Source organism: Lithobates pipiens, unplaced genomic scaffold (genome assembly GCF_037356315.1).
Source record: "Lithobates pipiens isolate NorthernLeopardFrog02 unplaced genomic scaffold, aLitPip1_a1.2 Scaffold_8, whole genome shotgun sequence".
In the NCBI taxonomy this organism is placed as follows: Eukaryota; Metazoa; Chordata; class Amphibia; order Anura; family Ranidae; genus Lithobates; species Lithobates pipiens.
In genome coordinates, this window is record NW_027507903.1 from 39203787 (window position 1) to 39275875 (window position 72089).

Consider the following 72089-nt stretch of genomic DNA (forward strand, 5'->3'; position numbering starts at 1 on the left):
GGTGTCCCAAGTACTGCACATCGGTCATGGCCATCTGACACTTACTGGGTTTGATGGTCAGATTGGCAGCTGTCAGTTGGTCCAGGACCTGTGACAGGTGCACCAGGTGTTCTTCCCGCACAATTTCCAGCAGCGTCTCCATTTTATCCCTGAACGTTAGGACGTAATCTACACCAGAGACCTCTGGGTCGGCAATCTTGCCCTCCCAGTTCTCACAGATTAGATTCAGGGGCCCTCTTACCCTCCGTCCGCACAGAAGTTCAAATGGCGAAAAGCCTGTGGACTCCGGAGGCACCTCTCTGTAAGCAAACAGCAGACGAGGCGGATATCGTTTCCAGTCCTTGCCCTGAGAGTGCACAAAGGTGCGCAACATTTGTTTTAAAGGGCCATTGAAGCTCTCGCACAAGCCGTTGGTTTGTGGGTGATAAGGACTGGCCCTGATATGCGTCATCTGTATTTTCTGACAGAGAGCTTGCATCAAGTCAGACACAAACTGAGGGCCTTGATCGCTAATGAGCTTGGCTGGGAATTCCACTCTTGTGAAGATTCCCAGCAGAGCATCAGCGACCTTGTCTGTCCGGAGGCAGGAGAGAACCACCGCCTCTGGATAACGCGTGGCATAGTTGACAACTGTAAGGATATAACGTTTGCCTGAACTGCTAGGGATGGCCAAAGGCCCAACGATATCCACTGCCACCCTCTTAAAAGGTTCGTCAACCACAGGCAAAGGTTTTAGTGGGGCCCTGTGGACATCCCCTACCTTGCCAACTCGCTGGCAGGTAACACAGGACCGACAGTAGTCAGCTATGTCAGCAAGCATCCTGGGCCAATAAAAGTTATGTACCAACCGCCCTCTGGTCTTAGTGATCCCCAAGTGCCCTGCGAGGGGAATCTCATGGGCCACTTTTAGCAGCGGTCCCCTATATTGACTGGGTACCACCAGCTGTCTGTCACCTATGTCAGCCTCATTCCCCTCTGCAAGCAAACTTTCTCTATACAGTTTCCCTTTGTCCCAGTAGACCTTTTGTTTGTCATTCTCTGCAGGGGGGCGATCAGCTAGACTTCTGAGCTGTGCTAGTGTTTGGTCTGTCTGCAGTGCTGTTTCAAAGGCGGGACCACAACTCTCAGCCAGCAGTCCTGTGGCAAACGAGGACGGCTGCTGAGGCTCAACAGAGGTGGAGTCCACTGGGTCAGAACAGGGAGAGGGCCCCGAGACCTCCTCCTGCTGTTCTGCGATCAGTGCCTGCACCTCGGCTGCCTTTGCAGCACTGCGAGTGACCACCAAGACTGGCAATACATCATCATCATCATCATCATCATCATCGTCATCATTGTCATCATCATCATCATCATTGTCATCATCATCATCACATTTAACCTTTATCAGTTCAGCAACATTGGAACATACATCAGGTGCCTTCACTAGCAAGGGGGTCTCCTCTCCTGTCTCTGAAGGAGGACCTTGCACTTCAACTCCACCCTCCCCCTCCCTCTGTCCATCCACAGGTTGCCCAGATATTACCCCAACATCTGTAAACAGTACCTTGGTAGGTCCAGAAGGTTCCGTGGGAGCATCCTGGGTGCTCTTAGCAGGGGCATAGTAAGAAACAAGGGTACCTAAATCAGAACCCAACAACACAGCAGTGGGGATCTCCTCAGAGACACCCACCTCTCTCATCCCACTTCCGGCACCCCAATCCAGGAAAACATAGGCACGAGGTACATGGGAACAGGTTCCCCCAACTCCAGTCAGGGAAAGGTACTTCTCTGGGATGATGTCTGTTTCTTCTATCACCTCTGGTCTGACCAAAGTGACTTCGGCTCCAGTGTCACGAAAGCCTGTTACAGTTCGTTGGCCTACAATGACTGGCTGCAAGTTGGCATTGGTTCCTGGAGGTTTTCCACCGACGAGCAGCACAGCAGAAGGGTTGCTGGCCGGATGGCCAGGGATTGTCGTCTTCTTCTGCTCAGGGCACTGTGTCCGGAGATGTCCGCCTTTCCCACAGTTATAGCATTTGCGGTTGTCAGTCACAAAGGCTTTGGCTCCAGGAGCTGCAGGTTCCGGCCGCTGAGGAACTTGGTTGGTAGGTAGAGGAGGGGTTGCCAGGTGTGATTTCCCTCCTTTCCAGCCATTTGGAGGAGCCTTGCGATGGTCAGATACCCGAGAGTGGATATAGGTATCTGCCAGTTCTGCTGCTGCTTTGGCAGAGGTTGGCTTTCGCTCCAGCACAAACTGTCTGACGTCTGTAGGACAGATATGCAAAAGTTGATCTTCAATCATAAGATCTTCCAAGGACTCAAAAGAATCGGCTTTCAAGCCTTTAGTCCACTGCCGGAATGTGGTGCGTAAGCGACTTACCACATCCAGGTATGAGTCCCCAGGCCCCTTTTGCAAGGACCTAAAACGCTTCCGGTACACTTCCGGGGTTAGCTGAAACTTTTGGATGATTGCAGCCTTTAGGGCCTCATAATCACCTCCTTGCTCTTCTGACAGTTCTACATAAGCATCCAGGGCCTTGCCTCGTAGCCCTGGCGTCAGGTACCGGGCCCATTGTGCTGGGGGCAGATGGTACTGACGGCAAGTTTTTTCAAACGACAGTAGATACACGTCAATGTCACTGTCCTTTTCCATAACTGGAAATTTGGCTGCCGGGGTCACTGGCAGAGAGTCATCCCTGTGCTCTAGGGATCCGAGGTTCTGAACCTGTCGCTGCTGCTGGAGCCTAGCCATCTCCAGTTCGTGCCGACGATCAGCCTCTCTCTCAGACCGGCGTTCCGCAGCCTCTCTCTCAGCCCTGCGTTCCTCTCTCTCAGCCTGGCGCTCGAGAAACTGCAGGTACGCCACAGGATCCGTCTCCCTGAGGTGTTGTAGTGCTTCCTGCATTTGAGGACAGTCTATTCTGGTTCCAGGCAATCTGATGCTGGCCTGCTCTGGCGATGACTTGGAGGTAACAATCCGTGGTAGTCCAGTGTCAGTCTCTGCATGCCCATCTGGTGAGGCCGCCTCTGAACCACTGGGCTCTGGAGTAGCGGAAACCCTTTCTGGTCCAGTTTCCCCCAGGTTCTGGTCTGCACGGATATCAAACTCATGTAGGGCATGTATCAAGCCATCACGGTTTTTGCCACCGACATCAATTCCTCTTTCTGTGCACTCAGCAGTCAGTTCATTTTTGCTCATCTTTTTATATGCTGTTACCCCAGACATGTTGCAAGCAGAAAAGATAGAACAGAAAGCAGAGATAGGAAGAAGGTGTAGAAAGGAGCTGTTGCTGTATATCTCTTTTTAAAAAAAAAGTAAACAAAAAAAATAATGTGCACCAGCTTGTCTCTAAGGACTGTTTCCACAAAGGTTACACTCCTTCAGTGCAGAGCTAATTCCTAACAATGCACTGAATGCTCTTAATGCGAAACTATCCCGCTACGCTGCCAGCCAATATGTGACGAACGCTGGTGTCAGATCCCTGCCCTCCTCGCTAACTGGCGACAAAGGACCGGCCAACCTAACACCACGCTGTCACTTACGTAACAATGCCACACTCAGCTGCACCCAGCACAAAGATTTTCCAGCTTGCGGGACCACAATCTAGGTGCAGGCAGCCTGAGAGCGATTGTCACTGGGCTAATTACACAATTAACCCTTTAACTGCCACCACCCCCGTTTAAAAGACAGAGCCGGGGGGACTCGTAATTTAAGCAACACCAATTAGAATAAGCGCCTGCAGCACACACTGCCACCACAGACAGGTCTGCTCAGCGCCTTACTCTATCACAGTAGCGCCCTTTTAAGAGACAGGTTCGTTTATAGTTTGCATCAAGAGCTTTAAAGACAAGGTTAACACTTTTCAACATAAGGATTTATTATGAAAAGGTCAAGGTTGGTGCGAATAAAACATTTACAGAAAAAGGATGTTTCAAAAAATAAAGACAATATACAGCCACAAAGAAATAAGGTAGAATTGGGAAGGAAGTATACTTGCAATTAATGTCCAAGAGTTGATCAGAGTTCAATCGATGAGCAAAGGTAATCGGTTCTCAACTTGGCAGATGTTCCTGCTTGGATGGTAAAAGGAGAACTGCCTATTGCCTTGGCCTCTCCTCTTTTCTGTCAAATCAAAGGGGGTGTTGACAGCGACCAGTGACCAATCGTCTGGTCATCTTGTTTAGGGGTTGGTTGCTGGGAGGTGTCTACACTCATGACCCTGTCCCAGGTACACTTTGTTATACATATTCATATCTCTGCCTCTCTATGGTTTATAGACTGCAGATATCCATTTTAGTGATCAGCATGATATTTGCTTCAAAACGAGTCCACACATGACAGGTTTCCCATTTCAGGGTTACCTTGGAGGAGTAAGGGGTCCCAGTGGCTTCCCATATGACCTGGCATAGGGGTGTTTGGACTTGAAATGTTAGAAATTATCCAAGGAAACTAAATATATCCATATTATGGCTGTGCTATGATGGCTTTGAAAGTTATAAAAAATGTTAACGTTTCAACACTTTACTAATCTGTTTGCACGCTATCTGGTTGGAAGTATTTACGACGGGTATCTGTTGGTTGTCTGCATGGAGAAAGTGACAGTTTTACGACAGGCCGGAATATCTGCCAGGCAACTTGAGCCTTGTTTTCTCTGCTAAGATAACCTTTCTTCCCTTTGAAGATTTTAAGAGCTTTTGGAATTCCTAAGACAAGGGAGGGGGGAGTTTAGATTATTCTGTAAGTTTATTCTAAGGTCAGCCAAACTGTCATGGCTGCTTTCCACACAAAATGGCAACTAGTTACAATATATCCTGGCTCAGACGTGATATCGTTACAGGAGGGTTCCACCACCTTTGTAAATCTTGCCAGATAAACTATCTAGCCAAAAAGTATTGGGACACCTGCCTTTACACACACATGACCTTTTATTGCAGCCCAGTCTTAGTCTGTAGGGTTACAATTTGCCCTTTGCAGCTAGAATAGCTTCTGGAAAGCTGGAAAGCTTCTGGAAAAGGAGCTGCGCCAATAAAAAAACAGCACTATATTCAGTGTTAAGTCCCAGACTTATTAGTATCTGTGGCAATGTTTGACCATTTTTATAGAAGTGCATTTGTGAATGCAGGCACTGATCTTGGATGATTAGGCCTGGCTCACATTCTCTACTCTAATTCAGCCAAAGGGTGTTCTATCAGTTTGAGGTCAGGACTCTGTGAAGGCCAGTCATGTTCCTCCACCACAAACTCGCTCATCCATGTCTTTATGGACCTTGCTTTGTGCACTGGTCATGTTGGAACAGGAAGGGGCCACCCCCAACTGTTCCCACAAAGTTAGGAGCATGAAATTGTCCAAAATGTATTGGTATGTTGATGCCTTAAGAGTTCCCTTCACTGGAACTAAGGGGCAAAGCCCAACCCCTTAAAAACAACCCCACACCATAATCCCCCCTCCACCAAATGATTTGGACCAGTGCAAAAAGCAAGGTCCATGAAGACATGGATGAGGGAGTTTGGGGTGGAGGAACTTGACTGGCCAGGACAGAATCCTGACCTCAACACAACAGAACACCTTGGGAATGAATTAGAGTAGAGACTGTAAGTCAGGCCTTCTTGTCCAACATCAGTGCCCGACCTCACAAATGCACTTGGAAGGGTGGTCAAACATTCCCATAGACACACTCCTAAACCTTGTGGACAGCCTTCCCAGAAGAGGTGAAGCTGTTATGGTGGCCCCATAATCTTCTATTGCCTGGGGGCCCAATGAGTTGTCAGTCCGCTCCCGGCTGTATCCACTCTAAGGTTTAGACAAAGTTTCAATCGTAAGCTCCTATGAGCAGGGCCCTTAAAATCCAATTGCTAACAGTTTTGCTAAATGTAGCACCATATATCCTGTAGATTTTTTTTTTTTTTTGGAAGTTGGTAAACATAATTTTGTTTCTGCTGGCAAAATAAAAGTACATTTTTGAGCTTGTTTGTTGTGGTGTTTTTTTTTTTTCCTCTCTTTTAATTAGTTTTGCGGGTGGTGGTGGTTTTGGGGAAGTGAAATATCTTTTTATATCTTATTTCTATATGCATTTGTGCACCAAAAAAATAATCTCTTTGTCCTGGTTCACATTAATGCTATTTTGAAATTGCGCTACTTCACTTGATGTACCTCAATTTCAAAGTAGCAAGGTCAGCGCAATTTCAGGTACTACTTGATAGACATATGTGAGGCTTTCTACACAGTTGTCTATTGAAGTCACACTTGAAATTGGCAATAGTAGTGCAGGAACTACCTTTGTAAATTGGTGCGGTGCCGCAAAATCTGTGTCGCATCAACTGGAACAGTGCCATTGCCGCCAATAGGCTGCAACTTGTCATGCTATTTAATCTCTCAAATCGCATAACAAATTGCTCCAATGTAAACCTAGGCTTCAGCACACCTGCAAGTAAGAGATAAAGGTGGAATCTTTATATATAACAGCTGTAGAGAATTGCAGGTAATTAATTCAGTTGGTGGATAAGCAGTGTTGTTTGTGTCAGCTCTGGTTCACATTGGTGCGATTTGACATGTCAAATTGGTGGCAATTGCACCATTGTAATTGGTGCGATTTTGGGGTGCGATTTTGGGGTGTGATTTGTATTGTATTGTATTGATATCAGTGCAGAAACCTGCACAGATGTCTTTGATATTACCCCCGCAGTCGGGACTGACATGCGGGAATGAAATTGTGGGAGTTCAGGTGAATTATTTCCTCCGCTGTCAGTGTGAACTAGGGCTCAAACTGGGCCCTCTGTCTGTAATTCACCTGCTGCTATCCCAGGGACACCATTTCTTATCGAAACTCCCTTAAGTTTACCTTCAAATATCATTATATGTAGAAATACAGATGTGCAATTCTGCAAATAAACAAAAATAAATCAAATATTCGTAGCTGCGATTAAAAGAGCGTGGTTTCACCTCCTGACCTGGAAATGAATCATTGTAATCACCCGGAATTTCTTGTGCTGGTCAGGATCTCTATCTAGGTGGACATGGTGAGGTCCCCCTTTAGCAAAGAGGAGGTGCTGCTGATTTGCCGGGTAAGTGTAGGATATGTACTTACTCAATGTGGGGGTGGATGTGGTAGTTAGCAGTGGCGGAACTACCACCATAGCGACCCATGCAGGCGTTATGGGGCCCGCAGCCGAGGAGGGTCTGGTGAGATGGGGACAAGGATCTCTTCCCAACAACCCTGGTCGGTGGTTGTCAGTCTGCGGGCAGGGGGTTTATCAGTATCTGGAAGCCCCCTTTAACAAAGAGGCTCCCAGATCCTGCCCACCTATGTGAATAGATATGGGGTACATAAATAATTACCGCTTTATAGTCACCTAAATTTAAAAAAATAAAATAAAAACCACGAAAAAAACAACATATAGGTAATCTAAAGGTTTAATACATGTAACTTTACAGAATAGCAGACATTTACTATGTAATAATCATTCATAACTGCATTTGTTAGCAAAAGAAGGAAAAAAAACTAGGAATACTAATTGCAATATACATCAATAGATGCACGTGAGGTGGAGCACATCTCGCATAAAAATGTTTCTTTCACATACATGGATCATGGTTACAGTGCGGTGCTATATAATAACTTAATAGAAATTTGCATTTGCATATACGCGGAATCGCTAATTAGCGCCGATTTCAAATTTACTAACGTTTGTTTGCTGCTAATAGCGCTCTTTTTCATCCTCACATTCGCCTGTTGAAATTTTAAGTGGCTAAAATGGGTACTATTAATTGCAATAGTGCCCATTACTTCCTGGCGCTATAGTAAATGACCCCCCTATATTGCCCAAATGTTTGATGAAATAAAAAAGATGATCTTATGGTGAGTAAATAGATACCAAACACGACATGCTTTAAAATTTGCGCACAAACGTGCAGCGGCGACAAACTACATACATTTTTAAAAGCCTTTAAAATCCTTTACAGGTTACCACTTTAGATTTACAGAGGAGGTCTACTGCTAAAATGACTGCACTCAATCTAACCTTCGCAGTGATACCTCACATGTATTGTGCAATTGCTGTTTACATATGACACCAGACCGATGCTTGCGTTCACCTTTGCACGTGAGAACGGGGGGGAAAGGGGTGTGTTTTTATTTATTTTTTTATTTTTTTTAAAACTGTTCCTTTCATTTATCTTATTTTTTTTAGCTCTATGGTCAGCTGGCGGAACCACCGGCTGCATTCTCAGGTTCCCTATTGGGTAAAAGCAGTCTATAGGCTAATTTGCCACTAGGATTGCTTTTACATAAAAGCCGACTGCTGGCCGAGAAGAATGATGCCAAGATGATACCTAAACCTGCAGGTATCCTTCTGGTATAACCACTCAAAGTCCAGCAACATACCAGTATGTTGCTGGTCCTTGTTGGGCATATATTGTAATGTTCTTTTTTTCATGCAGCCAGTGGGCTGCATGAAAAAAAGAGATTGATCAGTGCGTAAGCCCACCATTAGAATACCTCCCTTCATCCACCCACTTCTATGATGGGCATACATGCACCATTTTTTTTTTCTTAACTGTGGTGGTGAAATCACCTCTTACAGCCCTGGAGTCACTGATTTACATATCGTGTAAAAACAATATGTAACGCTGTTGCTGTCAAGATAAATAAATCAGTGCTGCAGCTGAATGCCGTACCTTCTATGTTAAGTCCCCCCTCGTCCCCCCTTGGTTGCTCATAGATGCCCTCTTTTGAGCTCCCTATATCTTCTTCTGCTTAGCAAATGACGTTTAACAATAAAACAAAGTAACATTACAGTATAACAGTAAGACATACCATACCTGCAAAGCAAATGCAATAAAACAGTAGAAATAAAAAATTTTTTTAACGCACTCTCTGCCTAAAAAATATATGGCGAGTGCTTGGACATTACTCAAGGAATAGGGGGGGGGGGTGGTTCTGCTGACCAAGATGGCAGCACATTGAGTTAGCGAAACCACAATCATGCCCATGTGAAGCTAGACGACTGAGCAGCTAGCATAATAAGATTTTTGGATGGCCCCTGAATAGCAAATTAAATAGTACCTGAACGTTGGCCTGGTGCTGTCTTTGCACGATCGGTGCGGGAGCCCCATAGTGCACCGCTCTGGTGTCTGGGAATACCGAGTGAGGAGGTGTTTTCTGAATGCACTGGAGTGTGCTTGAGCAGGATAGAGTGAGAAGCCGTAACCTGGTCTGCAGCCAAAGCTCCGAGCACAGCTCGATTGTAGCCGGGAGCTCCTCGGCTTGCCTCGTTACTGGTGTCTCATGACTGGGGATGGAGGAAGAGATTGGTGGCTTGTTTGGCTGGCGATTTTGGGAGATCCTCGGATTCCCTCGGCTCCTTATAACTGCTTGTGGCCGCCGTCACTGGGGGCTCAGAGTATACCATTCCGGACCGGTGTGGGTCGGTAAATGGATCGGCAGTGATTGGAAATCCCCAGAAAAGAATCGGTAAGGTCCGGAGACTCCTGGCAAGTGAGTGAAATGCACTGTAGTGCATAATATCGATCTGCACAATAAACTGATGGGGATTTTTTTCTCTCTCTTTACTGGAGACTTTGGGGAATGGGCAGTGACCCCCATGGTTCTGGATTAAATTGGGGGACCCAAATGGTGACACCACATGGGGATACCTTAACCAGCAGAGAAAAGGCTGAAACACGGAGCATATTTAGCTGTATATCTATCTATATCTTGAATATTCTGAAGGAGAAAGATTCTGAATCCAGAAGAGTTGGTTAGTGAAAGGAAAAAAAGAGAAACCAATAGTGTTATATGGCCTCCCTAGTTCTATCAACTGTTTATTGTGAGGAATCTATGATTAAATACAGTTGATATTTTTTTCCTTGGACTTTTTTGGTATTATGATTTTTTTTTCTTGAATATGGCACCAAATAAAGCAAAAAACAAAAAACTCCTCAATCTCAAAAGGAAGAAGAAAGATAAGGTGCAACTAGTCTAGCAAATAAAAACACTGCAGGGGTACAATCAACTCAAACAACTGATATAAAGGAATATTTTCAGCAATTACAACCAACACAGGGTTTATCTAACACAATAGAGTCACCTACAACTTCAGGAACAACGGAGGAAGAAATTGGGCAATTTAGGAATAGCTTACCAATCAATAAAATATGATCGATAGTACTATGAAAGCATACATTTGCTCCCTTTCCACAAGGGAAGATATACAAAACAGAAATGCAAGATCTCAAGTTATCCATACAAAACACTCTGGAGAAAATAGGGACAGTAGATACTAGATTGGCGATTATGGAACAAAAAATGTAGAGGTTAAAATACAGGAACAAGATCAATGTTTAAAAAACACTATAAATACTATAGATGATCTATAAAATAGAAATAAAAGAAATAATAGTCCAGAGGATCTAACACCAACACTACAGAGCATATTTAATACCCTATTGCAAACCCCCCCCCCCCCCCCACAATGGACATAACATTCGATCTAGCCCATAGATCAGCAGGACCTAGGAAAATGTATCCTGCAAGACCAAGAGATGTAATCTGCAGGATTCATTTCTTTCAAATAATAGAAAAGATTATGTCAGCTGCCCGACAAAGGAAAGATATAGAATTTGAGGGGGCACAATTAACATTGTTTCAGGACCTCTTTCAACATACCTTAACTCTGAGAAAAGCATTAAAGTCTCTCCTGGAGCTTGTTCAAAAATGAGACATACATTATATATGGAAATTTCCATTCCAGCTTCAGATGCAATACAAGGGCTCAATAGCAATTTATCGAGATATAGAAGATTTACCAAGATTTTTGAAGATTCATCAACTCCCTAGAATTAAAGACTTTTTCAATAATTAAAAGAAGCATATTGAGAAGATCAAAGACACTAATAGTGGGGGTTGAAGAAGACTGGGGGGGACTAGGGAATATAGGAGGGGGAGTGGTGGAGTGGCAGGGGGACTACCTTGTTTGAGTCATTTAGGGCTCACCTATAAATACAAATAATATAATTTATTTACAATAACACATAGTTAACACACTAAAACACTGGAGGAATAAAAAGGGACGGGTGCAGGTGTTTTCAGGTGTCTGGCCTCAACAATAGAGTTGGGTTTTTTTTTTTTGTTCCCTCACTCAAAATATTTTTATATTATATCATAGAGACCCCTAACCCCCGCCCCCCCCCCCCCCCCCCAATAGGGACCTTACTGGAGTAAGTTAGACTTAAAATAAGTCAGATAGTTTGAAGCAGACATGTAGGATTCGGACGTATTTTGTTTGTTTGGTGGGTTGTTTTCTTCTTTTTTTTTCTACGTGTGTGTAAAGAATGGGTACGGTGAAATTCTGTTCCTTTAATGCCAGATGCCTTAACTCTCCCTTTAAAAGAACACAAATTATAAACTCATTTCATAAACAAAAAATTGGCATCATATTGTTTCAGGAAACACATTTTTGTTTGGATCACATCCCCAACATACAGAACAAAAATGATCCAACATGGTTTGATGACGCATTTTCATACTCTAAAATCGCGAGGAGTTTCCATTGCAATCCATAAAACCTTACCCCATCAAATCCAACAAAATTGGAAAGGGAGAGATAGCAGATTTTTAATTTTAAAGATCTTATTGTATGGAATTTTTTTTACAATTATTAATTCCTACTTGCCAAATTACAAGTACAAATTACAAGTACATTAAAGCGGTCCTCCACCCTAAAGTGGAAGTTCCGCTCATCCGATCCCTCCCCCCCTCCGGTGCCACAATCGGCACCTTTCGGGGGGGAGGGGAGTGCAGTTACCTGGATAATCCAGGTATCTGTACCCACTTCCGGGACAGACCGCCGCAGATGCCCCGCCCCCCCATTGTGTTCTGGGAAACACACAGTTCCCAGGACACAGAAGGGACCAGCAGAGCGAGTCTCGCAGTAGGGAACCGGGCAGTGAAGCCGCAACGCTTCACTTCCCGATTCCCTGACAGAGGATGGCGGCGGGGGCAGCAGAGAGACGAGCGATCGCCCGTCATCTGCCGCCGACATCGCTGGACCCTGGGACAGGTAAGTGTCAATTTATTAAAAGTCAGCAGCTGCAATATTTGTAGCTGCTGGCTTTTAATATTTTTTTTTAAGGTGCAGAACCGCTTTAAGAGGGGGAATACAAGCTTTTTCGGAGGCAATGGAAAAAACGGAGGGAATGGTAACTATCAGAGAAGACTTTAATTTTGTAATGGACGCAAGAATGGATACAACATCAATTTGAATACAGAGGGATAGTGGTCAACTAAAGGAATTTGAACAGTTACTAGAAAAACATCTAATGGTGGATATATGGAGGGCGTAGCACCAGACAGAAAAACTACTCATATTATACGAATATACATAACACATATCATAGAATACATTTCTTTTTGTTAGTCAAATAGGGCTGATGGTGAGAAAGCTGAGAAAGCATTTGATCGAGTGGAATGGTGTTTGAGAGAAGCTTTAATTCAGCTCAGGATTGGACCCAGGATGCTATATAGGATTATGGCGTTATATTCCAACCCCAAAAAAAAAATACGAACGAATGGAATACTCTCTGAGTATGTAAAGATATCAAATGGTACTCAACAAATATGCCCTGGCAAAAAGTGGCAATTAAATATCTAGGGATATGTATCCCAACAGATACTACCAAACTGCAGGAATTGAACAATTCCCCAATGGTACGCAAAATCATGAAATTACTCCAAAGATATGATAAAATGGTCCATTCATGGATGGGGAGAAATACAGTAAAAATGGATATATTAACAAAATTACTGTATGTATTTCAAGCTATGCCTTTTAAACCCTCCAATTAATTTAATGGCACAGCTACGTAAATCTATAGAAAGCTTTATTTGGGCTCATAAAACATCATTACATAAAAAGAGATATTCTAATTAAAACAAAAAAGAACAAAGGCCTTCCCTGATTTTACAAAATATCTACAAGGCGCGTCTTTAATTAGGATTATAGATTGGTACTACAATGCAAAGTACAAACAAGAGGTAACCTTGGAGGAAGATATTATTGGTTTGCAACTTAAATCCCTTCCATGGATTAAATCCCAGTTTCAATCGGGGAAAAAAGATTTAATACTTTTTACGTCATCGACTTTGAGGATATGGGATAAAATCTTGAAAAGGGGATGCCTTTCCACATTGATGGGACCAATGACTCCCTTATTTTCCACCAGCATTAGAAGCTATAAACTTTCTTAAATGGAAAAGGATTGAAAAGGATAGCTCATACCCTAGTGGATGGCAAGCTTCCACGATTGCCCAGACTGGGGCCTGAACATGAACACAAATGGATGCAATATCAACAATAAATACATACATTAGGATTAATATACAACCCTCTTTAATTGGTAGACAACCAACTAGCTTTGAACAACTATTAATAAAGGAACAAAAACTGATCCATAATTTATCAACTATATATAAGCTCCTACTTCCTTTGAACTTCTTAATGTGTTAATATGTATGAGAAAGTGGGGAGAACAAAATTGGGAGTTTGATCTCACTGGTAGAATGGGATAAGGCATTCTCCTTGATACCTAAAACCTCAATAGCGATTAGAAATTAAGAAAGGAACTATAAAATCATGATAAGATGGTATTGGAGTCCAATAGACTTACATAAAATAAATAGAGATAATTTGGAAACATGTTGGAGATGCCTCAAGGAAAGAGGGACTATGATACATACATGGTATAATTGTCCAATGGTGAAGGATTTCTGGTATAAGATATTTAATGTTTATCGGAAGTTATTGGGTTCTGAGATACAATCAAGTATTAATATTTCAATATAAACCATTATTCCAGGATCCAAGAAAATCATTATGACAGATATCCTTCACCATATGAAGCATATAAAGCAGCTAGGACAATAATAGCTCGAAATTGGCAAAAGTAAAAAACTCTAATAATGATAGAATGGGTTTGTGAGACAAGTGAAATACAGCAAATGGAGCAAATAAGGATGGAAGATAAAATGAGTAACCAAAATCCAAAAATATGGCAACAATGGGAAGACCTCTGCAATTTTATCACAATATTTATGAAAGGGAACGTACCACCTTAATGCGTATGGGAGGGGGCTTTCTCTATTTTTTTTCTTTTGTTTTGGATGTTTGTTATGAATGGTAGAAAGATACTGTAATGGATTCTATGTATGATAAAAGAATAATGTATGGATATATAGTCAGAATATAGAATAAATTTAGAGTGATTTTATAAATCAAGGAACGTATATTTGTATTTATATTAATTGTTTAATGTAAAATAATAAAAAGAGATTGAAAACAAAATAGAGAGCGAACATAAGAGAGAAAAAAAAATAAAACCGCAACTATTTTTGTCATTGTTTTTTTTTTGTGTTTTTATTAGTTTTTTGTTTGACAGGAAAAAAAGAGCACCTGATTGTCACCGACTGATTCAAATGCTACCAAAAAAAAAACTGTTAGCGTTCGCAGGGATCAGGCCTGACTCTGCGAATGCTGCAGTTATGTGTTTTGTAAGCAACAGTGATCGATTGATACTGCACTTGGGTGGGCTGAGCTGGGCTGGGCGGAGGGGCTAAACGCAGGTGCTAGCAGGTATCTGGGCTGATCCCGCTAACGCTGCATTTTCAGGAACCCTAAACTGCTGGGGACACTAGTATAGATCTGATCAGATCAGATATTAAACCGTTCAGACACTATACTACTAAGGGAGGTGTATGGTGCGTGTGTTGATGTTAGCACTACTGGCACTAATCTGACACTGCCTGGGGTGACACAGACCCTGACTGATGCTAAAACCTAACTGATATCACCCACAGGGTGATCAGGGGGTTAAACCTTTATTTAGGTAATATACGGTGGGTGTCCTGACGCTATAAAAAAATAACTAGCCAACCAGCATCACACACTAATAAGGTGATCACTGGTGACAGGGGGTGTTCAAGGGGTTAAACCTTTATTAGGGGGGTGCCTAGACCTATCTGGGCCTATTACTAAGTACCCTAACACTGATTATTGTCAGAAATTACACCAGTACAGTAATCAAAAAAAAAATATGAACAGTGCACTGGGTTTCACAGTGACAGGGGGTGAAGGGGTTAACTGGGGGGGGGGAGTGATCGAGGGGGTAAAAAAAAATGTTTACAGCGCCTCGATCCTCTGAAGAAGACTTGGTGGGGTCAAAACGTGTCAGCATCTATTTTACTATCCTACTCCAGCGCTTGATTACTTTGTATTACTGTGTTTGATTGTATGTGTGTTATTGCATTTTTACCTCCTGTACTACAGCTCATATTTTAACTTTCATTGTCAATTTTTGAGATTTTGTCTTATTAAAGTTATTCAATCTTAAAAATTATATGGCACATTTTTCCACCCCTTTGCTGCCTTGAAAACTCCACATGGGGGACAAGTCCCTTTTTCGATATTACTCAGGGTGTGCAGCATTTTTTCTCTTTTTTCTCAAGTATTCCTTTGTTTCCAACCACCATTTTATGTTATTTTCTAGGGTTTCAGAGATATATATATATATATTTATTTATTTTTATATATATATATATATATATATATATATATATATATATATATATATATATATATATATAATGTTTGAGGGTTCTGAGTAATTTTCTACCAAAAAAAAAGATGATTTTTACATGGATGAGAGGATTGCTATAATTGGCTTGGGCTGGAAGTGGTTAAATATACTCTGCCCCATCTAAGATGGCCACCAGATCACATGTATGGCCAGCATCCAATCAGATCACTGCCCCAGTGACTCAGGAAACCATAGAGGAACCCTGTTTCCAATTACTTCCTCTCAGTCTCAATTTCTGTTACACACCACCTGCAGTGGAGACAGCAGACTGCACCCTACTACAAGCTTAAGGTCTAAAGTCCCTAACTCACATTCATGTATACACATTCTAGGGCCACTGAACCTACCAGCATGTCTTTGGAGTGTGGAAGGAAACTGGAACACCACTGAGGAAACCAACGTAGGTACAGGGAATGCTGTGGGCAGGATACAAACCAACATCCCCTGCATACCTCCCAATTTTTTGAAATGGGAATGAGGGACACCTATCAGCAAAAGTATGCAGGCATAGGACACACCCCTTGCCACACCCCCTTAAAGGAGAATTATACAAAAAAACAAGATTGGTTAAATCCACAATTCTTTTATTTAACCACTTCGCACCCACGCTATATCCAAAAGACGGCTACAGCGCGGACGCTATCTGCCGGGAGGGCGTCCCTGGATGTCCTCCCTTTAACTTCCCCTCTGTGTGCCGCCACGGGCGCGCATTGGGGAAGTTCTGTGCTGGCCATGTCCCCCAGACACAGCCAGTCACAGATCGCTGTAAATGGCCAATCACAGCAGCCGTTTACAGCGTGATCGGCGTGCCCAATGAGAGATGATCTCATATGTAAACATGTGAGATCATCTCTCATTGCCGGCTCTCCCTCCTCACACAGACAGCGTGTGAGGAGGGAGAGATGAACTGCTGCAGAGATGTCATCAGTGCCACATAGTGCCATCTGTCATCAGTGCCATATCAGTGTCACGTGTCATCAGTGCCACATATTAGTGCCATCTGTCATCAGTGCCACGTATCGGTGCCATCTGTCATCAGTGCCACCTGTCAGTGTCACGTGCCATCTGTTATCAGTGTCACGTGTCATCAATGCCAGGTATCAGTGCCATCTGTTATCAGTGTCATGTGTCTTCAGTGCCACGTATTAGTGCCATGTGTCATCAGTGCCACATATTAGTGCCATGTGTCATCAGTGCCACGTGCCATCAGTGCCACGTATAAGTGCCATCTGTCATCAGTGCAACATATTAGTGCCATCTGTCAGTGTCACGCGTCAGTGCCATGTATTAGTGGCATCTGTCATCAGTGCCACATATCAGTGCCATCGGTCATCAGTGCCATGTCGGTGTCACGTGTCATTGTCCTGGTGCTCCAGGGCCTTCAAAAGTGTAATAGGTAGTCATCAAGTTAGATGTGTAATTTATGCTCCTAGAACATGTGATGGCGCTCCCTGCATGTTGGGTATCTCTAAGTGGCCAGGCTGTGAAAAAGTCCCACACATGTGGTATCGTAATACTCAGGAGGAGTAGCAGAATTTATGTCGGGGTGTCATTTGTGGTATACACATGCCATGTGAGAGAAATAACCTATTACAATGACAATTTTGTGGGGAAAAAAAATAAAAAAAACAAAAAAAATCTTCATTTTGCAAAGAATTGTGGGAAAAAATTACAACACCAGAAACCTCGCTATGCCTCTTACTAAATACCTTGGAATGTCTACTTTCCAAAAAGGTCATTTTGGGGGTATTTGTACTTTCCTGGCTTGTTCGGGTCACAAGAAATGAGATCGGCCACCAGTACATCAGATGTGATCAATTTTTTATGATTCACACCACAGCTTGTAGACTCTCTAACTTTCACAAACACCAAATAATATCCACTAATTTGGGTTATTTTTACCAAGATATGCATCAGTATAAATTGTGGCCAAAATGTATGAAGAAAAATTAATAATTTGCAAAATTGTATCACAGAAACAAAGAAAATGCGTTTTTTTTTCAACATTTTCGGTCTTTTTTCATTTATAGCGCAAAAATAAAAAACCCAGAGGTGATCAAATATGACCAAAAGAAAGCTCTATTTGTGGGAAAGAAAGGACAAAAAAATCCATTTGGGTACAGTGTTGCATGACTGAGTAATTGTCATTCAAAATGTGAGAGCACCAAAAGCTGAAAATTGGTTTGGGCAGGAGGGGGGTTTAAGTGACCAGTAGGCAAGTGGTTAACCACTGCTATTTATTTATATTGGCTTTTAAAATGTAAAAATTAGGCAATTTAGAAATTGGATGAAAGGTTTAGTGCTGGGAAACACTTTTTGGAAGATAAAAAGTTAATTTTATATACAACTATATAGATCAGACTAAAATGAAGTACAAATGAGGAGGAATGAGGGACATTGCTCCAAATCAGGGACAGGTGGGGAGGTATGTAACAGTATAGATCCTGTTCTTGTGAGCATATTTCCACACCTCCCAACTTTCTGAGATGGGAATGAAATGGATATTTTGATGATAGGCAACTCCTATCCTCATATTGATTAGTGGTTCCAAATTAATAACTACTGCAGTAGGGAACAGACACAAAAGATACGCTCAGCATCTTTCCAAATAACCGTTCTCCTTTATTATGACACATGTGAAGGTTTTTATAGACATGATTACGTAGGTATCACATTAATATTACAATTGTACGTTTATGGTAACAAGGGGCGTTACATAGGCAGGCTTATTCTAATCAGAACTCGAAAGAATGCAAAACATGTACTGAAAACATTATTAGTGCCGTGTGCACAGTGAGGGCATTGTGCAATACATATAAAATAGAATACAATTATATACAGAACCTACAAATTTCCATTACAGTCTCCTCTCTTTTGATCAATATTTTGATCACTAACCATACCTGCTATCACCTTTAACCTGGAACCTCCACACCCTTAGGTGGAGGTAGTCCTGGCCATTGTGGAGAAAATAATAGCTGAGCAGCTTTTTTCATTACAAAATTACTTTTCATTGTGAAAAACAAAGACATATTTAAAGAGTACTGGCTGTACACTCCTGTGGCCAGAATGACCTTCTAGCTTAATTGTTGGTATGCTGACTTATCAGCACATGTAAACAGAGACAATTCTACATAAAATGGAAGAGGTACAAAAGACAAATATGACTTCAACATGGCTAAACTACTTTTCAAATATATATATATATCCCTTTCAATTAAAGTAATTGAATCAAAAAGTACCCTAGACTGTTATCGCAAAAGAGGGAAACAAATCAAACACAGAGATTTCTTTAATTTAGTCATTTTTGCAGTGTCTGGTGTGGATCCAGGTGACTTTTCTTTCAAGTTTTGCAAAACTGTACATGAAATAGATGCTGTATTGAGTCTCCAAACATTTCCTTATATATAAATGTCTCTTAACAATCCACAAGTCAACTGGCTTTAGTTTTAGATCCTTCCAAACTTTTAGGATCTGGAATTGGGGAGAAAACACATAAATTAGTTTGTCAAAAACCTTAAAAGATCAGCAACATTCTCTGTGAGATCTGAATGGAGGACTTCAGCTGCTGAGACAAAATATAATCAAGTGAGTAACACACTCCCAAACCAATTCCCATAGGGAGAGAGTCCAACATCCCCCTACGGGCTTGATAAAATATAATAAAACATTCAGGCAAAAGTTTTCTAGTTTCTTACTCTACTTTGTCCGCTACATTGTAGACAGTAGGGGGTGTAAAAATAAAACCTCAAAACTTCTAGTAAGGACTCTCCTATAAAAATAATTTCCTCTGTTACTCTCTGTAGATTCTGCACTCTGTACTTACAAACTACTTCTGATAACACTTTTTTACTGTGGCCTTTGCAGTAGCATTTGCCACTGGACATCCAGAAAACATGTCCATACAAACAAAATACATTCTCGTACGATCCTGACTTGGGCATCTGGATATATCTTTTTGTTATCTCTGGAAGGGATGTTCAGCTTTTGGTATCACCTTTGGTAACAGGTAAAACAAGAAGTGGTATGTTATAAAAACAACTGTGGAGAACCCTGGCTCTATCCCATGCTCTTTTACTAAGGCAGCCATAACTACTTGTGACTGATGATACGGTCCACGTGTCAAGCTGAAGAGAAAAGAGTGTCTGGCAGACATAAATGATCACCTTTTCCAAAGTCTTGTTTTGTAAGAAGTTGCCCTCTGTGGACCACTTGTGCTTCTCGTTCTGGGGTCCTTAAAGTTGAATTATTAATCCCAGCTATACTGGGCCAGAACTAGGGTGGAATCTGTGAGTTGCACAGACCCAGCAAGTGTCCGGGGCTGTAAATGCAGCATCCTTAGAGTCGTCTGGTCTGCTTCCATGTGTGAGTTTTACTGTTAGTATGGCTACCTCAGCAAGAACCTGGAAGGCTGAAAACAGCCGATCAAATTAACTTGGCATGCTTGATTGGTTTACCTGCCGAAGTAAAAACAAACTTCTGGCCCTTCAAATGGAACCAAAAGCTCTCTATCTTGACTATCTATATAAATATATACTCTTTTTATAGCTCACTGAATTTTCTAAAGCATGGAGCTCTGCTTCTTGAGCTGGGGAAAAAGGATCCAATGACTCTGAATACAGAGTATCCTTCTGGGTGATAAACTTCATCCTCGGTATAAAACCAGGAATAACACTACAAAAAAGTAAATACTCGGGTCTCCAGGGAGTGTGTCCTGCACTGGGCTCACAGCAGCTGATTCCAATGTCATCAGTTTAACACATGTGCTTTTTCTTTGTCTCCAGCCTCCTCCAATAGAGGCAATAAGGTGGCTGGATTCAAATGTACGCATTTTTCATTGTTAGATTTGTACATAAACAAAACAAATTCATATTTTGAACCTTTCATTAGACAAACACTTAGCTATATATTTGCTGTGCAGAATGTCGGACTATTAAAAATGAAATATTCAACCAAAATAATATCTGTAACTGTGTCTAATAGCAACTTTGCATAAAGCTACAGCTCTGATCTATCGGGGTGAACCCTTCATTACTGGGTCCAGCTTGCATAAATATAACAATGGCTTTTTCCTATCATGCCATTTGTGTAAGAACTCCAGTTTCATGTTTCAAAAAGACAACTTTTTCCTGGCAATATTATAATAAATGATAAGAATACCCTGCAGTCATGCAGAGATGTCCATAAATCCAAAATATTCTTCTACTTATACCCACTGCACTTACAAGGAAAAGGGGCACATCATTTCACAATCCACACATTCTGCTTTGGATTTCAAAAATAAAAATACATAAAAACAAAAAGGACCAACAATATGTATGATGGACCAGAAAGCACTTGGCCATCAAAAACTATAAACCAACTGGCTGCAGGCAGCATCTATCCTAACAGGATGTATGGACTCGATGTGATGGGTCTGTTATATTTACATGTTATTATTACTCTCACATCATGGACCACACATTAAGTTATTATCAGACTTTAAGATTTCATTTTTGTAGAAAAACTTCCTATGTATCCCATCCATCTTGGCTCTGTTAAACATTATTGCAGCTGTATTCAAATCAACAACCTCATCTTAATATTTTTTCTTTCCACTCAATAAATGTAAAATTACAAAATTGTTATCTTAATCTAAACAAATTCCTTTTTTTACCAATTTCCCCATTAACCTTGATTTCATTTCCAACCAAAGGTTGTCTAAACCAGTTTCAATATATCTATATTTATTAATAAAATTGTTAAACTCATATTAGAAATTAATACTCATATGATAATTTCAATATCACACACTAATATATATATATATATATATATATATACACAGATAAATGTCCTTAAAGGGGGACATATTACTTAATTTTACTAAATTTCTCTCTCTTTTTTTTTTTAATGCACTGTTTCCACTATCACAGGATATTAAATTTGTGTAAGACACGGTTAATTTGTAACCTTCATTTTACCATGTTTGGAAAACAGATTCAAAAATAATTATGATCACATTGTTTATCATTAGATTCGTTAACCCAGCACATTTTGTTATAAATGTTTTGTCTAAAAAACTGAAATTGGCATGGTGTCCTCCCAGCTTATCACCAACTCTCATCCCAGCTACATTCTTTGAGGAGAGCACAAAGGGGGGGGGGGTCACATCTGCGTACATGACACAAGCGAGCGAACTAAAGGTTCCAGCATTCACAAACATACACAAGTATCGCTCTAAAATCGCTTACATTATTCCCATTTGTACACAACATATGCATATCATTCTCTCACTTTCTTTTAACGCTTTTTATTACTTTCTTGCTTAAATTTCTGCTTTCTTTATTTTGTTCTGATATCCTTTGCATCCAATGTATTGTAATACCATACTTCACATACTGTACCTTCTATGACCAGACGGGCAGCCATAGCGCTCATCCCATCTTCCCTCTCTGACAACATATAAAGCATTCTGTTTTAACTCTCATTACTGTTTCTTGACTTTACTAGTTGTAGTGCCTGACCCCAAATTCATCCCACAACTTAACATCAAAAAGTCCCTTTCTGTCTAGTGTTAATGTCACTCTTGATCCATCCTGCTCACATAAATAGCTGTTTCTCTAGCTGTATACTCTGCATGATTCTTTGTCCCTGTGGACTTTGGTGGTAACCCAGTTACCCTTTGTGGATCCCTGTCCATTTTAACCATTAATCTAGGGGCTCAGTATAGGCGGAACCGCACCTTCGGTTCATATATAGCGCTCCTCTTGCGCTGGGCATTTTTGAGGGTCTCTTACCCATCATTCCCTTACTTAATTTAATGCCCATAATGACTGGCCAGTCTTCTCTACGTGTGCCTATACCCTCTTGCCTCTAAACTACTTTATCTAGCAGATGTACTACATTATACTCTGTGAACAGCACTATTCTTCCCTTTCTCTATAACACTCTGATGGACAGTAGACAGTGACATCATAACATATAACCACTAATCAATACAGTTTGATTAAGGGGAGTAAAATAGGTACCCTTTGTCCCGAAAATGCCTTACCGATCAAGTAAGTCTGATAACTCAAATATAAGCAAAAGGCTTACCTCAGCCGGCTGATTATCAGAAATTCCCGGATCGTCTCAAGCTCCTCGTTTCGGATACTCAGGGTCACCTGATAACCCCTGCTGGGCTGGCTTTGCCACCTGAAATGGATATTTTGATGATAGGCAACTCCTATCCTCATATTGATTAGTGGTTCCAAATTAATAATAACTACTGCAGTAGGGAACAGACACAAAAGATACGCTCAGCATCTTTCCAAATAACCGTTCTCCTTTATTATGACGCATTTGAAGGCTTTTATACACATGATTACGTAGGTATCACATTAATATTACAATTGTACCTTTATGGTAACAAGGGGCGTTACATAGGCAGGCTAATTCTAATCAGAACTCGAAAGAATGCAAAACATGTACTGAAAACATTATTAGTGCCGTGTGCACAGTGAGGGCATTGTGCAATACATATAAAATAGAATACAATTATATACAGAACCTACAAATTTCCATTACAGGAATGAGGGACGCCTATCAGCAAAAGTATGCAGGCATAGGACACGCCCCCTGCCACACCCACTTAAAGGAGAATTGTACAACAAAATAAGATTGGTTAAGCCCACAAGGGCTTTTTTTTTTTTTTATAAGGCTACTATTCCTTTATATTGGCTTTTGGAATTTACAAATGCAGCCATTTAGAAATCAGATGAAATATTTAGTGCTGGAAACACTTTTTGATAGATAAAAAGTGATTTTTATATACAACTATATAGATCAGACCAAAGTGAGGGACAAATGAGGAGGAATGAGGGACAGAGGGACTTTGCTCCAAATCAGGGACAGTTTGGACCCTTGTGCTGCTAGGCAGAAGTGCTGACCACTTGGCCACTGTGCTGCTCTATTACATACATAGTAACATTACTGCATTTGAAGGAAACCCGTTTCAAAGCTATGAACTGACAGACACATTTCCCATTCCACATAGAAATCACTTTATATTATATGCTGTACACGTGGCCGCAGCCTTCCTGTCCAGTCATATGACAATAGCCAATCACCGCCCGCCCTTCTACAGGCTGACCAATCCCACCACTCGTCACCCTGCTGTCACGTGACACGTGTAGTATTTCCCCATTCACACCTGACGTCACCCATCCCAGGCTGCATTCCCTTACTCAGCGTCCACCGTCCAATCAGAAGGGAGAAAGGCAGTCGCTTGCGTGCAGCAGCCAATCACAGCTGAGCGGTGTAAGGGACATGCCCGGGCAAGCTCCGGAGAGAAGCCGGTGTAGAGGAACACGTGTTATCAGCGCGGAGAATTACGGGCAGCGGCAGGGCGGCGGGTGAGAGGTGAGAGCAGTCTACGGGAAGATGTACAATGTCGGAAGAGGATTGTGATAGTAGTGGGTTGAGTCGGGTGGTATGAATAGTACTGCTGTCAGCACTTCATGACGTTGTGTGACGTCATCGCCGTGCCTTGTACAGCTCCACAACAATCCATTAAAGCTGTAATGAGGGGGATATAAAAATGACTTCTGGGGTCTCTAAAAGAGGAAAGTTTTTATTTTTTTGGTATTAAAATCAGTTATTACCTGGCTCCTGCAGGCTCCTCCTCCTTCCCGTGTGACCACACCCTTTCTAGGTGCATCTCGTCGCTCTGACATCATCCTGTAGAATGGAGGACCTGCGTGTAAGACCGACGCTCCTGCCGGGTGTCCCACGCATGCGCTGCCTTTGTGCTGTGCTTGTGTTGACCTCTGTTAGAACGCATGAAAACGCATCAGTTGCGTCCGACAACGCGGCACATTTAAGACCCCCGTTCACGTCTCAAAATTTTTGGGATCGTGGGCAGAATCTACCTCTTAAATCGCAGCAGAACACGTGACACGCTAGTGTATGTCCTTCTGTGACGGCACCCCGAGTGTAAAAGCCATTGTCTCGCAAATCGAGTTTTAAAAATGTGCTGCGCTTGTCACTCCAAAAATAAAAAGCGCAAGATCTTCTTCCTTTTGGGCTCCAAACACACATGAAGGGTCTGGGCTGCCATATGTGCGATTCTTAAAGCGGAGGTCCACACAAAAATGGAACCTCCGCTTTTCAGAATACCCCTCCCCCCCCCCCCCCCGGTGTCACATTTGGCAACTTTCAGGGGGGGGGGGGGGTGCAGATATCTGTCTAATGCCCCTTACACAGGATCCGAATATCATATGACCGGTTTCGGTTAATAATTGCAAGTAGAAATTGAATAGCTAAAAAAAGCCACAAAAATTCTCCTACGATGGAAGAAAAAAAAAAATCGGAAGTGATGGAATTTCTGTGCATGTCAGTTCGAATAATAGATGAACGGTCGTGATCGGCTGTCGAAAGCAGTGTGCACGCGATCTGAAAATCGTATGATCCTTCCTCGGACGACCGTTTTCGTACGATATTCGGATCGTGTGTACGGGCCATAAAACCGATATTTGCACCCACTTCTGGGCATAGATACCTGAGCCACCCGCGGGAGTCTGTGCCTTTTCCTGCCCCCCCTCCCCCTCCGCACTGTCTGCTGGGACACACCCAGAGACAACAGGGACCATTCGGATTACGCAGTGTGACTTGCGCATGCGCAGTAGGGAACCAGGCTGTGAAGCCACGAGGCTTCATTTCCTGATTCCCTAAGGCCCCTTTCACACTGGGGCGGTGCGGGCGTCGGCGGTAAAGCGCTGCTATTTTTAGCGGTGCTTTACTGTCGTTTTAGCGGCGGTCTGCGGGCGCTAGCGGGGTGGTTTTAACCCCCGCTAGCGGCCGAAAAAGGGTTAAAACCGCCCAGTGGCACTTTGCCGGCGGTATTGCCGCGCTGTCCCATTGATTTCAATGGGTAGGAGCGGTGAATACACCGCTCCAAAGATGCGGCTAGCAGGACTTTTTTCACTGTCCTGTCAGCGCACCGCTCCAGTGTGAAAGCCCTCCGGCTGTCACACTGGAGTGAAAGGGGCCGGTTTTTTTCAGGCACTATTTTTAGCGCTGTAACACCTGAAAACCGCCCCAGTGTGAAAGGGGCCTTACCGAAGATGGTGGCGGCAGCAGCCGAGGGACGGATCGGCTTCGGGTGCTGACATCGCGGGCACTCCCTGTGCCCTTTTTTTAAGTTTTTCTCAATTTAGGCTGATACGTATTCTTCTACATATTTTTGGTATTAAAAAAAAATAAAAATAAATCGCAATAAGCGTTTAGTAATTGGTTTGTGCAAAAGTTATAACGTCTACAAAATAGGGCATCGTTTTATGGCATTTTTATTAATGTTTTATTATATATTTTTTTTTTTTTTACTAGTAATAACGGCGATCAGTTAAAAAAAATAAAATAAAAAAAAAATAAAAAAAATCATCATCATGACGGTCATTATGGCAGACACTTGGCGCCATTTTGGGACCATTCATATAGCGATCAGTGCGATTAAAAATGCATTGACTACTGTGTAAATGTGAAGGGGCTAACCAGGGGGGGGGTGCTGCAGGGGTTAAGTGTGTCCTAGGGAGTGATTCTAACACTGGGGGGGAGGGACATGACACTGATCACCGCTCCCAATTAGAGAGAGCTGTGATCAATGTCACTAGGCAGAACGGGGAGATTGTTGCTTGTTTACATTCGCATTTCCCCGTTCTTCCTCACCGCGAGACAGTCGCGGGTATCCCTGCGGACATAGAGTCCACGGGACCCGTGGAGGGCAGGCCCCTGCTTTGCAAGGCTCGCGAGATCATGTAAAATGAGGTAAAACTGTGATGGCTGGTTCGCAAGCATTATTAATCAAAAACAATGAATGCCCAACAAATCGATTATGATGATCGTTCGTTGCAGCCCTAATGGCCACAAAGCTAATCATGGTTGTGGCATGTGCACAGCCCCATCCCCTGCCGCTAAAGGGCGGTAGTGGTTGGGGTCAGTAAAAGCATGGCTCAACCACTGGGTTTTAACACAACCCAAGCGCTAGTGTGAACGAGCCCTTAAATGCACTGAAGTCTTGGTAGTTGAATAAAGAAATGACCCATGCGCCATCTCCGGTATGTCTGTGGGTAAGTGACAGTTGCTCTTTATAGTAGTTTTGGGTTGTAACGTGTGAATCTCTGTTGTGGTTCCTCTCCAGCAATCCTTAGAGATGGAAGACAGAGCAGCCCGCAGTTTGTTTTATGGCTTCCGGGGGTCCAGCCACTACTTGAACTCGGCTCATAAAGACGTCCTAATGGAGGAGCCCAAAGTTCTATGTGCCAAAGGCCGCAGGAAAAGCCGGAAACACCAACGCTTCCTGAAGTACAAAGAGTTTCTGCAGCAGCGCGGGCGGCTGGGCACTGCGAGATGTGAGCCCATACCCGGGAAAGGAGAAGATGGGTGCTGTGATCGGGACAGCCATGGTGGGCTACATGTGGATGAACCGAATCCAGACCTCCCCGAGGAGCAGTCTGCTGAACTCGAGAAGATAAAGTGCATGCTGTGCTCTCTGCCAGCCTCTGATTATTCTACAGCATGTGACTGTGACAGCGGCTTGTCCGTGTCCAGCAGTTCTCCCTCTAGCAGACCCTCATCCCCCTGCCCCTGGCTAAAGCCTGGGAAGTGTGTTGCCATTGATTGTGAGATGGTGGGCACAGGGCCTGGTGGTAGGACCAGCGAGCTGGCACGGTGCAGTATTGTTAACTACAGAGGGGACGTTGTCTACGACAAATACATTAATCCACAGCTGCCAATCAGAGACTACAGAACACGCTGGAGTGGAATCACCAAACACCACATGAAGAATGCCATTCCATTTAAAACTGCACAGAAAGAGGTACATTTTATAATACTTGGGGATGTATTTATATAGAATTCATTCTGCAAAAGTGCTTGTATATTCATGGCATGTGAATAGGGGAAAATTGTAATGTTACTAGGCTATTTTCACTCCAGGTCAAATGTTCTTTCCAATAGAATAGTAAATATATCTGAAAAATGCTGTATTATGGCCACTAGATGGAGCTGATGATCAAAGGAAATACTTACTATGGTCACCAGCTCCATCTAGTGACGATAATGCACCATTTTCCTGAACCACCTTATTTTTTTATGAAATAAAGGAGAAAGAAGTACAACCTAAGCTTGGTGATGGCAGAGCAGAGAGATGGTGCTTGACAGTCACCAACTCTCTGCTCAGGGAGCCCTAAGAACTGAGCAGTTGGCAGTATTTGATTGCTCATGTCTCGTTGTTTGAGACAGCGACTGGACAGATGCAGCATCCAGCTGGGGGGGGGGGGGGGAGGAGGAGTTCATACTTCTCGCTATCTTTTTATTTTTGTATGTAATCCCAACATTTCATATTCCTGATATGTGTCTGCTGTGCCATGTACTTGTATGAAAAAAGTCGCCTGTTCTCTCTGTATTGCTTCCTTTGTGTGAAATCCCTGGTGTTCCTGCCAGTCCCCTTGCTTTCTTATTAAAGAGGAAGTAAACCCTGATGGGTTTTACCTCTCCCCTCCCCCCTTCTTTTATTTTTTGTTTTCCCTGCAAAATAAAAGCCTAGTGTACTAGCCCATTATGTGCCACTTGCCTGCAAACAAAGCCCACAATGTGCCCGCTGGTGGAAGCATCCATCTTCGCCGTGGGCTCACTCTGTGACTGGCCGGAGTCGCGTGACATCACTCCCATGTGTGGGAGCTGCCGGTCACGGCATGGGCCCTTTAGAAACGGCCCAATCGTGCCCTTTCTTTAGTGCGAATGTGCCGATGACGCCGGGCCAAGTGTACATGGCAAATATCGCCTAAACCATGCAGGTTTAGGAGGCATTTACAGTACCTTGAGGTAGAGCTGGGCGATTTTTTTTTCTCAAAACAAACAAACAAAACAATTCGAATCGAGGGTTGGTTTACATGTTTACATTGCCTATGTAGACATGGCAGATCGCCAGTCTGTGAGAGGGGAATGTACCGATTCTGTGTTTCTGCTAAGCAGGAACACAGATCTTTACATTTCTCCCAGTCAAAGCACCTCCCCCACAGTTAGCACTCCCAAGGAATACAGTTAACCCTTTGATCACCCCTTATGTTAAAGCGGAGGTCCACCCTAAAGTGGACCTTCCGCTCATCGGAACCCTCCCCCCCTCCGGTGCCACAATCGGCACCTTTCAGGGGGGAGGTGGGTGCAGTTACCTGGATAATCCAGGTAACTGCACCCACTTCCGGGATAGCTCTCTGCGGAAAGGGGCGTAACTTACGCCCCTTTCCGCAAGTGCCCGCCCCTTCCCGCAAGTGCCCCGCTGCCTGCTGGGAAACACACAGATCCCAGAGGCAGCGGGGACCGTCCTCATTGCGCTGCGCGGCTCGCGCATGCGCAGTAGGGAACCGGGAAATGAAGCCGAAAGGCTCCATTTCCTGATTCCCATACCCAAGATGGCGGCGGCAGCAGCACTCGAGTGTCGATCTAGAGATCGGCTTGGGGTGCCGACATCGCGGGCGCGCTGGACAGGTAAGTATCACTATTTTAAAAGTCAGCAGCTGCAGTATTTGTAGCTGCTGGCTTAAAAAAAAAAAAAAAAAAAAACGGAGTCCCGGTGGACTCCCGCTTTAATCCCCTTTTCTGCCAGTGTCATTAGTACAGTGACAGTGCATATTTTTTAGCACAGATCACTGTATTGGTGTCACTGGTCCCCAAAAAGTGTCAGCTTTCCGAATTGTCTGCGGCAGTCCTGTTATAAGTTGCTGATTGCAGCCGTTACTAGTAAAAAAGATAAAAATAACACATAGTTTGTAGTAGAGCTGCAAATAACGATTAATTTGTCCGTCGATTAATCTATCGATTATTTTTTCGATTAGACAACGACTATCCGATAATTTTTTTTTTTTTTTTTTTTTTATGAATCTAGTGGGTTTTTTTTTTGATTAGCTAATTAATCCTTTGGATAACCTTGAGAGTATCGGGCTGGCAGAGTATCGGGCTGGGTATGGAGGGATGGGCTGCTTCCATCCGACCTCTCCCCTCCACTGCACAGATCGGTACACAGAGGGGAGAGAGAAACCAGCGCCATGTCATGACGCCGGTTTGTTTACAAGTGATCGCTCCGTTGGAGTGATCACATTGTAAACGCCTGGGAGTAGAAAGATGGCCACCGCTTCGGAGGAGGCGGCGGCACGGTGGAGAGCGGGAGATACGGAGCACTGTGACACATCGGCGCCCTGTACGCACGTCGACGTATTTTTGTAGTCGACGTAATCGATTACATCGACTCGTTGTGGCAGCTCTAGTTTGTAGACGCAATAACTTTTGTGCAAACCAATCTTTGCTTATTGTGGTTTTATTTTTTAACCAAAAATATTAGGGGTGCACCGAATGGGTTTTTTGGTGCTGAAACCGATACCGAAAATGAAAAATACACTAGGCCGAAAAATGATACCGAAACATGTTTAAAACAATATATATTTTTATACAGGAGATTGTCAGAGACTGGGGGGCATGGTACAGGAGATCAATGCAGCCTCACCAGTGCCCGTCAGATGCAGCCAGCCAGAGTGTCCCCCATTGCAGCCAGCCTGTGGAGAGAGGGGAGCCATCTCCGCTGACTGTTTGATCACAGCGCCAGGAACCTCACAGCTTTATTTTCAATAGCTGTGTGTTCCCGGCCACACGCCATCGCATACAGCCCCTCCCCCTTGTCCGGGCACTTTGATAGACAGATCATCCATCCAATCCTGGTGCATCCCTAAAAAAATTATGTAGCGGAATTTATATTGGCTTAAATTGATTAAGACACTTTTTTTTTTTTTTATAGTGCAAAACAAAATGAATGCAGAGGTGATCAAATACCACCAAAAGAGCTCTATTTGTGGGGGGGGGGGGGCACACATTTTATTTGGGTACAGCGTCGCACGACTGCGCAATTGTCAGTTAAAGTAACGCAGTGCAGTATTGCAAAAAATGTCCTGGTCATGAAGGAGGGTCAATCTTTGTGAGCTGAAGTGGTTAATACCGCTATAAGATATTGTTATGATATCTCATAATGCATCCTGTTCTTTGAATCATTTTGCAGATCTTGAACATCCTCAAGGATAAGAGAGTCATTGGACACGCACTGATCAATGATTTTAAAGCTCTGAGATATCACCATCCCAAGGAGCAAACCAGAGACACCAGTAAAATCCCTCTGCTCAGCCACATGGCAGGACTATCCAATACACCCTCTTTAAAAAGTCTAGCATGGTGTCTCCTGCAGAAACAGATACAGGTAAGATGAGATATTCAACGGGTTATTGTTGGTTTGTTTGTATATATTATTGATTTGTGTTTTGCTTTTCAATCATGGAGCTTTGTCTGGATGTCTATGGGGGAGATTTACTAAAACAAGAATACAAAATTTGGTACAGCTCTGCATAGAAACAGATTCCAGGGTTGTGTTTTTAATTTTTTTTAATTAAAAGGTTAACCACTTCGCATCCAGGCCAATTCTGACACTTCGCTCCTACATGTAAAAATCATCACTTTTTTTAAAAATTTTTTCCCTCTAAAATTTACATAGAACCCCCAAACATTATATATGTTTTTTTAGCAGACATCTTAGAGAATGCAATGGCGGTCATTGCAACTTTTTATCTTGCATGGTACTTGTGCAGTAATTTTGCATAATGTGCAAGATGATGTTACACCGAGTAAATGGATACCTAACATGACGCGCTACAAAATTGCACACGCTCGTAGAATGGCACCAAACTTCAGTACTTAAAAATCCCAATAGGAGACGCTTTTAAATTTTTTACTGGATAGGCGTTTTGAGTTACAGAGGAGGTCTAGGGCTAGAATTATTGCTCTCGCTCTACCATTCGCTGCAACACCTCACATGTGTGCTTTGAACACTGTTTTTTCATATGTGGGTGAGACTTGCGTATGCGTTCGCTTCTGCATGTAAGCTCACAGGGACCAGGGGCGCTTTTAAAATTTTTTTTTTTTTTTTTTTTTTTTTATTCATTTTACATAATTTTATTTTTACACTTTAAAAGAAAAAAAAATGATCACTTTTATTCCTATTACAAGGAATGTAAACATCCCTTGTAATTGAAATATGACAGGACCTCTTTACAGTGAGAGGTGGGGTCAATAAGACCCCACATCTCACCTCCTAGGCCTGAAATAAAAATAAATCACGGCTTCCCAGCCGAGGCAGCGCTGGTTTTTGAGTCGGTAGAAGCACTGGAGGGGGCATCCCCTTTTGCCGCCTGTGAGAAGGATCAAGCGGTGGAGCAGAGCCGCTATGATCATTCTTATGGTGCAGAGAATCGCCAGCTGAAAATGCTGATATCTGAATGATGTCTGTAGCCTCAGGCAAGGCCTGGATGTCATATGACAGCCCACGGATGTCAAGTGGTTAATTGAACAAGCTGAAGTTAGAAGCTGGCTACCATGCACAGCTGCTCCAGTTTTTGGGAATCGGTCCTTTGTATGCAAACTTTTTTTTTTTTTTTGCAGGATTTTTTGAGAAAAGTTCAAAAGTGTTCTAATAAATTTCCTTTTAATTAGTTTATTCCCTATGATTGTCAGCTCCATCTAGTGGCCATGGTATTGTATTTTCCTGAAATATCTCAATCAAGGCGTTTTTTGCCTGCATTATGGCCACTACATGGAGCTGGCGATCATAGGGAATAAGCATATTACACATGTTACAGGGGTTGTTTATGACAGCCACGCGAATGCTCAGACATTTGCATACCAACACTTAAAAAAAAAAAAAAAAAAATATATATATTATAATATAATCCCACTTAGTGTAAGAATAACAGAGAGAAGCCATTTGTGGTTCCCCAAAAATGTATAGTACTGAAAACTGTGCTAAGTTTCTTTGGTTCACTGTGCATTTTGCACCCTCCCTTCAGGTTAAGATTGAGCAGATCCTTGTGGGTTTTGCCTCTTATCTCCGAGGGGAACAGTTTTATGCTATAAAAAAACAAAAAAAACAGTAAAGTTAGCCCAATGTTTTTGCATAATGTGAAAGATGAAGTTACGCCAAGTACATAGATACCCAACAGGTCATACTTCAAAATAGCACGTGCTCGTGGAATGGCGCCAAAGTTCGGTACTTAAAAATCCCCATAGGCGATGCATTTTTTTTTTTTTTCTGGTTACATGTTTTGAGTTGCAGAGGTCTAGGGACAGAATTATTGCTCTCACTCCAACATTTGCGTCGATACCTCACATGTATGGGTTGAACAGTTTTCATATGTGGGCGGGACTTGCGTTTGTGTTCACTTCTGCATGCGAGCACATGGGCGCTTTAAATGTTTTTTTTTTGTATTGTTAATTATACTTTAAGTTTGACACTTTTTTTTTTTTTTTAATACATTTTTGATCACTTTTATTCCTTTTACAAGGAATGTAAACATCCCTTGTAATAGGAATATGACATGATGGGTCCTCTTTACAGTGAGATATGGGGTCAATAAGACCCTACATCTCGCCACTAGGCTGGGAAGCCTGAAATAAAAAAATAAATAAAAGCGATTACAGCTTCCCAGCTGGGGCGGCGCCTTTTTTTTTTTTTTTTTTTTTTTTTTTTTTTTTTAACGCAGAGGCCAGGCGTGATGTCATAACATCTTGCCTGGCCTCTGATCATAGAGACTCCGGTGACCATCTGGTCTGGCAGATATCTCTATGATCAACATCCGGGGCCGGCAGATCCTCTGTCTGACTCGCCAATCGTAGCGGGGAGTAACAGCCATTATTCAGATATCCCCACTCAAAGTCCTTTACATCATACGACGGTGGGCGGGCGGCAACCGCTGAAAGGGTCACCTATGGAGATTTTTAAAGAGGAAGTAAACCCTGATGAGTTTACTTCCTCTTTGATTCCCTGCAAAGGTAAAGCATAATGGACTACTATGCATCGCATAGTAGTCCATTATGTGTCACTTACCTGACACAGGAGCCAGCGATGTCACCGCTGTCCCCTGTAGTTCCGAGTGTCCATCTTCTCGGTGGGTCTCGCTGCTCCGGCGCTGTGATTCGCCGGAGCAGCGATGACGTGGCATGGGAGCCAACACTCGCGGCATATCGCCGCGATCTGTGGCTTGCCCAGTGCGCCAGCGCGCCGCTGTCTACGACGCATGCGCCATAGACATCGGTGGCTGTCTTCAGGTAAATATCTCCTAAACCGTATAGGTTTAGGAGATATTTCTTGGACCTACAGGTAAGCCTTAATCTAGGCTTACCTGTAGGTCAAAGTGGTTTGTAAGGGTTTACAACCATGTTAAGTACCACAATTTGTCGTTATTCCATGAGCGTGTGCCATTTTAAAGTGTGACGTGTGTCAATTTACTCGGTGTAACATCTTTCATATTTAAAAAAAAAAAAAAAAAAGAGGATGTATATATATATATATATTTGCATTTCAAAACCGCTGCACAAATATCATGCAACATTAAAAAATGATGTATCATTTTAATTATAGTAGTATATTGTATGTCTCTAGCATAACTTACCGATTTTTAAACTTTTAAACAAAGTGCCAGAAAACACTTGTTCTTCAAGTGGTTATAGTACACATCCTTGGCAGCCATAGGGATGAAATTGGTCTTTTTTATTTTTTTATTTATTTTTTAATACTATTTTTCTTTGTGTAATGCAGGTGAGTAATAAGGGCCACTCCTCAGTGGAAGACGCTCAGACATGCATGGAGCTGTATAAATTGGTGGAGGACCAGTATGAACAAGACCTTCTTACTGGCATTCATGAAGCCACTGTGAGCATTCCAGAGGAGGAGCGTGCTCAGAACAACAACCACTACATGGATGATCAGTACTGGCCATCAGATTTGGATGAAGACTGCAAGTGATTGCCAAATACCAGACTGTCATCACTTTATATCCATGTTAATTTTATTGCTGCTATTTAAATAACTTATTGTGTACTGTTGGTGTTATCACTTGAACTTCCTGTAAGCGAATGCTGCAATAGAAAGATTCTGTAGCAGTGGGCATTGTAAGGGCATATCTAGCCTAACGCGTTTTCTATTGGGGGGGGGAGGAATGTGTCACTGGGGGTTATTTACGAAAGGCAAATCCACTGCAAGTGCACTTGGAAGTGCAGTCGCTGTAAATCTAAGGGGTAGATCTGAAGTGAGTGGAATCTCTGCTGATTTTATCATCCAATCATGTGCAAGCTAAAATACTGTGTGTTTTATTCTCCTTGCATGTCCTCCTTGGAACTACAGGGACTGCACTTCCAAGTGCTCTTGCAGTGCAAAGTGGATTTTCCTTTAGTAAATAACCCCCAGTGTGTTTTGCATTGTGTTTTTTGATGCACTTTTTACATTGCACAGCAATGCACATTGACATGTATTCTGATGTCTCCATTGATTCCAATGGAAAGCATAAAGGCGTGACGCCTTATTCTCTACCTCGTTGGCCATTAAGTTTTTTGTTTTTTTTGTTTTCACTTGTTCAAAGTGGATGACACTCAGATGCCTACAAAAAAAAAAAAAAAGTTGCTTTAACTTCAGGAAATTCCATCTATAATAGCAGTTTGATCTCCAGTTGGGTTAACAAAATATCTAAGCAGTCTGTATTGAAAGTTTTTCTTCTTTTATGACGGTAATGGACTGTTTGATGTAAAAACTGTATACGTTGTCACCAGTCACATCCAAATGTTTACTGCAGAATAAACACCTAAATCTGACAAATTGCTTTGTGGCTTTAGACTCTTTTTATTCATTTATTTTTTATTTCACCCCAAAAAGCCTCGTCATTTGCAGTTGTAAAATTATTACTCTACATAAAGATATATATTGTGTTTTAAATGATAGAAACCTTAGAGGTTCACAAAGATGCAACATAATATCAAATGGCACCACATCCTGAAAATGCATAGACAAAGAAGAAATGAGAGCTGAGGTTTTTTTTTTTTTGCTAAAGTTTGTATTTGATAAAATTGTTTTATTTTTTAAGACTGAGTTCACACTTGTACAATACCCGACCTGGCATGTGATTCACACCGCATTGCTGTGCACATTTCATGCAATGTCTGTGCAATGCAAATTCAGTTTAAGGTTGAAATTGCATTGCATTTGAGATGTCTGCACTGGAATCTGATCACATTGGTGTTCAGACCCAATGCGATCCACTTGCACTGTGAATTAACCTCCCTGGTATTCCCGAGTCGGGCTCGAGGTGAGATTTCATTACCATAAGCGGTATTCCCGAGCCAGACTCGGGATCGCATTGCTGGATCCATGTAGAGGTTACTTTGTCCCCTGGATCCAGCGATGTCTCCCTGCTGTGATCAGCGAGCCACGCACCGTGTCTCGCTTGATCTGTGACGGTGTCTAGCTCCATTCCCTGCGAGCGTTGCGACGCATGGGGGGGGGGGGAGTTCGGTGCCAAATTCAAAAAGTAAAAAACGGTATAAGGTAATCTTACAGATTACAGTACTGTATCAAATAATTCCACATCCCCTTTGTCTCTAGTGGTTTGTCCAGTGCCCTGCATGCAGTTTTATATTATAAATACTGTTCTTTATACCAGGAAACTGGAGATTGTCCATAGCAACCAAAAAAAATGTCCGTTTACATCAAAAGTGGTTATAAACCAGCTAGAAAACAACGATAATAAATTGGAATCACTTGCAGAATTGAGCGATAGTGATTTGTGGGGAAATTCGTCATCAAACACTAAAAGTAATCAGTAACAACTCTGCATATTTCAGTGTTTTTGATTTGATTACATTATTGAATAATCTTTAATAAAAAAAAAAAAAAAAAATATATATATATTTATTTATGATTTCATCTTTCAAATTTTATCATACCCGGGATGTCTACTAATTAGGATTTTTTTTTTTTTTTTACGCTCCTCTAAATGCCTGTTGCTAGGGGGTCCCTTGTAGTCTGCCTCCTTCAGTGCCTGGGCTGGTCACATCACTTCCCCTTGGCACAGGAAGGGCTCAGCTCTGCCCCCTCCCTCCTGTCAGGCATCTGGGACACGTGACAGGTCCCAGATGACTGGACGGCCAATCACAGCGCCACTTACGCATGTGCAGTGGGTGCCTGGCTCTGAAGCCACATATGGGGGCCCACAGTTGCAATGCCAGTGCCACCGAGCAGGGGGGTGGGAGGGGGGGGGACGACCAGAGGTTCATTCCCGCCCGCATCGCTCGACCCTGGAACAGGTAAGTGTCAGATTTATTAAAAGTCAGCAGCTGCAGTATTTGTAGCTGCTGACTTTTTTACTTTTATTTGTGGAAACTCCTAACTTTATATTGACACCTGCAGTGGTTTGCAGATGTCGGTGTGAACTGTCTGCGAGTCAGATGCAATGAACCCGTGCTGTTTCCCGTATAACACCAGTATGAACTGAGACTAAAACCACATTATAAAAACCTATCTTGGTGTGTAAAAAGATGAGCATCCCCTAGACCAGTGATATCCAAACTGCGGACCAGGGGCTGGATGTGGCAATATATACACACACACACACACACACACACACACACACACACACACACACACACACACACACACACACACACACACACACACACACACACACACACACACACACACACACACTATCCCACAAAAGTGAGTACACCCCTCACATTTTTGTAAATATTTTATTATATCTTTTCCTGTGACAAAACTGAAGAAATGACACTTTGCTACAAAATAAAGTAGTGAGTGTACAGCTTGTATAACAGTGCAAATTTGCTGTCCTTTCAAAATAACTCAACACACAGTCATTAACCACTTCATTACTGGGCTATAGACATCTACAGATGGGATCTCCCATCCTGGGTGGGCATCATATGACATCCCGGGGGCCTGCAGCACAGCGATCGGGGATGAGGTGTGTCCCTTGGACAGATCTATGCCAAAAAAAAATGTCCAATCATAGCCGGTCACATGTATTGCCCACGTGCACAGATTGCAGTAAAGTGCCAATGAATTTGGCTCTTTACCACATGACCGGCTGTGTCCAATCACAGCATGTCAACAAACCGTAGTAACGAGATGTTACCCAGTTCTCCTCCTCACACACTGATCGTAGGTCGTTAGGAAATTAGAGGTTTAATTTATGCTCCTAGAACACCTGATGGTGCTCTCTGCATCTTGGACCTCTGTTTGGCTAGGCTGTGTAAAAGTCACAGATGTGGTATCGCCATACTTGGGAGGAGTAGCAGAATGTATTTTGGGGTGTAATTTGAAGTATGCATATGCTGTGTGTGATAAATTACTTGTTATGACAATTTTGTGAAAAACTAAAAAAAAAAAAAAATTATTTTTCCAAGAATTATGGGAAAAAATTACAACTTCAAAAAACTCACCATGCCTCTTGCTAAATACCGTTGTCTGTCTACTTTTCAAAAAGAGGTCATTTAGGGGGTATTTGTACTTTACTGACATTTCAGGGCCTCAAGAAATGAGATAGGCCATCAGTGCATCAGGTGTGATCAATTTTCAATGATTTCCACCACAGCTTGTAGACTCTCTAAGGCTGCTTTCACACTGGGGCGGTATTCAGGCGTTACAGCGCTAAAAATAGCGCCTGTGTAACGCCTGAAAAAAAACCGGCCCCTTTAACTCCAGTGTGAAAGCCGGAGGGCTTTCACACTGGAGCGATGTGCTGGCAGGACGGTGAAAAAAGTCCTGCTAGCTGCATCTTTGCAGCGGTGAAGGAGCGGTGTATTCACCGCTCCTAAACCGCTCCTACCCATTGAAATCAATGGGACACCGCGGCAATACCGCCGGCAAAGCGCCGCTGCAGCGGCGCTTTGCGGGCGGGTTTAACCCCTTTTCGGCCGCTAGCAGGGGTTAAAACCACCCCGCTAGCGCCCGCAGACCGCCGCTAAAACGACGGTAAAGCGCCGCTAAAAATAGCGGCACTTTACCGCCGACGCCGCTCCCGCTGCAGTGTGAAAGCAGCCTAACTTTCACAGAGTAATAATAATAATCATCAATAATATCCACTAATTTGGGTTATTTTTGCCAAAGAGCTAGAGCAGTATAAATGTTGGCCCAAATTTATGAACAAAAATTACTTAATTTGCAAAATGTTAGAAACTAAACGCTTTTTTTCAAGATTTTCGCTTTTTTTCTCCACTTATCTTGCAAAAAATAAAAAAACCCAGTGGCGATTAAATACTACCAAAAGAAAGCTCTATTTTTATGAAAAAATAAAAATTTTGTTTGGGTACAGGGTTTAGTTTGGGGGAATGTCAGAGACCTTGCTCTCCTCCACCTTCCTTTTGAGGATATCCCACAGATGCTCAATAGGGTTTAGGTCTGGAGAAATGCTTGGCCAGTCCATCATCTTTACCCTCAGCTTCTTTATTAAGGCAGTGATCATCTTGGAGGTGTGTTTGGGGTCATTATGTTGGAATACTGTTCTGCGGCCCAGTCTCCAAAGGGAGTGGATCATGCTCTGCTTCAGTATGTCACAGTGCGTTGGCATTCATGGTTCCCTCAATGAACTGTAGCTCCCCAGTGTCGGCAGCACTCATGCAGCCCCAGACCCTGACACTCCCATCACCATGCTTGACTGTAGGCAAGACACTTTGTCTTTCTACTCCGCAGCTGGTTGCCACCACACACGCTTGACACCATCTGAACCAAATAAGTTTATCTTGGTCTCATCAGACCACAGGAAATGGTTTCGGTAATCCATGTCCTTAGTCTGCTTGTCTTCAGCAAACTGTGGGCTTACTTGTTTATCATCTTTAGAAGAGGCTTCCTTCTGGGACAACAGCCATGCAGACCAATTTGATGCAGTGTACAGCTTATGGTCTCCCCACCCCTTCAACCTCTGCAGAAATGCTGGCAGCACTCGTATGTCTATTTCCCAAAGACAACTTCTGGATATGACGCTGAGCACGTGCACTCAACTTTGGTCGACCATGGTGAAGCCTGTTCTGGTGGAACCTGTCCTGTTAAACCACTGTATGGTCTTGGCCACCGTGCTGGGTCTTGGCAATCTTCTTATAGCCTAGGCCCTCTTTATGTAGAGCAACAATTTTTTTTTTTTTTTTTTTTTTTTCAGATCCTCAGAGTTCTTTGCCATGAGGTGCCATGTTGAACTTCCAGTGACCAGTATGAGAGAGTGAGAGCGATAACACCAAGTTTAACACAACTGATCCCCAGTCACACCTGAGACCTTGTAACACTAATCAGTCACATGACACCGGGGAGAGAAAATGGCTAATTGGGTCCAATTTGGACATTTTTACTTAGGGGTTTACTCATTTTTGTTGCCAGCAATTTAGACATGAATGACTGTGTTGAGTTATTTTGAGGGGACAGCAAATTTACACTTATACAAGCTGGGCATATAGCCCCCCCAACCCAAAGCACACACCCACCCATGTTGAGGCCATGCAGTCTGGTATGGTTGGGGCGGGGGTGTCTGGCTCACTTATCCCCTCCCTTTCCTGACCTGCATGCTCAGATAAGGGTCTGGTATGGATTTGGGGGGGGGGGGGGGGGTCCTCTCACACCAAAGTGACCAAAAAAGTCACACAAAAAAAAAAAAAAAGTGTGGGGGTCCCCTCTGAATCCATACTAGACCTATCTGCCTGGTAATGGACCTGGGGGGGGGGGGACCCCACGCTGTTTTATTTTTTGCCTTCACGATTCTTTTTTAGCCAGCAATTTTTTTTATTACATTCAGCTATAAGTTTTAGAGAATTGACAGACCTGGAAAGAGTTCCATAGGAGAGAAGACATCATGCAGTCCCAGTGCATTTTTTAATCCACCCAACAAATTGGCCCAAAAGAAAATAAATAAATAAAAAAGCATAAAAGATGCAAAACGCATAAAAACCATGTGTGCAAAATGCACTGCAAAAAACTGCAGAAACAGGTCAAAAACAAACTGCGTAGGTGTGATACGAGCGTTAAGGTGGAGTCAATTTGTCTGTGACCCAGGCGAGTGCAAGTTAGAACATGTCAGAACATGCTTGAGTGCAAATGGCTGTGTGACTCAGCACCATAGTCCTATGCCGTGAGCATTCCGGGAATTTAAAGTGTTTGTAAAGCCACGTTTTTTATTTCTGTTCCCTCTGTTAGATAACATTAAGCTCCCCAGTGTATATGATTTATAAAAAAATACGCTGCCTAATACCCTATTTCCGAGCACCGCTCTGCACTCGTGACTGCCTGCTGGTCTCGTCTCCCAATCTGATAGCTGCAGGGGGAGGGGTTGAGTATTCTCCACTTGTCAGCTGGGAAGTGGAGAGGAGGAGACCAGCAAGCAGTCACGCGAGGTGATAAGGTATTGGGCGGCACATTTTTCTAAATCACATACACTGGGGAGCATCATGTTATCTAACCGAGGGAACTATAGAAAGCAAACACAGTAATTTTTACAGCAGGAGGGGAGGATCAGGGAGCTGACAGGCAGGGAGGGGAGGATCGGGGAGATAACCCGAGGAGTGGACAGAGGAGATGCACGAGAGCTGCGGATGATGGAGGCACATAAACTGACCACGGTGGCAGGGCTCAGCAGCTATGGTATTCCATGGTCAGTTTCCAGAGTAGAGGGCAGAGCCAGCAATATCAGGCAGGTATTTCAGGTGATACATGGTACCAAATTACACAGCATAAGCACTGTTCTGTGTAACATGCTTTAAATGAGTTGTAAAGGTTAGCTTTTTATTTTCTAAATACGTTCCTTTAAGCTAGTGCATTGTTGGTTCACTTAACTTTTCCTTCAATTTCCCTTCTAAATGTTTTTTTTCTTTGTCTGAATTTCTCACTTCCTGTTCCTCCTCGGTAAGCTGTTCTGGCTGACTAAACACCCCTCGGATGATGGTGTGAAGTTTACTAAGGAGAAACAGGAAGTGAGAAATTCAAAGAAAAAAAAAAACATTTAGAAGTGAAATCGAAGGAAAAGGTAAGTGAACCAACAATGCACTAGCTTAAAGGAACCTATTTAGAAAATAAAAAAAAGAAACCTTTACAACCCCTTTAAAAAAGGACCTAATTTTTTTTTTCAGGGTAACAAACACTTTAATTGTTACACCTCGTACATTGGAGTAGATGCACTTACAGCCATTCACTTCTTTGGCTTGGCTTTGTGAACCACCTGCGGCTCCCCTGGCACAGGAAAAAATGCCAGGATTTTACGCTACAGAGGTTTTTACGCCTCAAACTGTTCATGTGCGTGAGGCCTAATAAATACTTCTCATGACTAATCCTGAATATAATCCACAAGCCTTTAAGGGAAGCCTTTATGAAAAAATACAGAGAGTAAAAACCTGTTGAGTGGGACTCCTAAGGAAAAAAATAAAAAATTAAAAATGTCAGTCGATAGACGAAGGCGTGAAGATGAAAAGGTAACATGAAAGCGTTATTACATGAGACAGGAGCGCGGACTAAATCTGCATCCAATTTGTTGTTTTCTACCTCCAGATTCTATTTATCTGGGATGATATGAAGCCGAAGCCTCCACGTTTCTGGCATCCCAACCGCCCAACTTTGCCAAGGACTGTGAAACAAAGGTCTCTCTACAAGCTGTTTATTTTGCTCAATATTTTCTGCTTACAGCCATCCCTGTTAACTGCAGGGAACGCTACGCCTTATAGTAAAACACACTGGGATTCCAATAGAAAAAGAGGCTGTGATTACTGCAAGCACACACACTTAAAATCCACAATGAAGCATTGTGAGGAATAATGTACCATTATTAGTGGATTCTGCAGAAACATTTTTTGTTATCTGCCAGCCAGGTCAGGTTTGTATTATGCTGACAGTTCTTTGTGATCTGAAAGCATGTGGTCACATTTCACAACCCGTTTATGGCTAAAGCCCAGTGAGCATTTCTTTCAGATTTTTCCTGATTAACGCTGGTTTATTTTTTACTATATTTGAATCCAGTTTAATTACTGGAAGAGTGATACAGACATCTTACAAGATTGATGGCAATCTGTCAGTTATATTGTTTTATGCTAAAGCAAGTGTCCACTTTGTTAAAAAAATTAAATAAAAAAAATATAATTGGAGATTATATATATATATATATATATATATATATATATATATATATATATATAGAGAGAGATATAGATATATAGAGATATATCTATATGTATATATTACACACAGTGCCTTGCGAAAGTATTCGGCCCCCTTGAACTTATCAACCTTTTGCCACATTTCAGGCTTCAAACATAAAGATATAAAATGTTTATTTTTTGTGAAGAATCACCAACAAGTGGGACACAATTGTGAAGTGGAACGAAATCTATTGGATAATTTAAACTTTTTTAGCAAATAAAGTGGTGCGTGCAAAATTATTCGGCCCCTTTACTTTCAGTGCAGCAAACTCACTCCAGAAGTTCAGCGAGGATCTCTGAATGATCCAATGTTGTCCTAAATGACTGATGGTGATAAATAGAATCCACCTGTGTGTAATCAAGTCTCTGTATAAAGGTACCTGCTCTGTGATAGTCTCAGGGTTCTGTTGAAAGCGGAGAGAGCATCATGAAGACCAATGAACACACCAGGCAGGTCCGTAATACTGTTGTGGAGAAGTTTAAAGCTGGATTTGGATACAAAAAGATTTCCCAAGCTTTAAACATCCCAAGGAGCACTGTGCAAGCGATCATTTTGAAATGGAAGGAGTATCAGACCACTGCAAATCTACCAAGACCTGGCCGTCCCTCTAAACTTTCAGCTCAGACAAGGAGAAGACTGATCAGAGATGCAGCCAAGAGGCCCATGATCACTCTGGATGAACTGCAGAGAACTACAGCTGAGGTGGGAGAGTCTGTCCATAGGACAACAATCAGTCGTACACTGCACAAATCTGGCCTTTATGGAAGAGTGGCAAGAAGAAAGCCATTTCTCAAAGATATCCATAAAAAGTCTCATCTAAATTTTGCCACAAGCCACCTGGGAGACACACCAAACATGTGGAAGAAGGTGCTCTGGTCAGATGAAACCAAAATCGAACTTTTTGCCCACAATGCAAAACGATATGTTTGGCGTAAAAGCAACACAGCTCATCACCCTCAACACACCATCCCCACTGTCAAACATTGTGGTGGCAGCATCATGGTTTGGGCCTGCTTTTCTTCAGCAGGGACAAGGAAGATGGTTAAAATTGAGGGGAAGATGGATGCAGCCAAATACAGGACCATTCTGGATGAAAACCTGTTGGAGTCTGCAAAAGACCTGAAACTGGGGCGGAGATTTATCTTCCAACAAGACAATGATCCCAAACATACAGCAAAATCTACAAAGGAATGGTTCACAAATAAACGTATCCAGGTGTTAGAATGGCCAAGTCAAAGTCCAGACCTGAATCCAATCGAGAATCTGTGGAAAGAGCTGAAAACTGCTGTTCACAAATGCTCTCCATGCAACCTCACTGAGCTCGAGCTGTTTTGCAAGGAAGAATGGGCAAGAATTTCAGTCTCTCGATGTGCAAAACTGATAGAGACATACCCCAAGCGACTTGCAGCTGTAATCGCAGCAAAAGGTGGCTCTACAAAGTATTAACGCAAGGGGGCCGAATAATTTTGTACGCCCAACTTTTCATTTTTTTATTAGTTAAAAAAGTTTCAAAAATTCAATAGATTTCGTTCCACTTCACAATTGTGTCCCACTTGTTGGTGATTCTTCACAAAAAATGTAAATGTTATACCTTTATGGTTGAAGCCTGAAATGTGACAAAAAGGTTGAAAAGTTCAAGGGGGCCGATTACTTTCGTAAGGCATATATATATATATATATATATATATATATATATAAATAAAAAAATCGCTGGCTCCTGATGAGCAGGCGCTATTGTTTTTGGAAAGTTAAGTTGCCTGAAGCCACAGTTGGGCTTCGGGAGTTTTTCTCTAAATTTCTGGTTTCAGTATCAGTCCAGCTGGCTTGCACTGGGTTCTCCTTGACTGTAGGTGTCGCTGTCACTGCCGGCAAGAGTAGAAACGCAGTCTATCTGGGTGCATTGAATGCCACTTATCTCTTGGAGTCAGCCCAGTGGGAGTATTTTCCTGCTGTGCATTCTGGGGGGTGGTATTTAAGGTACCGACGCCACGTTGGCGGGGGATTATCTTCTGTTTGTTTGCTTCTGGTGGTCCTCCTGACCTAGCCCCATGACCCTCCTGGCCTGGGGCGCGGAACTATGCATCCTGAGTCTTGGGGCTAGCTGGCCCGAAGCGGCACAACTGCAAGGACAGGCACGAGTGAATTTCAGGGCCTACTGATCCAAGGATGAAAATTAGATAATGGGCTATGGCGCTAAAACCCAATGCATGTGCAACACTGTGCATAAAAATATATGTAAATTTAATTTATATAACGGTGCTATCAAAATTATTTTAATATATCAAGTGTGTGCATATATGTGCTAGTACTACGGTGGCCCATACATATACTATGCTTATACTGATAATAACAAATTCATAAAAATTCATAAAAAACATCCCAAAAAAAAATCAAAAAATTTGCAAATTAATTAATCTCAGTAAACATGCAAATATCGTGCAGAATGTTTAGTCCCAAAAACTGTAATGTTTCAGGTGGTCGTAGTAGAATAAAGTGACTAGTGCAAAAAAGGTGCCAATCATCAATGTAGAGAGAACACTCTTCCCCGGTGCGCCACTCAGTATTGTGGTAATATGATTGCTCTCACCAGATCAAATACCCCTGTGGGGTTGGACAGGCTTTCACAGTATAAGCCACTGTGCTGCTAACTGAATGCTGCTGCTGGTGCGCTGGGGGAATGTTCACTCTTCACTTCATATGTACTCTGTTTGTTATGTGCATGGAGGAAAGAGAAATATATCCATGGTGCAAATACGTTTTAAAACTGCTTTTTATTTCGTTATAAAAAGAGAGTTACTCACATTTGCTCATAAAACAATTCGCATGTATGAACAAACAGGAAAACAAACTCCGCCGGCCGCTGCTGGCTATGGGAAAGGTGCACGTACGTGGCCATGCCCTACGCGTTTGTCAAAGTGATATCCTACGCGTTACATGAAGTCACTGGAAGTGATGTAACGCGTAGGATACGGAGACCGGAAGTGACGCTTGCACCAGAGCGGTCGATCTGAACTGTTTTGCTGCTAATGCTGCCTATTTACCCCATTTTGTTTGTGAGTAATTTTAACCTTTTAATAAAGTAGTGATTTTTAAAAACATACTACACTATGGTTGCTCTTATACTTATTCTCTGAGCTATATTGGAACATCTTGCTGGAGTATACTGTGACGGAGATCTGAGAGTGACCCCCTGAGGCCCCCCCTTCCACCCCCTTTCCTGGGACTCCTGGTATATCCAAGAGGAGGCTGCATATACGCTATATTTTATCTAGCGGGAAGGTAATTACCCAGTGTGCACACTTATGCGTGGAATCACTTATGTGGAGGAAGAACCTCTGAGATATTTCCCAGCACAGAATCACTTTAGATGTTTATGTGACATCATCACGGGACTGTGTTCACGTCATTAACAGCTGGATATAGTCCAATTTTTTGCACTCAGCACTTTCTGAGTATGGAGTTTTGTTCTATAGTTCGATTATTATATGTTTTTTATTAATATTTTGTGTTACACTAAGCACTTTGTTTGCATTTTTTGCACTTTATTTTTGCTTGCTTGCATTTTTTGCACTGTAGTTTTGCATTTTTTGCACTTTATTATTGTCACTAGTTTGCGCTTACGTAGCCAGTAACTGTTTATATTTCAGTCACTTTGGTTTTGCTATGATGCACTCAGCACTTTGTCATAGAAGTCTGATTTATAGTTAGACCACTGTATGTGGTTTTGCACTTAGCACTATTTTTACATCATAGAGATATAAGTTGCACTTGGGATTGTGACAGTTATTATTGTGTACACACTGTTGCAGGCACTATTGATAGAAGAATTTCTACATTAGGATAAGAGTTCTCCCTTACTACTTTACCATACTAGTTTGAATATATACCATCTGACATATCTCCATCTGAATAATTAGCTCTATAGCATTTTCGTGTAAGGGCCCATTTTTTGGAAGCGCAGCACCACCATTTTTTCTTTTAGTCTATTTTAGTTTAACAGTTTCCACATACTCATGCATTTCTATTGACATTTTCATTTTAATTTGTAATGTTAATCTTATTCTTATTTTGTAAAGATTCCATTTTGATCCTATTGGCTTAGGGTTTTATATATGTGATGGTTTTATTTTTATTTTTACTATATTGTGTATATTTATATAAACATTTCGGGATAGTACCAGTTTAGAGATATTATATGTGTAGTAATTATCTGGTCAGTAGCAAGCTCATCCAGCCATGATAAGTAGGCTATAGTACTCCACGTATGCATACACAATCACCAAATGCAGGGGATATGTCATATATATAACAAAACAGCGACACACCTCCAATACGTAGTATACACATTAGAGGAGGAGTAATTTGATCGTAGGATAGGGAATTCCCGTATCCAAAATGGCGCGGTCCGATCCGCGCAAGCGCAGTGGAGCACTGCACCCTATTTAAACATGAAGGTGCACCAATATGGCCGCTCCAGAAGACGTCACTCTGACGAAACGCGTAGGGCATGGCCACGTACGTGCACCTTTCCCATAGCCAGCAGCGGCCGGCGGAGTTTGTTTTCCTGTTTGTTCATACATGCAAATTGTTTTATGAGCAAATGTGAGTAACTCTCTTTTTATAACGAAATAAAAAGCGGTTTTAAAACGTATTTGCACCATGGATATATTTCTCTTTCCTCCATGCACATAACAAACAGAGTACATATGAAGTGAAGAGTGAACATTCCCCCAGCGCACCAGCAGCAGCATTCAGTTAGCAGCACAGTGGCTTATACTGTGAAAGCCTGTCCAACCCCACAGGGGTATTTGATCTGGTGAGAGCAATCATATTACCACAATACTGAGTGGCGCACCGGGGAAGAGTGTTTTCTCTCTACATTGATGATTGGCACCTTTTTTTGCACTAGTCACTTTATTCTACTACCACCACCTGAAACATTACAGCATGCGACTTTCCAGCAATTTCAGAATGCGATTTTGAAAAGTTCTTACGTATAAAGACGTTCTTTGGGACTAAACATTCTGCATGATATTTGCATGTTTACTGAGATTAATTAATTTGCACATTTTTTGATTTTTTGGGATGTTTTTTATGAATTTTTATGAATGTTATTATCAGTATAAGCATAGTATATGTATGGGCCACCATAGTACTAGTACATATATGCACACACTTGATATATTAAAAGAATTTTGATAGCACCCTTATATAAATTAAATTTACATATATTTTTATGCACAGTGTTGCACATGCATTGGGTTTTAGCGCCACAGCCCATTATCTAATTTTTATCTCTTACCTCCCCCCCCCCCCCATTTAAGGGGGTGGAGAATCTAGGCATAGGCAGCTTTAACCCTGTATTAATATCCCCATTCACAGTTTTTCTTTCATTTCTTTCATTTACTTTAGTCGCAGATAGAGGGGGTAGTCCGTAGCACGACTTCATCCATTTACTGATCCAAGGATGGTCCGGTGCCGTCCCATCTGAAGGGAGAGGCCCAGCAGCTGAAGAACCCAGGGGAGGACACTTTCAGGTGAAGACCGTGCGCAAGGCCGGTTTCTCCGAAGGAGCCTGGAGGCTTAGTTGAAGGATGCAACCTGGATCAATACTTATACGGTATTGCCGGATCGGCTGAGAGAAACTGGTACCGTATGCCAGTTCTTTAAATGTATCCACATCCCTCTGTAATGCTCAAGTGTATCTCACAAGTCTGTGGCAGAGACTTTGTCGAGCATCCCACCGGCCCACCAGCGTCATATCCAGGCCACAGGAACCTGCACTGGGGAGCTACAGTTCATTGAGGGAACCATGAATGCCAACATGTACGGTGACATACTGAAGCAGAGCATGATCCCCCCACCTCCAAGATGACTACAGCCTTGCTAAAGAAGCTGAGGGTAAAGGTGATGGACTGGCCAAACATTTTTCCAGATCTAAACCCTATTGAGCATCTGTGGGACATCCTCAAATGAAAGGTGGAGGAGCACAAGGTCTCCAACAACCACCAGCTCCGTGACATCATCATGGAGGAGTGGAAGAGGACTCCAGTGGCAACCTGTGCTGTGAAGCTCTGGTGAACTCCATGCCCAAGAGGGTTAAAGCAGTGCTGATAAATAATGGAGGCCACACAAAAAATTGACACTTTGGGCCCAATTTGGACATTTTACTTAGGGGTGTACTCACTTTTGTTGCCAGCAGTTTAGACATTAATGGCTGTGTGTTGAGATATTTTGAGGGGACAGCAAATTTACACTGTTATACAAGCTGTACACTCACTACTTTACATTGTAGCAAAGTGTCATTTCTTCAGTGTTGTCACATGAAAAGATATAATAAAATATTTACAAAAATGGGAGGGGTGTACTCACTTTTGTGAGATACTGTATATAATAACTTTTTTTTATTAAAACATTGTACAACTGTTTTTTTTTCTTATGTAAATCTTATGTAAAAAATGTTTTAGTCTTTTTAAATAACAAACATGTTATACTTAGGCCGCGTACACACGGGCGGATTGTCTGGCCAACTAAGTTCGTCAGACAATCCGACAGACAGTCCGTTCAAAATTTGCATGAACGGACTTGACCACACACGATGAGCAGACAGTCTGCTGAAAGCGTGCGCGATGACGTCTACAGCACGTACGACGGGACTAGAAAAACGACATCCTATACACTGCAATGCAACCTTCGGCCGTGTAAATCCTTTCTGAGCATGCGCCATACTTAGTCCGTCCAACTTGCCTACACACGAGCGGACTGTCCGCTGAAACCAAGTTTGGACGGACAAAACCAAGTTTGAACGGACTGTCTTACGGAAATTCCGTAAGACTTTGTTAGTCAGATTGTCCGCTGAAAGTTGGACTAAGTTGGACTAAGTTGGACAGACAATCCGCCCATGTGTACGCAGCCTTACCTGTTCTGTGTATTGGTTTTGCACAGAGCAGCCCCGATTCTCTTCTTCTCAGGTCCCCCACCAGCGCTCTTGGACCCTCCCCCTTGCCGAGTGCCCCCATAGCAAGCTGCGTGCTATGGGGGCACTTGTGTCTGCTCACTCCCGAGCTGCCTCAGCCCTGCTCCCACCTCACTGGCAGTGATTGACAGCAGCAGGAGCCTATGGCTCCTGCTGCTGCATCTCAGCCAATTGGGTGGGAAGAGACTCAGGAGAGCTTCGGCTTAGGAGGGTATTGGGGGGGGTGGGGGGGCTGAGGGGGAGCTGCACACTGAAGGTTTTTTACCTTCATGTATAGATTGAATGAAGGGAACAAAAATCTTAAAGTGGTTGTTAAGCCACTTAGTAAATACATGCAATCTCCTCTGTTAGAAAGAGTCCTATGCTGCAGTGTATGCGCTTTGTAAAAAATATGCCCATTTCACAGGGCCGCTCAGCACTCACGTGACTCCTCGCTGCTCCCTTTACCGATCTGACAGCTAGAGCGGGAGGGGCCAAGACATCAGCTAGGACAGGACAGGAGCAGTGAGGAGTCAAGTGAACATTGAGCAGTGCTGGGAATTCAGGTAGAAATGTTTATTTTTTTACAAAGCACATACAATGCAGCATTCCAACAGAGGGTATTTCATGTAATTTACACTGTAATTTCAGCAGGGAGGGAGGGGGGAGAGGACAGAGCAGGGCTGCGGATGACGGTGTTAGGGCTCAGCAGCCATGATAAACCGTGGTCAGTTTACAGGGGGTAGGGCAGAACCAGGCAGGATCAGACAAGTATATCAGGTGATACAGGGGGCAAAATGACACCGCACAAGCACTGTGCTGTTTCACATGCTTTAAAGTAACAGGGTCCAATTTTTTTTTTCAGGGTGGGGGTTGGGAGGAATAGTGTCCCATCGGTGGTATCAATGGGTGGATTAGCATCCCATTATTGGTATCATTGGGAGGAATTGCGCCCCATCATTGGGAGGGATAGTGCCCCTTCGTTGCTATCATTTTGAGGAATAGTGCCCCATCGTTGGCATCATTGGCATGGATAGTGCCCCATCGGTGGTATCATTGGAAGGAACAGCGTCCCATTATTGGTATCATTGGGAGGAATTGTGCCCCATCGTTGGTAACATTGGGTGAAATAATGCCCCTCAGTCCCATCATTAGTATCTTTGGGAGTAATAGTGCCTCATTGTTGGTATCATGGGGGGGGGGGATAGTGCCCCATCATTGGTATCATTGGTAGTTATAGTGCCCCATTGTTGGCATCATTGGAAGGGATAGTGCTCCATCATTTGAATTATTGGGAAGGATAGTGCGCCATCATTGGGATGTACACATCGTAATCATTGGGACGGAGATCAAGTGGTTAAACATAGAATTCCAATGAAATACACGTCTAATATGGAGTGTAAGTAACTAATGAAAACTATACTCCTCAAACTATTTTATAGCTGTTGATTGCAGTGATAGGAATGTACAGACAATGGATTTTAGATAAAAGGTTACTTTTCTTTTTTTGCATACCCAAGAGCTTTGCTTGGCATTGCTGCTTACACTGACAGAATGGTATTTCCGTACTCCATAGGCCTTGTGTCTTTGATAAAATCCATTATCAATTAAAAAAAAAAAAAAAAAAAAAAAAAAGGAAACATCCTTTGTTCTCTATCATTTCATCAGGACAAGCTAAGTTTATATGGATGTCACCAGGTGAGTGTCATACACAGATTGTTGGTAGACCCTAAAGAACTTCACAGTGTTATTTTTTTTTTTTTTTTTTTCAAAAAGGATATTATAATAAAAAAGGGAAAAGTAATTCTAAGTAAATTATGAATATCTTGATTACGGATCACCCACTTTATCCAGAAAAATAGCAGCTGTCATACCTTTTCCTTTAGTAATAGATTGGTTTGTGCAAAAATTATAGCAGCAACACAATCAATATTATTGGGATTGTTTTTTAACAAAAATATGTAGCAGAATACATATTGGCCTAAATTGATTAAGAAATTCTATTTTTTTTATTCCTTTACGGGTATGTTTTATATCAGAATGCAAAAAATATATATTTTTTCAAAATTGTCGATCTTTTTTATAGTTTATAGCGCAAAAAATAAAAACCGCAGAGGTGATCAGATACCACCAAAAGAAAGCTCTATTTGTGGGGAAAAAAAAAAGACATACATTTTGTTTGCGTACAACGTTGCACGACCGCGCAATTGCCACTTAAAGTAATGCAATGCCGTATCGCAAAAAATGGCCTGGTCGTGAAGGAGGGTAAACATTCCAGGGGTCAAGTGGTTAAGGAGGAGCTGGAAGATCTCCATGATGACGCAAGAAGTGGGCAGCCAAAAATGCAAAGTACCAATGCAAATGTGGACAGAGTGTGAACCCTCGTACGCTCGTGCTGGTGCGTTTTCTTTGATCGTTCAGCATGAGTTCATAGAACTTGGTACAATGGTCAGCCAACATTGGTAAATGGAAATTCTGAAAAGGTTGTGGGAATCTGTTCTGAGGAAAGGACTGGAACACTGGCCTGATAAGTGTATTCTCCATCACGACAATGCTACTGCCCAAAAATGTTTTTTATTTTTACAGTTCATTTTGGTAAATAAACTGTTACACCTCCTATATTCAATAAATGAGAAGTACAGCCAAACCAGCTTTGGTTGTACTGCTCCAGTTAATTCTGCCCTGCTGTGACCTGCTTTCAGCAGACAGCAGGGGCGTTGCTAGGTGGCAAAAAGACCAGGGGCTTCACCCTGAAGTCCAAGCCCAGCGAGGGGGGGGTGTTACCTACCCGACGCACACTGACCTACCTGACACTGACACACGTTGGCCTACCTGACAAACACTGACCCACACGATATACATGGACCTACATGACCCACACTGACCTACCTGACATACACTGTCCCACACTGACCTACACTGACCTGACATACACTAACCTACCTGAAATACACTGACCTATGTAACCAGACTTCAGGTGACCTCCTCCTGCAGCTCAGCCATAGTGTGTGGCACACCCATCACACGCAGCAGGCACTCCAGAGCCATGATGACAGGAGAGGAGAGCTGCCCGCCCATGCACTGAGTGGGGATCTTCTGACAGTGGTGCGGTGCCTGCATTGTAATTCCCGCCTTCTGGGCCTGCAGTGCCTATGATGGACGTCACACGTCCCGCGGTCCCCACATTGGACCAGTGGGACACCCATCATAGGCGCTGCAGGCTCCAGAAGGCGGGACTTGCTATGCCACTCGGCCACGCTCGGCAGCGGCACTCAAGGCCATGCATGCCCGATATCCGGGGCTTTTTGGGGACCCACTCAGGGCTCCAGCCACCATAAGCCCCCCCCCCCCGCCGATGCCACTGGCAGACAGGTTGAAGTTCGCTTTTGGCTGACATCACAGAGCTGGTCCTGGCTTGTGAAAGATCGTAACCATATGGTCGGGATACGCCCACATTCCTGGACCGGAACCAGGCTCAGCCTCTCAGCGAGCCTCTGGGAACCTGAACAAGCCTTTCCCACTCTCTCCACAGCCCAGCTCTCCAGTGAGCACAGGGGGTGGCAAAGGAGACCAACAGTCAGCAGCTCTCTGCTCATGGAGCACTGCGAGCTGAGCGATCAGTGGTATTTGATCGCTCGGTTCTCAGTCTTAGAGCCAGCGAGGGGACAGGCGCAGCATCCACCTAGGCATTTGATACTTAAGAAATAAAAAAGCTCTCAGTGACCAGTGTCCAAGACATGGTTGTGTTTTTTGCCTCAGTGACCGTTCTATAGTACAGTTTCCTTTCTTGTATTAAGAGAGGTATCACTTTGCTCCTGTACAAATCATTAGTAAGACCTCATCTGGAATATGCAGTTCAATTTTGGGCATCAATTCTCAAAAAAGGATATCGTGGAAGTGGAGAAAGTGCAGAGAAGGGCAACCAAACTGGTAAGAGGCATGGAGGAGCTCAGCTATGAGGAAAGATTAGAGGAACTGAATTTATTAACTCTTGATAAGAGGAGATTAAGGGGGGATAAGTTCAACATGTACAAATTTATATGGGGTCCATATAGTGAACTTGGTGTTGAGTTATTCATTTTACAGTCAACAAAGAGGACAAGGGGGCACTCTTTACATCTAGAGGAAAAGAGATTTCATCTCCAAATACGGAAAAGTTTCCTCACAGTAAGAGCTGTGAAAATGTGGAATAGATTCCCTGCAGAGGTGGTTCTGGCCAGCTCAGTAGATTGCTTTAAGAAAGGCCTGGATTATTTCCTAAGTGTACAGAATATAATTGAGCACTGACATTTATAGGTAAAGTTGATCTGGGGAAAATCCGGTTGCCTCTCAGGGGATCAGAAAGGATTTTTTTCCCCTGCTTTAGCAAATTGGATTATGCTCCGCTGGGGTTTTTTGACTTCCTCTGGATCAACTGTGGGTATAGAATTGGGTATATGGGATTGTATGATATTATTTTTATTTTTTGTGGTTGAGCTGGATGGACTTGTGTCTTTTTTCAACCTAACTATAAGTATGTAACCCTTCAGTGACCTGTATACAAAGTATGTGCATTATTGTCTCAGTGACTCGTTTCCAGTTCTTGGACATTGACCCCTTAGTGACCACTTGCTAATGCACACTATATTTTCAAAAGTCTTAGTCTGCAGGGTCCAATATTGCATTGGCCCACCCTATAGCAGCTTCAACTCATCTGGGAAGGCCTTCCACAAGGTTTAGGAGTGTGTCTATGGGAATGTTTGACCATTCTTCCAGAAGCACATTTGTGAGATCAGGCACTTATGTGGACAAGAAGACCTGGCTCACAGTCTCAGCTTTAATTCATCCCAAAGGTGTTCTATCGGGTTGAGGTCAGTCTACTTCCTCCACCCCAAACTCACTCATCCATGTCTTTATGGACTTTGCTTTGTGCACTGGTGCACAGTCATGTTGGAACAGGAAGGTGTCATCCCCAAACTGTTCCCAGAAAGTTGGAAGCATGAGATTGTCCAAAATGACTGATGGATGAATTGTGTACCTAACTTTGCATATTGATACTCGGGCACTATTTATCCTCACTCACCATGTACATCCTCTCCGAGGGGTTCCCACAAGTGTACCAGGTATTTGAGAACCTTAAGGGCCGGTTCACACTGCAGGCGAGGCGAGGCGACACCGACTTGCCTCGCCGCGACCTGCCGCGACCTCAGCGGCAACTTGCAGATGACTTCTGTATAGAAGTCAATGCAAGTCGCCCCGAGGTCGCCCAGAAGTAGTACAGGAACCTTTTTTCTGAGTCGGAGCGACTCGAGTCGCTCCTCTCAGAACGGTTCCATTGTACAGAACAGGGGCGACTTGTCACACTGCGGCGAGGCGAGGCGTGTCGCCTTGCATCGCCCGCAGTGTGAACCGGCTCTAACAATGCCACTGGAATCCAATAATAATTTCACAGTGAAAGAATCATCCAAGTCTTTTTATTAAAAGGTACAATGCCGAAAATATTTTCATTTTTCTTTTCTAACATCTTAAAATGTATTATTCTGGTAATAATTATAAACACGTTGGAGCATTAGACAGACAAAATGTTAACTATGCTAATTGTTTTTTTGCTTTTTTTATAGAAATAAAAATGACTAATTGCTTCATAATTTACTTTCTAAAATACCTATTGCTTTGCATAGATAGTGATTTTTTCTTTTTCTAATCACATAAGCAGAACCAGAACAGCTGTTGAATGATGTAATTTAGGTGCATTTAAATGACAAAAAGCGCAAATAAAAAGTAAGATTTGGGTATAAAAACAAAACAAAAAAAAACACTTTATACTTCCTACTACGGTCTGCACTTACATGGACCATGCTTAGAGGGAAGACATTTATTAGCACATTATCTGTTTCCCTATTGTGCTTTGTCCAGATTTTACAGTATTAATGAGAACAAAAATTAAAGCAAACAAGCTTAACTACTTATAATAATACATATTTCATCGCAGTTGCAAGTGACTAGATTTAAAAAAACAAAAACAAGCATAAGAAAAAGGCGCCTAGTGTATTACCATACGGCTTCTTTATTGGATAAAATAAAATGCCGATACTGTATACAAAGATATACAATCATGTGCATGTATCAATTTTCAACATGCCAATGGAAACGTGTGCATATACACGGTGCTGCAGCTTATGCGTTTCATGAGTTCACAGGTTTGAGGAAGAGGGCACCGTCCTTGAAACTCGTTGGAGATTGAAGAGGACCAGTACTTGGACTGATTCCTTTGGAGGGTTTTTCATACCTGTAGCTCTGACAAGATTTCTGTTTTAGTTTGGACTCAATTTTCTATTCACAAAAGGTGCTAGGATTAGTTAGATGTATTGCTGGCTCGCTGTGTTTAGTGGAGCTGAGTGTGTTTTGATAAGTAAATTTAGTTCTGCTGACTGTAGCCAGTGCAGCTAATTAAGTCAGTTTAGTGGTCTCATCTGCTGCCAGTCTTGATAGCTCCCTCTGCTTTCCAAAAAGCTGTGAGAATTCTCTGGAACATAGGAGTGGAGCTATGCAGATGGCAGTATGAATATTTATGCAGCCCTGGACAGTCCAAGGGAGCAGGACCCTGAAGGCATGCTGGGAGTCTTTATAAATTCGCTTAATACACTGAGCTCTGGGTCTTTTCCTGGAGAGGATCATATCAGCCTGGAGGACTTGCTGCCCTCCAGGGCAATGCTGTCATGTGTTTGCTGTTCATAAGGCCTCAGGCGAGTGACCTGGGGGTCTGGATGCTTGAGTCACAGAGAGCTGTCTGCTGAATATCTAGTCTGGTATCAGAGGAGAAAGGGGTCTCTTGGAAGCTGGAAGGAAGCAACCAGCTTTCCCTGGACATTTTGTAAATACAGACTGCTGAGAGATCCTAGAGACTTTTGGGGTGCTGCAACCCCTCTTGTGCTAGAGAGTTTGCTGTGCGTTTGCTAAAAGGGACATTGGCTGGTGTCCTGAGGATCTTAGCCTAACCTTGAAAGAAAGAAGAAGTCTTATTTTAACTGCAGCCATTGCAAGCCAAGCCCACAGTTTGCTATATGCATGGAGTTCTGCTTCAGTTTTACAGAAAGGAGTTTACCAGTCAATTTCCTCAACCCTATCCAAAAAAAGGGGACAGAAACAACACTCCCAGAATGGATACTGATGAAACGTGGGACAATCCACTGGGCAAGAACCTGGGGAAAATTCCTAAAGGCTCATATGGTAGTAAGTGCTACATGAGCTACAGCAGCTCTTGTATCGAATCGAACTACATGGGTCAGCCTTTGCTCCCCACATGCATGAGTTACCCTTGGCCGCCCATATTTCTCACTTTTCCATCATTGGACCACTTTTGGTAGGTCCTGACCCTGCAGACTGGGAATATCCCACAAGAGCTGCAGTTTTGGAGTTGCTCAGACCCAGTCGTCTACTTTTTAGAATTTGGCTTTTGTCAAAATCAGTCAAATTCACACTCACAGCCCCTACCATCAGATAGATCCAACAACCTGGAGGAAAGGGGCCTCACTGGTTTTAAAAGACATTATTGCTACAGTATCCACAGTTGAAGCCAACGCCATGGGTTCTATGGAAAGCACACCTTGAACGTCCATGGTTCCAGAAACCAGAGAACAAGAGGACTGCATAGTAGTGAGAGGCCTCTGGCCCCAACCTCGCTACCTCTTACTTGGGGCATAGTTTGGGGACTTACACCCATTACCAAGGGATTGTAAATTTATTGAGCACTCCAATGCAGACCTCTGGGGGCCAAGGTTTAGTACAACACTGGCCAGTGGGTCGGGTTTTGGAGAGACTCTAGGACATTTCAGCCAATAGGTGAGCATCGCCTTTAGTTAGGACTTCCCCCTTGATTTAGGATTCAGGTGCCCGGAGGGGATTGAGTCCAGAAATTCCTTGTACTCTCATTGTCTTTGTTGCATTGTACACATTTGTGTTCATTTTTGACTGTTTATTGCTGTTTTTTGGTTTTTGTTGCCTCATTGCATGCATCATGGGATTAAATCCTCCTTCTTCAGCCTTGGTGTGTCAGAGGATGTGGCATTGCTGGAAGGGTCGATATCACCTGGAATAAAGGGACCCATATATCAGCAGCTCCTTTTGGGGGTGAGTGCTACCTGCGCCTCAAAACTGAAAGCAGAAACTATTCAATAACCCATATCAATGAGGTTCTTTTAAAAAAAAAAAAAATACTAAGAGTGCATGCTCACAACAAAGTCATTAAATAGGAAAATTCCTTTCCTGATTCAGAATAGAAGAGTTGTAGTGCATTATGCTGTAGTGTGGAAGTTAAGTTGCTAATGTTCTTATCTACAGTATCTCACAAAAGTGAGTACACCCCTCACATTTTTGTAAATATTTTATTCTATCTTTTCATATGACAATACTGAAGAAATGATACTTTGCTACAATGTAAAGTAGCGAGTGTACAGCTTGTATCACAGTGTAAATTTGCTGTCCCCTCAAAATAACTCAACACGCAGCCATTAATGTCTAAACTGCGGGCAACAAAAGTGAGTACACCCCTATGTGAAAATGTCCAAATTGGGCCCAAAGTGTCACTATTTTGTGTGGCCATCATTTTCCAGCACTGCCTTAACCCTCTTGGGCATGGAGTTCACCAGAGCTTCACAGGTTGACACTGGAGTCCTCTTCAACTCCTCCATGATGACATCACAGAGTTGGTGGATGTTAGAGACCTTGCGCTCCTCCACCCTCTGAGGATTCCCCACAGATGCTGAATAGGGTTTAGGTCTGGAGACATGCTTGGCCAGTCCATCACCTTTAATCTCAGCTTCTTTAGCAAGGCCATGGTCATCTTAGAGGTGTGTTTGGGGTCATTATGTTGCGGCCCAGTCTCCGAGGGGAGGGGGATCATGCTCTGCTTCAGTATGTCACAGTACATGTTGGCATTCATGGTTCCCTCAATGAACTGTAGATCCCCAGTGCTGGCAGCACTCATGCAGCCCCAGACCATGACACCCCCACCACCATGCTTGACTGTAGGCAAGACACACTTATCTTTGTACTCCTCACTTGGTTGCCACCACACATGCTTGACACTATCGGGAACCAAATAAGTTCATCTTGGTCTCATCAGACCACAAGACATGGTTCCAGTAATCCATGTCCTTAGTCTGCTTGTCTTCAGCAAACTCTTTGCGGGCTTTCTTGTGCATCATCTTTAGAAGAAAAAAACCTAAAAAATACAGCGCTGTTCCTATGTAAACTTAATGTGAAGTAATGAAACAAAAAAAAAAAAAAAATTGTGAATTATAAACGCAGCAGCAGCTTTAACCGTGAGATACCCACAATTCAAATAATTATTCCCAAATAAGCTGCGCTATACTGATCCGATAAATGCTATGTGAAGCAAATGAGTGAATAAATAAAGCATGAAATCAAAAAATATTAACAAAGTGCAGACAGGGAAATGCATATACTAATGTTCAAATATTAGTCCATCATCCCATCAACAAAAAATGTTTTGCTTGTAATCTCCAACGTGTTTTAAACACACCACACCGATATAGGAAAAGTGTCATCAGAGTTTGCAGGAAAAAAGAGGACTTCCACCACCAACACTACTGCCGCTTACCAGCTACACTGATCCCATCTCAGAGACCAGATATCGCCAAATCAAAAACGCTTCCTCTGAGTCAGGACTGCATGGAGGGTGTATCCTCTTTAAGCGCTTGGTTCAAATGGTTAGAAGAATCCTACGGCCACACCGCTTATTCCAATGGTTAGAAAAATCCTACGGCCACACCGCTCATTGCCCAGCACATATAATAACGAAAGGAATCGCCATAGTGTGATATAGTCACGCAATTTAATATAATAAAAAAGATTGCACTTACATCAAGTAGAAAAAACTTTGCTTTGTAAAACAAACAAATTCGCCGGCCGGCTTAGTAACGCTGCCCGTCGCTTCCGGGTCCAGCGTAGATCGCGGTGACGTCAGTACGTCGCTCCTCCCTACGCCGTTTCGTTATAGGTAACGTCTTCCAGGGGCACAGGCGGCGTACTGACTCACCGCATTAAATAGCACTGTGTACAATTAACTCCGCCCCGTTCTGAGCTTCCATTGACCATGTCAGTTAAGGGCAAGATTCCCTATAATGTGGGCGGAAATGAGATCACTTCCGCCACATGTGATCAGCTGTAATGAGATCACTTCCGCCCCATGTGATCAGCTGTAATGAGATCACTTCCGCCCCATGTGATCAGCTGTAATGAGATCACTTCCGCCACATGTGATCAGCTGTAATGAGATCACTTCCGCCACATGTGATCAGCTATATTGTAAACAACATCGGCCATATTAAATCTAAAAGTAACCATATTAGATCTGGGCAAAAATTACTTTATATCAAACCGAACGCCAGGATATGCATTGACCTTGCGGCCAGCACATTCAAATCAATAGGCATATCGGAGCAAGGGAAAATAATTAATTAGAGACAAAAAAGACAATATATAAATTATCTAAGAAATAAAATGAAAATTATTTTAAAAGACAAAAATATATATCTAAAAAATATAAAAAAAATTTATAAAAAAAAGGGAAAAAAAGGTTTAATTCCCTTACATTATTATTTCTACCTATAGGATTACCAGCCACTATTCTACACATTTCTGAGGGGAACCTATAAAAAATATAGAAAATATATAAGGACCCCCATTTAATTCAAATGGATCATATATGGTATGTCAGAAACCTTTCTTTTAAGATTGTTTATTGGTGGGCTATTTATGTAAATTGCCACCCCACAAATAATAATAACAAACGTTAATCTGCCATCATAATAGTGGGGCTCTCTAAAGACACCTCAAGAGAAAATTCATTTTATTAGAAAAAATAGTAAAAATAAATGGAGAGCAAAATTCACGTTACTTGGTCATAGAGAAACTCACAGTGGGTTCACAGCTTATCTTATCACCTGCCATCTAACTATTATCAATAAAAGCGTTAACATCCACTTCCACATTAAGGCCATAAGGAGTATAACAACGTACCCTATGTATCCAAGTCATTTCTAACTTGGATAATTCTCTTACCAGAGAGCTTCCCCTCCAATGAGCACTGTATTTATCTATTCCCAAGAACAACGTGTTAGCTGGGTTGCGATTATGATGAATAGCATAATGTTTTGACACTGAGTGAAATCTGAACCCGTTTCTTGTATTGGTTAGATGTTCACCCAAACGCACCTGCATGGTGCGTTTGGTCCTACCTATATATATTGGAACCCACAGGGACATTGTAAGAGATACACCACCCCCGTGGAACTACATGTGATGAACGGTTCGATTATGTGTTCCCTAGATGTACTTGTAGAAATGAAAGATTCAGTTTTCCTCTGTTTATTTTTGTTTAGTGCGCAAATTTGGCATTTGCGACACTGATGATATCCTGACATGTTCTGGAAAAAAGATATCTTTTTTTAGTGGGCGGATCTACAGCATTCGGAGCAATTCTATCTCGGAGCGAGGGTGCTCCCCTAAACACCACCTGAGGTTTAGCCGGTAAAAAAGTTTTAATGATCCTATCATTCCCCAACAGATGCCAATGTTTGCAAAGCAATTTTTTAATGAGGTAATGTTGAGTTGAAAATGTGGTAATGAAAGGTATAACCGGTCTCTCCCTCTTTTTCTTATTGTTGTTTGGGCCTACAGTTAGCAAGATAGAACGATCGATCTCTCCTATTTGGTGCATTATCTGATTCAACGACTCAACCTCATAGCCCTTCTCTATTAATCTGTTTTTAATTATATCTGCCTGCAGCTTATAATCAACGAGGTCAGTACAGTTTCGCCTCATTCTCAAAAATTGACTCTTTGGGACCGAGTCCAACCATACCTCATGATGGCAACTCCCTTTGGGTATAAACGCATTCCTATCAGTCTTCTTGAAAAAAGAGACTGTCTTAAGTGTATCACCACTCTTCCAAATAGTTAAATCCAAAAAGTTAATTCTCTCTTGATTAGCCTCATATGTGAACTTAATACCTCTCTCATTATTGTTTAAGTTAATAAAAAATTCTTCCAATTCCAAAACTGTCCCATCCCATAGGAGGAGGACGTCATCTATATATCTAGCCCAAAAGGACAGATGAGGACTCTTGTCCTTATAGACGACGTCCTCCTCCCACTTGGCCAAAAACAAATTGGCGAGGCTGGGGGCATATTTTGCCCCCATAGCTACACCGCGAATTTGTCGGTAGTATTCTTGTTCAAACCAAAAATAATTATGATTGGCCGCGTAATCCAAAAGATCCATAATGAATGTTCAGCAATAAAAATAGATAAGATTGCGCTATGGACAAATTCCACCCGTCCGCCACACAGGCAAGGGAAAAAACAAAATGAAATAAAGATGAATTAAAATGAACTCAAGGGGTTAAAGCTGCCTGTGCTTGAAACCTGTCCCTAAAAATAGGAATAGGTTAGAAATCTGAGATATAAATTAAGCTTTGGCGCTAAAACCTTTTTGTGCACTGTGGATACCAAAATCATGTATGAGTGTGAAATGATCTATTATCTCTGCTAGTGCTCTGGAGAATTTAATACAAATTAAGGTGGAAATCTCCCAAAAACCACTATATACGTGATATTAAAATGCGTGAAAAAAGAGAAAAGGATGTGTGTCTGTTGACTTACACCTCAAAAATGCACATATGTATTAAAAAATGGTGAATCAATCACATAGAAATAAACAATTAAAAATATTAATGTGCTCAATAGAAAAACATACGCAAACCAATATCTGAAAAATCATATGCAAACCAATATCCAAAAATTATGCTCTATGTTCAAAGTGACAATCAAAAAGCGTTTTGTGAAAGTACCAAGAAAAAATAATAATAACAAAAATCTTATAATGTCCAACAAAAATTTTTTTTCAAAGTCGCATCATCTGGTTGCTGGAAAAACGCATGGAACTTTCATCAAATGAGGAAGGTAGAGCAAAGTGACTAGTGCAGAAGGGTTAAATGCATTCCTCTCCGGTGCGCCACTCTGTGTTAGGAAAAAGGTATATATATGTGCTCACCAGACCAAAAACCCTCAATGGGTTAACCGAGCAGCCACAGTATGAGCCACTGTGCAGCTTTCTTTGGGCTCTGCTTCTGCTATGCTGGTTGGATGCTTTACACTTTTCCTTCCGCAGATAGTCCGTTTAGCAATTATACATAAAGGGAAACAGAAGTACAAACATAGTGCAATACTGTTGTTTGAACGTTTTTGTTTATTAAGAAGTCAGGTTACTCACAATATCCAAAGAGACAAATCGCTTTAAAATTAACTGCGCCGGCGTTGCTGCTTGTATACCAGTGTAAGGTGCACGTCCTAGGCCACGTCCAAGACAACCTTTGGTTATAACGCTGAGCACATGCACTCAACGTCTTTGTTCGACCATGGTGAGTCCTGTTCCGAGTGGAACCTGTCCTGTTAAACTGCTGTATGGTCTTGGCCAACATGCTGCAACTCAGTTTCAGGGTCTTGGAAATCTTCTTATAGCCTAGGCCATCTTTATGTAGAGCAACAATTCTTTTTTTCAGATCCTCAGAGAGTTCTTTGCCATGAGGTGCCATGTTGAACCTTCAGTGCCCAGTATGAGAAAGTGAGAGAGATAACACCAAATTTAACACACCTGCTCCCCATTCACAATTGAGACCTTGTAACACTAATGAGTCACATGACAGCGGGGGAGGGAAAATGGCTAATTGGGCCCAATTTGGAAACTTTTACTTAGGGTATACTCACTTTTGTTGCCAGCGGTTTAGACATTAATGGCTGTGTGTTGAGTTGAGGGGACAGCACATTAACACTGTTATACAAGCTGTTCACTCACTACTTTACATTGTAGCAAAGTGTCATTTCTTCAGTGTTGTCACATGAAAAGATAGAATAAAATATTTACTAAAATGTGAGGGGTGTACTCACTTTTGTGAGATACTGTATAATGCCGTGTTGACCCCACATGTGGATACAGATGTTCGATAGGATAACATAAATCTCTTTATAGAATATATTTGGCAGTCTCTAACCTTTAGAATAGGCAGGAAAAAGTTATTTTATATAAACTTAAAAAGAAAAAATATGGTACAAGTGAGGGCACAATACTGTGAAATTGTACTGCGTATTCTGCATAATTAGAAAACTTGATTTTAGCCTTAGCTATTAATTAACAGTGGGGCATAATATTCAGCAGTTAGCATTTGTTGTTAGCTAAAATGCTTTTGCCAATGTATTTAACAGCATATATAGTCCCGGATCTGTCATGTGAGAGAGAAGCAGAAAAAATAAAGATATGATTAAAAAGCGCACAAAGAGAACTTATTGCCATGGGGGAACTGCATGCCGTAAATTTTATGTAATTACTTTGGCCAAATGTTATCATGATAGCAGTGCTTTTTATTGCTTGCAAGTTAGCATCCCTCATGGCCAGGGGACATAGTTCCACTCCGGGGCTCACACCGGAAGAATAACTTCTTATCTCCAGTAACACTTATCCTAGCACTGACTACAGAGACATTTTAGCGATACTGCATTGAGCATCAATTTTCTCCACCAGCTCTTCTATACATGTTACCCGATAGACTTTATGCTCTTCAAGCAGAAGGCATGGAGGGAAGCAGCTGCACACTCTACAAGGCCTTGCACACCGTGGTCCAGACCCAGTCCCTAGGAGGGTTTTGCTACGCAGTGGGAATTAATATAGACACCCTGGTGCTTAGAAGGGCAAACCATACAACCGCCAGTCCACCCTTCCAATAGGATCTCCGTCACCGGCCACCATTGCCTCCTCTCTCGAGCTGGCTGCTCCTCCTTCTTTCCACCCAGACATTTACCTGAAGGTTCACAGTTGGTTCCCTGCTCCCATTCACTGTAGGAGCACACTCTTGTTCTCTCTTGCTAAATTATTCCAGACCAGACATTGTTCTTAACCAGCGCTTATTTTTCTGAAGTCATTTAGTTGGCATATAGTCTTTAGTAATTTCAATAAAATTACAAAACAATTCAATAAGTCAGGGGTGCCCAACCTTTTGAAGAGCGAGGGCCACTTAAGCGACTTGGTAACCGGTCGCGGGCCACAATGAGCAGAGCAGGCGGATGACAGGTTTGTGCAGAGTGGACACAGCCCACTCTACGGGTCCTCTGATCCGCCCTGACGGAAGGGGATTGATCCCCTGTTTTTTTTTTGTTTTTTTTAGCGAATCAGATTGGAGGTAGGCGGGTGTAAATGGACACAAATCCATTTACATCTGCCGTTTCATAGAGGTGAATGGAGGGTCCAATTGAGTTGCACTGATTGTGTGAAAGGGGCCTTTCACACTAATGCAGTGCAGTGCACCTGTGTCTTTCCTGTGGGTTAGCTAAACTTTGCCATAGACTTCTGTTATAGCCTACAGGTGTGGTGCACTTTTTGAAAGCTCACCAAACCCGCAAGTAATTACAGAAGTCTATGCCTCAGTGCAGGTGGGGCCCCTTTCACACGGGACAGATCAGTAATGACCCACCCCGTGATGATCCGCTTGCTCAGTGGGATCACTCCGTTGTCCCCGCTGAGCCGACGGCGGACAGTTCTCCTTTATGGGGAATCGGATGAGCACGGACTGTCTGTCTGTGTTCATCCGATCCGCTCTGCAGACAGATAGAAAAATAGGATTTTCCTCCGTCTGCAGAATCGGACAATTGAACATCCGCAGACACCCGCTATCCCATAGGGATGCATGCATGTCCGTATTTCATCCACAAACGGTGTGAAAGGGGCCTAACCTGAAGGCGTACTGCACCTGTGGATCAGTTTGAAAGCAGCCCAGTAACCGCTGTGCAGATATGCCCATATATACACTGCAATTTTAGTAATAAACCTTAAATAACAGTCTTCCATTCAGGTATATCTTGCTGTTGCTGTCCCCGGCAGAGTGCATTTGGTATCACTCCGCCTGTAGCAAGAGATGGCGCTATACAGGAAGCATCAGCTTATACAGCTCTGCTCCACACCAGCTTGTTTTGCCGGCTTCATTAACAACACAGATGCTCTGTGATGGCGGGTCTGCCACCCATGAACTGGGCTTGCCAATCTGCCATCCCACAGAAGGAGGTCGTGGGCCACATCAGAGGGCTCCGCAGGCCACTGGTTGGCCACCCCTGCCTTAAGTAGTGCTCTTCCCAAAAAATGGTTAACACTGCTCAGTACATAGTCCTGTAACAGGATCCCACAATGAGGTCACACTAGGCTTGGTATAACGATCACATGTCTGGTCCTCCATCCGACTTCCCACAGGCAAAAGAAAAAGGACCATGAGACCTGATCTCCTCGAGCATATGTCACCTCAGGGTGAGTTACACCACAGCACACAATAACCACGTGCATAACACCTTAACCCTTTTTAGGTACAGTACAACAATAACAAAAAGGCACCTGCCTGCAAACTGCCCTGTTCCAGGGACATTTTTGGGAAGCCTCCCTTTTACTTTACTAGTAAAGTCTCCTGCTTGCTAGACAGCAAAAAACTTGCTTGCAGGCACAAACTTTATGGGGTCTATTTATAAGCCATGCTGAGGCAAACATAAAACCACCATGAATAATGTAATGTGTCTAACGTGTGTATTTCTTGCGATTATCAGCTTCATCTAGTGGACATAATATGGTATTTTCCTGAAATACAGCAAGCGGGTAAAGTATTGCCTTATGGCCAATAGATGGAGCCATAACAATCTTAGGTAATAAGCATATTTGACATAATGGCAGCACTGTGGCTAAGTGGTTAGCACTTCTGTCTACCAGCACTAGGGTCATTGGTTGGAATCTCAACCAGAGCAATATCTACACAGAGTTTGCATGCACTCCCTGCGTTTGCATGGGTTTCTTCAGGGTACTGTGGTTTCCTCCCATACTCTAAAGACATTCTGGTAGGTGAATTGGCCCTAGTATGTGTATTTACACTGTATTACCAAAAGTATTGGGACACATGCCTTTACACACTTTAATGGCATCCCATTCTTAGTCCATTGGGTTCAAAGTTGAGTTGGCCCACCCTTTGCAGCTATAGCAGCTTCAACTCTTCTGGGAAGGCTGTCCACAAGGTTTAGGAGTGAGTCTATGGGAATGTTTGACCTTTCTTCGTCATAGCGCATTTGTGAGGTCCGGCACTGATGTGGACAAAAAGGCCTGGCTCGCAGTCTCTGCGCTAATTCACTCCAAAGGTGTTCTATCAAGTTAAGGTCAGGCCAGTCAAGTTCCTCCACCCCAAACCCGCTGATCCATGTTTTTATGGACCTTGCTTTGTGCACTGGTCCAAATCATTTGGTGGAGAAAGATTATGGTGCTAGGTTGTTTTTCAGGGGTTGGGCTTGCCTCCTTAGTTAAAGTGAAGGGAACTCTTAAGGAGTCAGCAAACCAAGACATTTTGGACGATTTCATGCTCTCAACTTTGTGGGAACAGTTTGGGGATGGCCCCTTCCTGTTCCAACATGACTGCGCACCAGTGCTCAAAGCAAGGTCCATAAAAACATGGGATGAGCGAGTTTGGGGTGGAGGAGTTTCTTGTCCAACATCAGTATCTGACATCACAAATGTGCTTCTGCTAGAATAGTCAAACATTCCCATAGACACCCCTAAACCTTGTAGACAGCCCAGAACAGTTGAAGCTGTTATAGCTGCAAAGGGTGGGCCAACTTAATATTTAACCCTATGGACTGAGAATAGGATGCCATTAAAGTGTGTAAAGGCATGTGTTCCAATACTTTTGATAATACAGTGTAAATACACATACTAGGGCCAATTAACCTGCCAGCATGTCTTTAGTGTATGGGAGGAAACCAGAGTTTCATGTGCGTGTCAAGGCAGGCATCCCAATACTTTTGGTAATATAGTGTATAATGTAGGGGATCAGACTCAATGCAGGGACAAACTCACAGTTTCTTTAGGAAAACATGTTTAATCCACAGGATATTCCCAAACAAAAGAAAAAGGGCATCTTGCCATTAATCAAACAAAAATAAACTTCTGCTCTACTGAGCCTAAGGGCCGGTTCACACAGCGAGGCGCGGCGAGGCGTCTCCGACTTACCTCGCCGCGACCTGCGGGGAGCTCAGCGGCGACTTGCAGAGGACTTCTGTATAGAAGTCAATGCAAGTCGCCCCCGAAGTCGCCCCGAAGTAGTACAGGAACCTTTTTTCTGAGTCGGAGCGACTCGAGTCGCTCCTCTCAGAACGGTTCCATTGTACAGAACGGGGGCGACTTGCGGGAGCGAGGCGAGGCGAGCCGTGTCGCCTCGCCTCGCCTCGCTGTGTGAACCGGCCCTTACTGTGTCCGTAGTCTGACCAGTCTTTGGTTTTGTAGTAAGTGTCCTTACAAATGCAAATACTTTGTATCCAAAGTCGGGGAATAAGCAGCCATGCTCCTAGTTGCCTTCTCACATGGAGACACACACTCACCCTGAGAGCTAGGACCAGCTGCCTTAATCAAGACCTGAAAAGAAAACATTAAACTGCGGTCCATGGACTTGGGAGTCTGTCCCACCCAGATCTCTATCAGACTCCCAATGAAACCAGCCCCAGAACGGACTTTACCAATACAGGGTAAAGAACTATGCTTCTTTACCCTAAAGTCTTTGCTGCTATTATCTTAGATTGTAAATCTAAGAATACGTGGAGGAACATATATCCCATCAATTACTTTTCCTGAAATTTTAACCTGTTTCACAGGCACCCTGCTACATGTCCTCCCCCCTCTGCTCAAACTCGGGGTGTTGAGCAACTTGGGCAAACAGACTTTAAACTCTGGGCAGAGCATCTGCATTAGCTTGTTGGCTACCTGGTCTATGATCTACTCAAAATGTAAAATTCTATAGTTCCAAGAACCATCTAGTAACTCTTGCATTTTTATCCTTATTTTGGGTCATCCATTTGAGAGGGTCGTGGTCAGTTAGGAGATTAAACTGTCTCCCTAACAGATAATATTTTAAACTTTCAAGAGCCCATTTGATGGCTAGATATTCCCTTTCTACTATGGTGTACCTTTTTTCAGCAGGGGTCAATTTTCTGCTTAAGAATGCTATGGGGTGCTTCTCCCTATTCACCACTTGGGACAACATTGCATCTAATCCCACTTCTGAAGCATCCGTCTGCACAATACATTCCTGTGTGAAATCTGGGGTGATTAAGACGGGGCTATTACACAGAGCTGTCTTTAGGTTCTGAAAAGCTTTCTCAGCTTCTGGGGACCAAGTTACCCCTGTGGACTCCCCCACCTGGTAAGATCTGTAAGTGGAGCGGCCAGCATAGCAAAATTGGGGACAAACCTTCTGTAGTAACCTACTAACCCAAAAAAGCCCCGATCTGTTTTTTATTAAGGGGTCTTAGCCAACTTTGGATTTCCTGGACTTTTGTGACTTGGGGTTTTACCAACCCCCTGCCAATAATGTACCCTAAATACTGGGCCTCCTCTAATCCCACAGCACACTTCTTAGGATTGGCTATCAGACCCTCACGGAGGGCGTTAACAACAGTCTGCATTTTAGGTAATTGGCTCTCCCAGTCTGCACTAAAAATTACCACGTCATCTAAATATGCAGAGGCATAGACTTGGTGGGGTTTAAGGATGCGATCCATCATCCGCTGAAAAATGGCCGGGGCCCCATGTAGGCCAAATGGCATCCTCTTTTACTGCCGGTGCCATTCAGGAGTGGAAAAGGCTGTCTTCTCTTTTGCACATTCTGTAAGTGACATTTGCCAATAGTGATAGATCGATCATGTCCTGAAAGCTCAATTAGCTCATCCACCCTAGGCATTGGATAAGCATCAAATTTTGACATCTCATTCACCTTTCTGAAGTCATTACAAAATTGGATGCTTCCATCTGGCTTGGGAATAAGGACGATTGGACTACACCACTCACTATGGGATTCTTCTATTACATCAAGCTCCAACATCCTCCTTATTTCCTCTGAGACTACTGGGCGCCGAGCTTCTGGGATGCGATAAGGTTTTAAGTTAACTTTCACCCAAGGGTCAAGTCCTGGGGAAAAAAGTGTGGAACTCCCACCCAAGATCCACTCACCCACCAAAAAAAAAATGATACGCTCATATGCACGAACGCTTCAAAAGTGGTATTTTTCATCCAATTTTTGTATTGTGTGTATGAAGCTTAACTGTTAGTACATAAAAAAAAAAAACAATCCTCAATAAACATAAATACGGTAATTCTCTGAATAATCAGCATTCATTCACTTGTGCTTCCATGCAAGTGTGAACATCATGTTCTGATCTTTATTGGGGAATTGTATTTTGTATATAGAGTGTTTATGTGGTGAGTTTACACTTTTCATTGAACAGAGTTTGGATAACACAGGGTTAAACGGAAAGGTCATAAATGAACTGCACATTATCTGGACAGAATGCTTGGGGAGATAGTGATGTGTTCCTGCTTAGGAGATGTATGTTAGCTTGGGGGGCTGCAAACTCGGCAGGGCTCCAACACACACTCACTGCTATTCCAACCTAAGCTATTTCCACATAAACTTCCCTCCTGGCATTAAACTTTGCCAGGCATTGTGCTCAGCTTACCACCCCAAACTGATGTTCCTCCCTCAGCTCACCTCTCTCCCTGCATGTCCTGTGAGCAGAATAGCTGTGCTCCTCCTTTGGGTTCTCTCATCATATGGCACTGAAGATAGAGGAGGGGGGGATTCAGCGGGGCACACAGAGCAAGTATGCAGGAGACTGGGGGGGGGGGGGGGGATGAGGGGACAGAAAATCAGGAGGGGCCGGCGGGGAGGAGCGCATCACGAGAGGTCTGACTAAATACATCTCTTAGCAGCAGGTCCCTGATCTACCCATCAGCTAGCTGTGATTGACAGGTAGATCGAAGCGGAAGCTGTCATGGGGCCCCCTACTGGCAATGCCTGAATGGTCAGGTGTGTGGCACTTACTATTGCGAGCTATGTCAGCAGCTGCTGGTGTAGCACCTGCCACACAGCTCGCATACTTCAAAGTCTTACAGGACATGGCTGCTAACGGGAACTGAGTTTCTGTTGTGGAAAAGGTACAGAAACTCCGTTCCCATGCGTTCCCGCAGGACTTGAGCCCTGCTTTCACCCCTGGTTCGGTCAAAATATCATGCCTTATTACTGAAGTTATCCCTGTAAGAACAGAGAAGAACTCCCTATTTCTTAGTATAAATTCCTTGGCCTCTTGTTTCTGGCTTACGGACAGGGCCTCATCGATCTCTACTCCAAGGATCGTAGAAGGACCTGCGGTAGCCATCGCCAAGGGTTCATGGACCACAAGTAATTCTCTGTCTTTCCAGGGCTTCAATAGATTGACATGATATATTTGATAGAGCTTCCTTTTGCCAGGCTGATGTACTCTATAGTTAACTTCCCCCACCTGTTCTCCAACCTCGTATGGCCCTTGCCATTTCATCAGAAATTTGCTCTCCACCGTAGGTACCAGCACAAGAACTCTGTCACCGGGGTTAAAGGTTCGGATCTTGGCTGAATGGTTATAAACTCTAGCCTGAGCCTGCTGAGCCTGTTGCAAATGGGATTTAACAATGTGCATGACTTTTCCAATCCGGTCTTGCATTTGAGCAATATGTTCCACTACACTTCTGAGTGGGGTTGCCTCTTGTTCCCAGGTCTCTTTTGCTATATCTTATAGGACTCTCGGATGTCAGGCATACAGCAACTCGAAAGGAGAAAAGCCGGTGGAGGCTTGGGGTACCTCCCGTATAGCAAACATGAGATAGGGCAAGAGGCAGTCCCAGTCCCTACCATCTGCCACTACCACTTGTTTTAACATTCCTTTCAGTGTTTTGTTGAATCTTTTCACTAGACCATCTGTTTGTGGATGGTACACAGAAGTGCCTAATTGATTCATTTTAAACAATTTACACAATTCTTTAGTAACCTTCGACATGAAGGGCATGCCCTGGTCAGTTAACAGCTCCCGAGGAATACCCACACGTAAAAACATAAGAAAAAGCTCTTTAGCAACACTCCTAGCTGAGGGGTTCCTTAACAGGATTGCCTCTGGAACCGGGTGGCATAGTCCAAGACAACCAGGATATACTGGTGCCCCCTAGCAGACTTAACCAAGGGACCTACGATGTCCATGGCAATCCTGTCAAAGGTCACCTCAATGATGGGTAAAGGTAACAATGGACTCAGGAAATGTGAGACCGGAGTGGTGAGCTGACAAACTGGACAAGATTCACAGTACAATTTTACCTCTTTGTGTAAGCCTGGCCAATAAAACCGTTTCAATATTTTCTCCATAGTTTTATCCACCCCAAGAACATGAGAATGTGCCAGGTCTAGCACCGTGCGTCTATGAGGTTGAGGTACTAGCAACTGTTGCAGTCTCTCTCCTCTTATTTCATCAACTTGGTATAACAGACCACTTTCATTCGCAAAATGGGGGAATAGAGCCTCCTCCCCTGGCTC

General features: G+C 42.9%; 2 protein-coding genes across 2 annotated transcripts in view; one reads left to right on the top strand and one right to left on the bottom strand.

Moving 5' to 3' along the window:
* The window catches only part of LOC143964497 (uncharacterized), a 3693-nt gene extending 887 nt beyond the window's left edge, over positions 1–2806 (bottom strand). The window contains exon 1 of the mRNA XM_077474272.1: positions 1–2806. This exon is cut by the window's left edge and continues 887 nt beyond it. Within this exon, the coding sequence (XP_077330398.1) occupies positions 1–2731 (2731 nt within the window). The 5' untranslated portion in view covers positions 2732–2806.
* Positions 2807–23823: 21017 nt separating this feature from the next.
* Positions 23824–35306, top strand: LOC143963489 (apoptosis-enhancing nuclease-like). The gene is made up of 4 exons (XM_077473123.1): positions 23824–23989; positions 26766–27443; positions 30672–30866; positions 34254–35306. Exons 2-4 carry the CDS (start codon positions 26778–26780, stop codon positions 34458–34460), a joined length of 1068 nt encoding a protein of 355 aa, XP_077329249.1. The 5' UTR covers positions 23824–23989; positions 26766–26777; the 3' UTR covers positions 34461–35306.
* The last annotated feature ends 36783 nt before the right edge of the window (positions 35307–72089 follow it).

Bases quoted from the DNA above. Each gene is read 5' to 3' on its own strand.
- LOC143963489 (XM_077473123.1), top strand. From the start codon at position 26,778: ATGGAAGACAGAGCAGCCCGCAGTTTGTTTTATGGCTTCCGGGGGTCC. The intron at 27,444-30,671 runs GTACATTTTATA...ATCATTTTGCAG, and splicing joins TTAAAACTGCACAGAAAGAG to ATCTTGAACATCCTCAAGGA. The intron at 30,867-34,253 runs GTAAGATGAGAT...TGTGTAATGCAG, and splicing joins TCCTGCAGAAACAGATACAG to GTGAGTAATAAGGGCCACTC.